This window comes from Equus asinus, chromosome 10, assembly GCF_041296235.1.
Source record: "Equus asinus isolate D_3611 breed Donkey chromosome 10, EquAss-T2T_v2, whole genome shotgun sequence".
NCBI classification, from domain to species: domain Eukaryota; kingdom Metazoa; phylum Chordata; class Mammalia; order Perissodactyla; family Equidae; genus Equus; species Equus asinus.
The window spans coordinates 22,427,116-22,499,204 of NC_091799.1; the positions used below are offsets into that span (position 1 = coordinate 22,427,116).

The following is a 72,089-nucleotide window of genomic DNA, read 5'->3' on the forward strand; positions in this document are numbered from 1 at the left end:
ATGGAACAGTGGGTTCTGCACCTTGGGAACCAAGGTTCTGAGGAGGAGGAGACTGGATGCACTATGTAGCTTGTTATAGAGGAGCCTGGAGATCTTGTCAAGATGGCGGCATGAGCAGACATTGAACTCACCTCCTCTCATGAACACAACAGAGTTACAACAATTTTTGGAAAAATTACCCAGGATTGAAAACTGAAAACTGGATAAAAAGAACCCCCACAACAAGGGACAGTCCTGACGAAGGCAGAAGAGGCAGTAATTCCTGCCAGAGAGGAAAAAAGCCACCTTTGGGAGCAGCGGAGCTTCTCAGCTGGCCAGGCGGGAGCCACCCTAAGGTACACAGCCCTCCCTGGAGAAGTGAGGTCTGGAGCTAGGGTGATACTGCTATAAGCATCCTTCAGAGTCAGCCTCACTGAGACAGGGGTCTTACTGTCTGGCTTTGCTGGCTATTAAGTGCAGCAAGGATACCCCCAGAAAAGCTAACAGCCAAAAGTGGAAAAGACCCAGGTCTTAAAGGGCCCACGCACAAACTCACTCATTGCAGCAACCTAAAATCACCAGAGAGAAAGATGACAGTCATTTGGTGAAACGAGGCTCACCTGGTGGGCTCTGGGGGCATCTTGGTGAGAGGAGGGACCTCTCCAGAGACTGAGACATTGGTGGGGGCCATTGTTCTGAGCTGGTCCAGGCGTGCTGACATGGACCCCAGTGGGTGCCATTGAGGTTCACCCCTTGGCCTGTTAGCCCAGGAGTCTGCTACCCCAACTAGAGCACAGATTTAATCCAGTTCAGCCAGGGCAGGCAACCCGCCCTAGGGACCAGCCTCACCTAACAGCAAACCCTCTAACTACTTTTCAGGCTGCAATTGACTGGGTGCTTTGATCCTCTACAGGCTGGCAAGGGTGTCTGCCTCTGTGGGGCAGGGCCTGTGTGAGGACCAGGTGAACTGTAGGGGGCAGTGGTGGAGAAGTGGGGGCCCCTGAAGTGTGGTGTCGGGATATGCTCCAGGGGGTTGAGAAGTGTGCACAGACCAGGACTGTGTTGATGGTGTATGTGGTCCTGTGAGGGGTGAGGCTTATCAGCAGCAGAAGACCTGTGCTTCACAAATGGCCACAAAAAGGATCAGCCCCACCTTCCAAAGCCTGAAACAATTGAGTGGCCCATGCCTAGGGCCAGCCCCACACAGCTGCACTCCTAAGAGAACTGACAACAGCCTTGTAGGCCTGAGGCCTATCACAACTGTACGCCCCTGGGCCTATCAACAAGCTACACTGGGTACCAACCCAATTAAGAGGAAAACTGCAATAGGAGTGTGCTGATAGACTTTGTAGTCAACAGTGCTGAGGTTCCCCAAACTGGATTTACAAACAGCTGACCAGGGAAGGAAAGATTAGACTCCCTAGGTACCTGCAGTGGGAGCAACCCTGCCACAGCAGAAGGACACAAGTAGCCCACAAAGAGGTCACTCCTGGTTCTTACGGACTGGTGACAAGAGGGAAGCACACTGCTGGGCCTCATAAGGCATCTCATACATAAGGCCACTTCTCCAAGATCAGGAGACATAGCCAAGCCACCTAATACATAGAAATAAGCACAGAGAAAGAGGCATAATGAAGAGGCAAAGGAATACTTTCCAAGCAAGGGAACAATACAAAAACCCAGAAAAAGGACTAAATGAAACAGAAACTAGTGACCTACTTGACAAAGAGTTCAAACAAAATATCATGAGGATGCTCACAGATATGGGGAGAATAGATGAACACAGTGAGCACATCAGCAAAGAACTGGAAGATATAAAGAAAAAACCAGTCAGAAATGAAGAATGAGAAATTCACTAGAGGGATTCAATAGCAGAGTAGAGGAAGCAGAAGAACGGATCAGGGAGCTAGATGAAAGACTAGAGGAAATCACCCAAGCAGAACAGAAAAGAGAAAAAAGAATTAGACAGAATGAGAACAGTCTAAGGGAACTCTGGGACGATATCAAGCATGCTAACATTTGGATTATAGGTGTCCCAGAAGGAGAAGAGAGAGAGAAAGGGGCAGAAAATTTATTTATAGAAATAATTGACGAAAATTTTCCTAACCAGAGGAAGGAAACAGACATCCAAGTTCCGGAAGCACAGAGAACTCCAAACAAGATAAGCCCAAAGAGGCCAACACCAAGACATGTTATAATTAAAATGTCCAAAATTAAAGACAAAGAGAGAATCCTAAAAGCAGCAAGAGAAAGGCCACAAGTGACGTATAAAGGGAAGCCCATTGGTCTATCAGCGGACTTCTCAGCCAAGACCCTACAAGCGAGAAGAGAATGGCATGATGTACTTAAAGTGTAAAAAGGAAAAAACCTACAGCCAAGAATACTCTATTCATCAAGGTTGTCATTCAGAATGGAAGGAGAGATAAAGTGCTTCCCAGACAGATGCTATCACTTTGAATTTTGCCTCTGCTGCATTATTTCCATCATCTCCTTCTGGGGCTTTAAATGAATACATGTGTATGTTACACCTTTTGAGTGTCTTCCTTATGGATTTTAGGCTCTGTTATGTTTTTTTCTTTCAATTTCTTTTCTCTTTATGATTCAGTTATGAGTTCACTAGTCTTATTTTCTGTGAGTTCAGTTTGCTGTTAAACCACCTAACTATTTTTTGGTAACTGGTTACTGAGATATAATTCACAAGTCATACAATTCACCCATTTAAATTGTACAATTAAATGGTTTTAAATGTATTCGCAGAGCTATTGAATCTTGTGTCAATTTTGAATAGCTGTATTTTTCAAGGAATTTGTCAATTTCATTCACTTTGAGGTGTGGATCAGAGCCAATAGCCATGATGATGATAACATTACCCACCACAGTGACCAAGTACACACTCAGGAAGATGCTGAAGAGGAGAGGCTGCTTTCCCTGTTGCTCAGACAGGCCCAGGAGGAGGAATTCAGAGGCACTGAACATGTGGTTTCCTGGTTTCGTGTCGCTAGTGTAACCAAGGAATAAAATTGAGATGACACTTCAAAAATTATTCTTGCTCTAATATTGTCTAGATGGACACAAAGACATAAAATAATATGGAATCAGAATATTAATAGCTGTGCATTATCTCACTGAAACCTGAAAAAGCTTTATGAAATAGATATTATGCCCATTTTATTGATGAAAGAACTGAGTCTCCTAGAAAGAGACAGAGGTAAGGTTTAAATCTAGCAATTCTGACTTCAGAGTCTGTCATCTTAACCTCTTTACTAATCTACTTCCGATGAGGCACCCAGATCTAACTTATTTATTCATTCTACATTCAATGAGTATTTATTATGTCCTAGCTGCTGCTCTAGGTACCAGAGAAACAATGGTAACAAATACAACAGTGTTCCTGCTGTCATGTAGATAATATTCTATTCAGAGGAGTCATGTAATAAATAAACATTTACATAAACAAGAAAATAAGTGCTAAAATTAAAACAAAATATAGCAACGACTAGCATATTACTTTACATTGAGTGGTCAACAAAGAACTCATTATTGAGGATTGGAGAAGAAGAGCCGCCAAGTAAAGAATGACTAGAAGAGCATTTCATATGCAAGGAATAGTAAGTGCAAACATGGGATGAGCATATGTATTTGAAGAAACAGCAAGAAGGCAAGTGTGGCTCAAGTGCAGTGAGCAAAGCAGGGGGGTAGGAACAGGTTGTATACAGCCTGAGAATCTGAAGTGCAGATTCTCAGTACAATTCAGACACCTGTGGGCACAGGTGGGTGATTAAGCAGCGGATGGCCATGATCTGTGGTATGGAAAGATCATTCTAGTACTATGGACAGAAGGATTGTAGCGGCCAGAGTGCAAACAGAGAGGCCAGTAAGGAAACACATATGGGACCAGGGCAGGGAGACAGAGTGAAGTGGGTGGGTTGGGGCTATGTTAGAGAGTTGAGTGAATTGCCCAGGGAACCACAAGTGGTGGATCTGGGCTCTATAGTAAAAGGCCCTTCGCTCCTCCAGCTGCACCCTTAGAGGTACAAATAGAAAAACTCTCTGAAGTAAACAGAAAAGAATTAAGATGATTTCCTTCATCAATAGGGGCCAATTAAAAATGACATAAAGAAAAGAATCAGAGAAATGATCTCTACAATATTTTTCAAATGGCAGAATCCCTGGAACGTGTTGGATGCAGAAGAAGACTAAAAGGAGGGTGTCATAGATATGGATAACTCTGAGTTATTCTCAGAAAAGGAGAGAAAGGAAAAGGCAAAAGCTCCAGGACCATTTACAGGGTTGTAGACACAAAAATCATTTATAATGTGTTTACTCTGTGCCAATGACTTCTATCATTTAATCCATACAACGTATATGTTAAGTATATTTACCTTACATTTTCAAGTAAGAAAACAGGGAGCTCAGAGAGGCAAACTGACCAGCCTAAGATCACACAGCCAATAAGAAGACAAGTCAATATTCAAACCAAGATCTGTCTTCTACTAAACCTGGAAGTTAGTCCATCACACAATTCCACCTCCGAAGGCAAGCAAACCTTTATTTTCTCATGCGTACTATAGATATATTATCAACTACTTTGGAAATGTAACCATGTGGAGTAGACCCATCCTCTAGAAGCCTCCGCAGTGGGTATAGGAGCCATGTTTATAATTTTTCATCTATTCAAATACTGATTGATTGCCTACCTTATGCCGGGAATGCCTATGGGCACTGGATATTTAAGCTTAATCAAAATAGGCATAGTTCCTGTGCTTAATGGGGGAGACTGACAATAAACAGTCAAGCAAGTAAATATATAGTCAAAAACTCTGATTAGTATTGAAAAAGAGAGGTATGGTAGTATGACTGAGAGAATTTCGTTGGACGGCCTACTTTAGATTAGAGTTCCGGGAAAACTTCTTTGGGAAGGTTAAACATAATTTGGGACCTGCAGTAGTAATTAGCTATATCCAGAGTAGAAAGAAAGAAGAGTAAGGATATAAACTTTCCAGCATACGTGAAGGTTCCAAGGTCATAAAGGGCCTGGCTGGTGCGGGAAGACCAGTGTGGCTAGAGAATTGTGAGCAAGAGTTGCATAAAGTATAACCTGAGCTCTCTGGCCACAGGTGATTTAATCAGGGAGGCAGCTGAATCAAACTGAGTCAATTGAGCTGTGTTTTCACTACTTGGAGTTAGTGATATAGAGAATTTAGCCAGTTTGTTTTGGGTTCTGAAGATATAAGTTCATTGTAGAAATTAAAGTTCCTGTAAAGTTAGGAAAAGAGGCAGCATCCTGGGCACCAGAGCCCTGTGTAAACCTTTGTTAAGAGGAACGGAATCTAAGATATATCTGCGGAGAGAACTGGAAGTGGAACAAACTTGGAGAAAAGAGCAGCCAAGAGGTGTGGCGTTCCAGAAAGACAGAGTAGCTGCCGCCTGATTTTCCAGTGTAATTTCATTCTCTTGAGTCTTTTTCCCCCCCATAACAAATGGTGGAATGACTTAGTGCTCAAGAGGGCCGACTCTCAGATAAGACAGACTTTGTGTCCCTGCTTCCTCTGTCATCTATTACCTATGGATAAATTACAAACATCTCAACGATGGTAACAACAATAGTGAGAAGAGTTAACAAGTATTGACCGTTGACATCCTGCCAGGCACTGTGCTAAAAGTGCTTTACTTGTCTTATCTCACTGTATTTTCACTGTCTTATAAGATGAACTCTCTATTTTTCAGATAAGAGACTGAGGTATGAAGAGATGAAGTAATGTATTCCAAATGAGACAGCTGGTAAGTAGTCAAGCCCAGACTTTAACCCGGGCCTACCTGATTCAGCTTTTATGCACCAGATCTTAACCAGTCTCAGATGTTATGGAGCCATGGGGTTCTGCAGCCTTAACACTTTCCCCTTGGACGACAGCAAATTCACATCGCAGCTCTGTGTGGAGACTTGGCATCTTTCCCTTAAGGAACGGAAATGAATTCTAGTGTTGTAGGCAACTGTGGAGTGGATTTCTGGAGTCAAAATAAATGAAACTGAGGCGGCCTCAGGGGCCTCATGCTGGGAATATTTACCAGGTTTGGAGGCCCCAGTGTTCTCACTAGTGGGAACAGAGACTAATTGTCTGAATCCCTAAAGAGAGGAGGAGCAGTGCTGTTTTCAAGTGGGATTCCTGTTCTACTTGCAGACTCTCAGACAATGTTCCCTTGTCCATCAATTTGGGAGGCGCTGCTCTGGGCTCGCTACTGTTCCTCTATTCACTTCCACCTGTGACTCACAAAGAGGAACTTGGGTAACAGGTTCAGATGGAGACAGCAGAGACGAGGCATCTATTTCTTCATCTGAACTTGACATTGTCTAAGCCCAAAGTATCTTGGCCAATATTCTAACTCTTCTCTGTGTTATTATCCTCACCAAGTGCAACTAGGGTGTCTTTTGTGGAACAGAAGTTCTTAAATTTAATTTAGACCAATTTATCAGTTTTATCTGATATATTTGCTTACCATTTTGTTTGTGAGATTCATCAGTGTTCACTGTGTATTTGGTTTATCTATTCTCTTTCTGTTTAGAGTTCCATTCTATAAATACACCAGAATTTTTTTTTTTGAGGATGATTAGCCCTGAGCTAACATCCATGCCCATCTTCTTCTATTTTACATGTGGGACACCTGCCACAGTATGGCTTTATAAGCAGTGCATTGGTCCGCACCTGGGATCTGAACCAGCGAACCCCGGGCTGTCGAAGTGGAGCACGTGAACTTAACTGCTATGCCGACCCCATTCCACAATTTTTAATCCATTATAAAGTAAATGGGCATTTAGGTTTTTTTCCTGTTTTACAGTATTATGAATAGAGTTGCTGTGGATATTCTTGTAAATATCTTTTTTTTTTGAGGAAGATTAGCCCTGAGCTAACATCTGCTGCCAATCCTCCTCTTTTTGCTGAGGAAGACTAGCCCTGAGCTAACATCCAGGCCCATCTTCCTCTACTTTATACGTGGGAGGACTGCCACAGCGTGGCTTGCCAAGCAGTGCCATGTCCACACCTGGGATCCCAACCAGCGAACTCCGGGCCGCCGAAGTGGAACATGCAAACTTAACCATTGCACCACTGGGCTGGCCCCCTTGTAAATATCTTTTGATAAGCGCATGTGTGCACTTCTTTGGAAATGCTGGGTCATGGGGAAGACGACAACAGATCCTACCCAATGGCACTCCAGAGGTTTTATACTAATATAAACCCCCATTTGTAGCATAAGAGGATTTTAGTTGCTCCACATCCTCAGCAAGACTCAGATTGTTAGTCTTTTAAATTTTAGGCACGCTGTTAGATGTGTAATAGTATCTTATGGTGATTTTAATTTGCATTTCTTTGATATTAACTTCTGAATTTGAACACCTTATAATATGTTTATTATTCATTTGGATATCTTCTTTTGTGAAGTAGCTATTCAAATCTTTTGCTTATTTTTCTATTGCATTTTCTCCCTTTTTTCTTTTGATTTGAAGAATCTTTTGTATACTGTGGATTTGATTTCTTTGTGGAAAATAGATGATAGAATCTTCTACTCTATGAGTTGCGTTTTCACTATCTAAATGATGTATTTTCATGAACAACAGACAGTAAATTTAATGTAGTCCAATTTGTCTATTTGTTCCTTTATGATTAGTACTTTTTGTGTTTTGTTTTAACAAATATATAAAGATATTCTCCTATGTTATTTCCAAAAAGCTTTTGTTTTTTACCTTTTATGTTTAGATCTATAATCCTTCTGGAAGTAATTTTTGTTTATGGTGTGAGTTATAATTCATCTTTCTTCCTTATAGATGTTCAATTACCCCAGCACCGTTTGTTGAAAAGGCCATCCTTTCCTCACTGCTTTGCAGTATCACCTTTGCCACATATATATGTATAAATATATAGCTATGTGTGCAAATATTTGTATGATGAAGTTTTTATTTCTCTCGGGTAAATACCTTTGACTGGAAAGGCTAAGACAATTGTACGTTTAATTTTATGAGAAATTGACCAGCTGTTTTCCAAAACGGCTCTACATTATGCATTACTATCCACAATGCGTGGGAGTGACAATTCCTTACATTCTCACTACTAGTAGGTATTGTCAGTCATTTGAATTTTAGCCATTATAGCAGGTTTGTTGTGGTATCTCACTGTGGTTTTTATTTCCATTTATCTAATGACTAATGAGGTTGAGTGTCTTTACACATGCTGATTTGCTATATATCTTCTTTGCTGAAATATCTGTTTAAATGTTTTGCATATACTTTTTAAATATTTGGATTGCTTGTCTTCTGTATATATTCTGGATTCAAGTCTTTATTAGAATTTTTTTTTGCAAATATTTTCTGCCAATCTGAGGCTTGCTTTTTTATTTTACTAAAGGTCTCTTTTGAAGAGCAGACATATTTTATTTTCGTGAAGTTCAAATTATAAATTTTTCTTTGGGCCGGCCCCTTAACTGAGTGGTTAAGTTCACGTGCTCCACTTTGGCGGCCCAGGGTTTCGCTGGTTCGGATCCTGGGTGTGGGCATGTCACTATTTGTCAGGCCATGGTGAGGTGGAGTCCCACATAGCACAACCAGAGGCACTCACAACTAAAATATACAACTATGTACTAGGGGGCTTTGGAGAGAAGAAGGAGGAAAAAAAAAAAGAAAAAGAAGATTGGCAACAGATGTTAGCTCAGGTGCCAATCTTTAAAATAAATAAATGAATAAATTTTATAAATAAACTACAAGTTCATGACTTTAGCGTCTTAAGAGATTTTTGCCTACTCCATGTTTATCAAGATTTTGTCCAAAGTTTTATTCTAATAATTTTATAGTTATAATTCCTTCACATCTGACCCATTTCAAGTTACGTTTTGTATGTGGTGCAGCATAAGAGTCTATGTTCATTTAAGACATGTTGATAGTGAATCATGCTTGCGTCATTTGTTGAAATAATATTTTTGCATATTGAATCGCCTTGGTGCAATTGCAAAATATTTATTGACTATATATGTATTGATCTACTTATGGATTATTCATTCTTTTCATTCATCTATATTCCTATTCTCATGCAATTATTAATTATCTTCATTGCTATGGATTTATATAATGTTTTGAAATTAGGTAAAGTAAGTCTGCCAGTTTTTCATTTTTAAGTTGTTTTGGCTATTCTGATTCCTTTTCGTTTCTATATAAAATCAAGAATTAGCTTTTAAAAGTAGTCTGCTGACATTTTGACTGTGATTGCATTGAATCTGTAGATCACTTTGGGGGAGAACTGGCACTGTAATCATAGTGGATCATCCAAACCATGTACAAGGCATATCTCTTTATTTAATTCCTCTTTAATTTCACTCATGAATGTTTTATAGTTTTTAATGTACATATTTTGTTAAATTTATCTGCTTGTATTTCTTAGCTTTTATACTGTTATAAATTGTATATTAAAATTTTTAATTCTCAGTTGCTCATCACTAGGATATAGCAATACCATTGATTTTTGTTTTTTGTTCATTAATTCTGCGTCCTGCTACCTTGCTAAACTCCCTTAGTTCAAATAGATTTTGGGGGAGATTTTTTGTTTTCTTTGCCCTCTTTTTCTGCCTTCTTTTAGATTAATTTAGTTTGTATTATTCTTTTTATCTCTATTATTGGCTTATTAGGTATATGTCCTTTGTTTGGTTATTGTGTTGCTCTATGGTTTACAATATATGTCTTTAACCTATTCTAGTCTGATTTCAGTCATGATTTTACCTCTTAATATGTATTATAAAACTCTTAGAAGTTTCTGTTGTTTTTCTACACCCTTTGTGTTTTCACGAAGGTTTTACTTCTACATGTGTTACAAATCTCACTACATATTTATTATTGCTTTAAACAATCACTTATCTTTAATATAGATTAAAAATGTGAAAATGTTGTATTTTTTCCGTTTCTAGTATTCTTCATTTCTTTGCATAGAAGAACCAATTTTCTATCTGTTATTCTTTTCCTTCTGCTTTAAGAACTTCCTTCTACATTTCTTTAGTGCTAGTTTAGTGATGGTTGTGAATTTTCTGGTCTTTCATTTGTTGAAATTCAGTTTTGAAAGATATTCCCTGGGTTTATAATTCTAAGTTGATCTTTTTTGGTCTTTCATAACTTTAAATATGACATTCAATTTTCTTTTCTCTTGGATAGTTTTTGATGGAATTTTTATCTTTGCTTCTCCATATATACATATCTTTTTTACTTTGGTTTTTATAACATTTTCATAAACAATTTTGATACACTTTGATATGATTTCCTTTATGTTGCTTTGGCTTGGATTTTTTTGACCTTCTTAAATTTTGAAGCTTATAGTATTCATAAAATTTGTACAGTTTTCTTTAATCAGTATTACTTCAAATAATTTTTCTACACTCTCCTCTCCTTCTGGGCCACAAATTGTTTCACAAGTCAATGATGCTTGGTTTTCTTCTTAACCTATTTTCTGTGTTTCATTTTGGATAGTGTAATGGGGTTGAACTGTGTCCCCCTCCCTAAAATCATATGGTGAAGTTCTAACCCTAGTACCTCAGAAAGTGATCTTACTTGGAAATAGAGTCATTGCAGATGTAATTGGTTAAATCCATTCGTTTTGGAATAGGGCAGGCTCCTAGCCCAATGCAACTGGTGTCCTGAAGAAACGGGGCAATTTGTACACAGACACACACAGACACACACACACACACGCACACACACACACACACACACACAGGGAGAACACCATGTGAAGATTAAGGCAGAGATTGGAGTGATGCTTCTACAAGCCAAGGAATGATGAAGATTGCCAGAAAACCACCAAAACCTAGTGATACCGACCCTGATATCAGTTTCCCCACACTAAACCCAGCATATGTGGGGTTAAAATCAAAACACTCATTCCTTGCTAACTCCCTGGCTTCCCGGCTCCAGAATCCGCTATCATCCACGGAGACAGACACTGCCAAGAACAAGCACCTGGATTCATTATCTCCTCCCTGCAAAGAGATACAGGCTGGTAGAAAAGCTGCTGACCAGCAAGGTCACAGGCTTCCTCCTCTCTGCAAGTAGTCTCAAGGCCAAACGCAGACTGGTGGGAAAGCTCTGACCAGCAAGGCCATATGCTCCCCTTTCCCCTACCTAAAACCCCAAATAAAACCCCTTCCTTTTAGCTTTTCAGGGAGTTTGGGATTTCAGCGTTAGCTGCCTTCTCTCCTTGCTCAGTGCTGTGCAATAATAAAATTCCTACTTTCTTCCACTACACCCGGTGTCAGAGATTGGCTTGCTGTGCAACAGGTGAGTGAATTCACTTCAGGTTCAATATCACTAGGAGAGTGGTATGAAAGAGATTCTCTGTCAGAAACTTCAAAGGGAATCAACTCTGCTGACACCTTTGATCTTGGACTTTCAGCCTTAAGAAATGTGAGAATAAATTTATGTTTTTAAGCCACCCAGTGTGTGGTATTTTGTTATGATAGTCCTAGAAAACTAATAGGTAGTTTCCATGTATGTTCAAATTCATGAATCTTTTCTTTTGTGTTGTTTAACTTTCTGGTAAATCCATCAAGTGTATTTTTCATTTTGTATATATATATATTTTCAACGACAAAAGTTCATTTTGTGTTTTTTATATTGTATATTTTTCTCCTCAGGATATTTATGTTGTCCTCTACCATTTGAATATATAGAATATATTTACAAGACTCTTTCCATGCTCTTGTCTTCTGATTTTCTTTGTCTTTGTAATTTCCATGTCTGTTTCCACTGATTGATTTTTCCCTTGCTAATGACTAATATTTGCCTGCTTCTTTGTATACCTAGTATTTTTTATTGAATATCAGACACTAAACTTTAGATTTTTAGATTTTAAGTTTATTTTTACTCCTTTAAATATTGTTGGCCTTTGTTCTTAGATGCATGTTTTTTGGAATATACTTGATCTTACCAAGGCTTACTCTTAAGCTTTGTTAGGAAACTTCTGGAGCAACCTTCCGCCAGGGCATAGTTTAACTCCACTACTGTGGGAATACCCATTTACACATGCAGTACAAGGTTTCTGTCCACTCTGGTTGCTGGAATCACAAAATATCCTGAGTCTTCTATGAGCTCCAGTGAATGATCCACTCAGCCCTTTCCAGTGATGTTTTTCTTCAGCCTCAGGTAGTTTAGTTACACACATGTTCACATCCCGTCCCACTCAAAGGCCCAAGGAAGCCCATCTGCAGATATTTGCTATTTCTCTCTGTACAATTCCCTTCTTTCTAGTCTTCTCCCAAGAATTATAATTGTCTTGGCTTCCCTGATCTCCACACATCGTCTCCTTAACTAAAAGAGGTTGCTGAGCTCTTTGCGTTTTCCTCTCGACACTGCAGTCTGGAAATACTCTCCAGACAGAAGGGTTGGAAATCAGAGATCATCCATTTGTTTCCACCCTCTTGGGGATCACTGTTTTTCATAGTTTTTAAAACAGTAGCTTTACTGATATAATTTACATATCATAAAATTCAGTATAATTTCAGTGTATATTCAGTGAATTTTAGTAAATTCTAGTAAATTCACAGACTTGTACACTCCTCACCACTATCTGATTTTAAAATGTTTCATAACTCAAAAATTGACTTAGTACCCACTAGCACTCAATCCTTATTCTCCTTTGCTCCCAGCCCTTGGAAACCACCAATCTACCTACTCCTTCTATGGATTTTCCTATTCTGTAAATTTCATATAAATGGAATAATATAATATGAGATCCTTTTTGACTGACTTTAATTTTGCTTAATATTTTCCAGATCTATCCATATCATAGTAAGAATAAGTACTTCATTCCTTTATATTGCTGAATAGTATTTTATTGTATGGATGTACTGCATTTTATTTGTCCGTTCATCGGTTGATGGACATTTGAGTTGTTTCCCCTTTTTGGATATTGTAAATAGTGCTGATATGAAAATGAATGTGCAAGTTTTTGTGTGGATATATGTTTTCAGTTATTTGGGATATGTGCGTAAGAGTAGGATTTCTGTGTCAGATGGCAAATCTATGTTTAATTTTGGAGAAACTGAAAACTGTTGTCCAGAGTACCTACAGAATTTCACATTCCCGTCAGCAATGTATTAGGGTTCCAATTTTTCCACATTCTCACCAGCACTTGTTCTTTTCTGTCTTTTTTATTTTAGTCATCTTAGTGGATGTGGAGTGATATCTTTTTGTGGTTTTGATTTGCATTTCCCTAATGACTAATGGATATCGAGCATCTTTTCATGTACATATTATCAGCACTTAGAGCATGGCCATTAGCTTGATCATTGAAACCTTTACCCTTTTTCTGGTCATTCCTTTCTCATATGTTCCTTGAGTGCTCTTGGCATTTTATGATCTTCAGCATCAATCCATATGTCCTGAAAGATCCAGACTGAACTAAATATCTTCACACTGGTGTTCCTCTGCCTTGACCATATGAAATTAAATGACTGTAGATCAGACATATCAAGTTAAGGAAAGAGAAAAGCGATTTTTCAATGGTTTTATTAGTAAATGTTTGAGAATAATCAGTTGGCACTCTGCATCCATTCTGACCTTGTGCTAGTGTACTTTTCTATATTTCAAAAGCTGGAAAGAAGAAAGGGATACTTTTCCCAGACTCCTTTGCAGTTTCAGGTCCTGGATGTGAATTAGGTTCTATTGAACAGATGGGCTTGAGTGAAATTTGAAATATTGAAATAAGGTGGAGGGCATCCTGTTTTGTTTTGTTTTGGCCTTTTATACTGTCAGGTGTATTCATGAAGCATTTTTTCTGCAGTAGAATTTCAGTATCCAGTCAGTAGGTAGATAGATGCCAAGAGGCAGTTGCACTGGCATTGGCAGCTAGAGCCCACTTTTCTGTGGCCAGTCATCATGTTAGTGGGAATCAAGAGGTAGTTTTGATGTTAATTTCTGATACTTGGGTTGCAGCAGCGCTGACATGCTCTTGAATTCAATATCTCCAATCGCTATCTTCTGATTCTCTTCCTTCCTGACTGCACAAGATAGAAGTACTCCATGTGGGTAAGACTATTATTGTTCTTAAGGTTATTTTGGGGAACTCATCTTAGAGCCTGTGATTCTATAACACTTTCAATGACTTTGTAAGCACCCAATTCCCTGAATTAACTTTACTTCTACTTAAAATACCACCAGTCGTTTCTTTTCCCTTACGAAGAACCTTGATTAACACAATAGATAATGAAATGTAGACTTAATCCTGGAATAATTGTAACACCAGGCCCCTTGTGCTCATGTGGATAGACAGAAAACTCCATCAGCCCCAAATGAAAATATCACAGCTGATTTCTAATACAGAGAAAGAATTACTTTTATTTTTTAAAAACAATTTTCTTTAGAACTCTTCTGCCTTTCACCCTTGTAGCAGGATATATAATAACTTCATCTAGCATCTGTTTGTTGACAGCATGGAATTTTCTATCAATTGTCTCTTGAAGAAGAGAAAGATTGATTTTATCTCTAGAGCAAACTCCAGATAACCAAAGTATAGGTATTGGCTAAAATAAGTTGATAAAAATTTTAAAATATGTTTAAATTTGTGATTATCAAAGCAATGTTTCATTGCAGAGAATGTGAAAAATACAAGTTAAAAATGGATGTTGAAGAAAGAAAACAATGATCATGCATAATTCCATTGTCTCCGAGATGGCCACTCTTAATATTTTGGTGTATTTATTCAAACATTTTTAGCCAAGTGATATGCATAATAAATTCATAGTAAATTAAGTAATAATGAATTTCATATTAAGATTATTCTGTGTTAAAAGTGCATTATCAAATAACTGGAAGACTCATACAATAGTCCAAGATATCAACATAACACAATTTAATTAACAAAGCCCCAATGACTAACATTTGGGTAGTTTCTGTTTCTCTTATGAATAGTACCATTATACATAAATTCTTGACAATATATATATTTTTTGAGGAAGATTAGCCCTGAGCTAACATCCGCCACAAATCTTCCTCTTTTTTCTTTTTTTTTTTTAGCTGAGGAAAATTGGCCCTGAACTAACATCCACGCCCATCTTCCTCTACTTTATATGTGGGATGCCTGTCAAAGCATGGCTTGATAGGTGGTTTGTAGGTCTACACCAGAGATCCAAACCAGTAAACTCTGGGCCACCAAAGTGGAGCACGTGAACTTACCACTGTGCCACCAGGCTGCTATTATTTTAGTATTTACTTGATCAAACTCCTGGAAGTGAATGAGTAAGTCATAGGGTACAAATCTTTTTAGTGCTCATAATATATATTATCAACATAATTCCTGGAAATCTATGTCAATTTATATTCCCACTACCTGTAGCATTTGAGAGTGTGTCCCTTTCCTGCCTCCATACAGCATCAATTATTGTCATTTAAAAACCCAATTACAATATCTAACAGTATTTTAAAACATAAATTTGGGATGTTGTTATTTCCGAAAGTCTTTACATTGTGATTCTGTACTATGTAAAGGACTATTTCCACTTTCAGAATTTTATTAGTTGTAATTAGCTATCTACATCCCACAGCATATAGTGGGATACTTAGGTACCACGTAAAGTCTCTAAATTTCCATTTACAAAAGAAATACTTTTCCTAATGAAAACAAATTTAAGTTTGATTATAGATTCAAAATGTCAAATGAAGCACATATACCTTCCGGAAGAGTGAAACAACAGTCACTTTTTAAATTGTGGAGTCCGCATAGAGTATATATACTCTTCTTTTCCAACTCATTTACTCTGCCTGAACAATATCCCCTTTATTTTCTGAGTCTCATGAGGGGTAGAGGTGGCTGAGGACAGGATAAAAGGAGAAATGGATGAGGTATAACGGTACTATATTCCTGCACCTAAAATTTTCTGGACTTAGAAATATCTCTGGAAATATCCTATCCATTTGAAATTCATTTGATTTATAAAATTCATCATTGAAAGTGCAAATGGTCCTGTGGAAGAATGAACCTTATTCACAAGTTGAGTGCATGTCTTTTAAGGGATATAATCATATTTGCTTGAGTGCTCCAGGAATGGGAATTTTGACTGGGATCACTAGGATAGTCTATTCACAGGGCATGGCGTACCTGGGTGACTAGATACCAATGGTGGGAATTTTAGACGTAAGAAATTAGTTCAGAAAAAAAGAGGGATATTATTGACAAACACAGAACTTGATTCTTCTGATCTTTGCTTTGGTACTAGAAATTGCAGTAGTAGATTGCTGTGGTCAGGATTGAGTAAACTAATTCAAAGCCAGGATGGTCTAGTCTGCTTTCTCCAGGTGTCTCCTTATTCCCACCTCTTTCACCAAGGAGAAGGGACAGTGGGTGGAAGGGAGGATGGCCAAAAGGGAATGCATACAGATATGATCTTCTTCCTTTAGAATATTCTTCCTCTATAAACAAGATCTAATGTACAATACATCCAAAAGTCATACCATCTTTTTAAAAAAAACTTGGTCCAGGATGAACTTGCTCTTGAGACTTCAGAGAGCTCTGTTTAGATGCTTCCTTATCTCTTTGGGGTGACTTTCTAATTATTGGAACATTTTTTGTGTGAACCCCCAATCTCATTTCTTGGCTCTAAAAATATCTATATGTTTTGAAACATGTAGAAATAAAAGCAATAATAATAACCTGTAAACCCGTTGCAAAAAGGTAACCACTGTCAAGCTTTGTGACTTCTTAAAACACCAGTTTTCACTGGACTATTTTTCATCAAATTATGTCCCTCAAACTTCCAGCACACTTGATTTATCATCTGTATTTTTGGGAATATTTTATGAAAGAACCCAGAGAATGAATTGTGTGCTTAGTAGAAAATTGGCACACAGTACGCACACATAAATATTGGCTCTGTTTCACCTATCTATTACAATAACAGAGAGCAGTGCTTTCAAGAAAAAGAAACACAATATTAAGGAAATACTATAAATATATATTCACTTAATTCTTTATCTCCTATTATAATTATTCAATATTTGTTGTGATCTCCACAACGTGGTATAGTAGAAAGAGGGTGAGTATTGTAATTGTATTTAGTTGGTTTGAGGAAGTTATTTCACATTCTGAGTCATTGTTTCACAATTCTGTCGCAAAGAACTTATGTGGAGAACAATGAGGAACATAGTAGATGATGAATAAATGTTTGTATTCTCATCCCTTCACCTCAAACCATGGCCCTCAAGGGCAGACTTACTTGGGCCATCACATACCTTAGCCCACTCTGGGTACTATACTGGCTTTAGAGACGAGGAGGGAGGAATGGTGTCCTGCTCTTAGGAATGGTTGCTTCACTGGGATCAGGAGAGAGACTGAGGCAGAACATCTCATTCCACAGTCAACTAAAGGAGTGGAAATATCTTTTTTGTTACATCCGTAACTCAGAGTTACCTGAGAACCTTCCTGTAAAATCAATCTGAGAGTGGTGGAATCATTGAATTGGTGGCGAGCAGAGGCTGATCGGGAGCCAGGATCAGGCATCACCATCATGGTAAGAAGAAGATTTTCCCACCTCCAAATAGTTTATCCAAAGCCTCCTTCATGTCTCTGTTCCTCAAGCTATAGATAAATGGGTTTAGCATGGGAATAATCACCATATAGAGAACGGCAGCCCTACTTTCCCTCTCTGCAGAGTGAGTTGTTGGAGGAAGTAAATACACACCCATAAGAGACCCATAGAAGAACAGGACCATGGTGAGGTGAGAACTGCAGGTGGAGAAGGCCTTCCACCGCCCTCCGGGAGATGAGATGCCAAACACAGCCCAGGAAATGCGGACATAGGAGAGGATGATCAGCGTGAGGGGAGCCGTGAGGAACATCAGACCCATGGTGATGATCATCAGCTCATTAACACGGGTATCTGAGCAGGCAAGCTTCAGTAGAGCACTGGGATCGCAGTAGAAGTGGGGGATGGCCTTGTGAGCACAGAAGGCCACACGGGTCAGCAACAATGTGTGCACCAGGGCAGGACAGTTGGTTAGCACCCAGCAGATGCCCAACATTAGTGCGCAGATCTGGGGACTCATAGCTGTGCTGTAATGGAGTGGCTGGCAGATGGCCACATAGCGGTCATATGCCATCACTGCCAGAAGGCAGTTGTCAAGGCCACCAAACATTAGGAGGAAATATAGCTGTGCAAGGCACCCAGAATAGGAGATGGTCTGGCTCTGGGTATGAATGTTGGCCAGCATTTTTGGGATTGAGGCAGAAGTGAAACAGGCATCAGTTAACGATAGGTTGGCCAGAAAAAAGTACATGGGGGTATGGAGGTGTGGGTCAGAGATGATGGCCAGGATGATGAGCAGGTTCCCCATCATGGTGACCAGGTACATGCCCAGGAAGATGCCAAATAGGAGTGGCTGTTCCTCTGGCCTCTCAGAGAGTCCTAGAAGGAGGAAGTCTGAAATAGCAGTTTGGTTCACTCTGCTTGGTTTCCCCATCCCTGTGGTTCTTGTTATCCGTGCAGATAAAATCCTTTAAAGAGTCAGTATTAAATTATTTAATCAATTCACAGATGTCTCTGTGTAGCTAGAAATATGCTGGGGAAAAAAGGAGAATAAATGGACCCTGCCAGTGAGAATCTCTGGATCTCATTGAGGATATAAGACAAGACCCATGGGACATTTAGAAGAGTCAAGATAATATACATTCAAATGCAAATTGTACTTTCTATGCTGTAATAGGGTCCAGAGAAAAGAGAAGAGTATGACCAGAGAAGTCAATGTAGGCTGTTGGATGAGGTGAGAATTGAGCATATCCTTGAAGGCAAGATTGGAAAAGACGTTGATGCTTCCCAATGGAAAAGCAGATACATGATCTCCCTCGCTGCCCCTACACAATACACACACATACACACACACACACACACACACACACACACACACACACACACACGATAGCCTTCTGCATGGAGCCTGAAAATGATATTGACGAACAAGATAGCTTCCTCTCTTCTTGCCTCCCCAATCCTAGAACTTGACCTCACCCATTCAGCTCCAGCACCTGTACTCATCCCTAACTGGGGGGCATAAGATGTGTTGACTGAGGGCAGTCAGTGTCTGTGATGTCCTATTCTCCCCATCTGCTGTTAGAATTTCCCCTCTGCAAACAGGACAGGAGGCCACCCCTGTCCCTCCATCACCCTCTTTTTTTGTTCCTGTCCACTCTCCTCTTGCTCCTTCCACCTGTATTCACTCTGGGAACTGGGATTTCAGTCCTCCTGGTCTCTTGGACATCAACATGATCAGTACCTATTTGTAGAACGTTTATAAGTGCCAGGCACCTTCATGATAGTGTTTTATTCTTCACAATAGTGTGAAGTAGGTATTATCCTTCATAATTTTTCAAATGGTGAAATAGAGTCTCAGAGGGGGCTGGCCCAGTGGCGCAGCAGTTAAATGCGCATCTTCCGCTTCGGCAGTCCGGGCTTCGCTGGTTTGGATCTCAGGTGCGGACATGGCACTGCTTGGCAAGCCGTGCTGTGGTAGGCGTCCAACATATAAAGTAGAGGAAGATGGGCATGGATATTAGCTTAGGGCCAGGCTTCCTCAGCAAAAAGAGGAGGATTGGCAGCAGTTAGCTCAGGGCTAATCTTCCTCAAAAAGAAAAAAAAAAAGTAATAGAGTCTCAGAGATATTTGACATGCTCAAGATCAGATAGCTGGTAAATGACATTCAAATGCAGATGTATCTTACTACAAAGCCTGTGCCTTCACCTCTGCACTTGTCCTGTATCTCTCTGATATTTACTCTTCATCAGAGAAAGCAAAGTTGAAACGAATCAGGCTCTTGCTCTCTGGGCTTGAAAATAGCCGCTTTATTCTGCTCTGCTAGGATTCAGAGCAAACTGGTGTAAAATCTCATTTCATGTTGGCCTTGTAGAAACTGTGACCTTAGTAGTTTTCGTGAATATTTATTCCTCCATTTATTCTTTGGTTCATAGAGAGGCTTCTGATCTTAGGCAGACACTCAGATCATCTACCCTAAAAACTTCTGCCTAGTCATTGGGCTAGGAAGGGAGGGGTGTGTGTGTGTGTTTCTGTGTTTGTGTGTGTGTTTGTCCTACCCTTTCCAGATTCTTACCTGTCAGAGTGTGGATTAGTTTCAGGCATCTTCAGATTCTCCAATTCTGTCCTCTGGATGGAAAATTCACAATAAGGAAATGTCTGAGACCTTTTTTCTACTCAATCAGTGCAGTTGGGGTCTATTGAGTCCAAGGTTCATTAGGAACACTTGGAATGTATGACTCATTTTCAGCTTCCCTAGGCCTGGGAAGACCGGAATCTTTCCTGGAGGTTTTAAAGGCTCCTAGAATACCATCCCCCAAAGCTCATTACAGCCAACATCAGTGTCATTGTGTAGCCTGTTCTCCAGCCAGCTCTGGCAGAGTCCTGGGGGAACTGAGGGCATCTCTTTCCCAGGGGTTAAGCTCTCAGATGTGGGTCTCAGGAGTGTGATTCTGAAGCCTCTTGCTAGGATGCAGCCTTCAGCCTGACCAACAGGTCTCCTAGGAACTCTTGCCTATGCACTGGATAATTCAGTGTCTCTCCCATGCCCTAGGTAAAACTAGATTGAGGGAGAAGTCAGAATAAAAATTATAATGTGAGTATTTCTGCTGGTGTTTCTCTAAGCAGATTAATCCTAATATGAAGCAGTCCCCTTCAGTCCTAAACTCTCAATTAAATGAGATAGCCTATATAGAGTGCACCAGCCATAATGTCTGATACACAGCAGCTGCTAAAAATATCTCCTATATTTTTATTAATACTAGCTGGTACTTATTGAACACTTTCATTACAGGATCTCAAGTTATACTCACAACAAACTTAGGATGTGGGAACTGTCATTATTGCCATTTTACTGATGAGAAAACTGAGGATAATGACTTGATGAAGGTCATACAACTACTAAATGGAGTGGGTGGAATTCCAACCTAGATCTGCATGACTCTAGAGTCCATGCTCTTAACCACCATACTTTGTCCAAGTATATTTGATGGTTTTAATCATTAACAATTTCATAGGTGCAAAATAATCTAATTGTTCTAACTTGCATGTCTTTGCTTACTGGTAAGATTGAATATTTTTTTCAGCTGATTTTTAACCATGGAAATTATTTCTCAAATTATCCTGTTGATATATTTGTACTTTTTTTTATTGGAGTGTTCATGCCTTTTTGAATGGATATTAAAGACAATAAACCAAAATTAAAACATTTTATTCTGGGTGTTTCTGTTCTGTCCTTGCCATCCCATTATGTATAATTATTTTAAAAAATTACTTTTGCAGTCAAAATCGACAGCTGTTTGGCCATGTGACTTTTTTACATTACTTTTATACTTTCCTTTTCATAAATCAGGGAAATTCCATTTAATTATTTCTTCTAAATTTTAAATACTATATCTAAATCTTTAATTTACCTGCAGTTTATGTTGTGGTATGATGAGAGAAAAGGATCTTCCTTTTATTTTAATTTTTCACATGTAGGTAGTTTTTTGAGTACCATTTTTGAATAACTCATGTATTCTCCATTTGTTTGTTAGGTCTGAGCCCCTATACCTGGCCTTTCCATATCACCTGGACTGCTCACAGGATGGCAGCAGGGTTTTGAAAGGCAGCATTTTGAAAGCAAACATTCTAAGAGGTCAAAGTGGAAGCTGCATGGTCTTCCCAACACCTAGCTTTAGAAATCCTAGAATCTCACTTTCACTGTCTTCTGTAGGTCAAACAAGTCATAAGAACAGAGAAGTGACTAAGGGAAGGAAGTTAAGCTCCATGGCTCCATAGGAAGAATAGCAAAGAATTTTTGTGCCTCTTTAATTGACCACAGCTTGCACTCTTGCCGCAAGTTATGTACATTCTTCCCACATTCAATATAGACTCACATCTTGCAAGAGACTCAAAATCTCATCCCATTGCAGCATTGGGTCAAGTCCAGGATTTTGTCATCCAAATGAGGTCCAGGTTAAAATGCTTATCTTCAGATGCACTTCCCTCTGTACTGTTCTTCTTAATCTGAAGACCTGGGAACGCGAGAGACAAGTTATTCCCTTACCCCCTCCACACACATGGCTGACATCATGGTGACACAGATGTGGATCACTGAGATAGACACTCCAAATCATTGGGGTGGGGTCGGGCAGGGTAGGACAGGGAGTGGACAGGAAGCATATAGCAATGTTTCATTTATTCTCATTGCTGCTAATATTCCACTCATAGATATACCACAATTCATCTATTTTACTGTTGTTAGTCATTTAGATGATTTCCAGTTGGGTATTTTACAAATACAGATGGTCCCCAGCTTATCATTTTTCAATTTTATGTGGTGCGAAAGCAATATACATTCAGTAGAAACCATGCTTTGAATTTTGAATTTTGATCTTTCCTGGGCTAGCGATATGCAGTATGGTCCTCTCTCAGGATGCTGGACAGCGGCGGTGAACCACAGCTTCCAGTCAGCCACGTGATCATGAGGGTAAACAAAGGATTCACTTGCAGCCAGTCTGTACCCATTCAACCATTCTGCTTTTCACTTTCAGTATAGTATTCGATAAATTACATGAGATATTTAATACTTTATTATAAAATAGGCTTTGCGTTAGATGATTTTGCCCACTGTAGGCTAAAAGTGTTCTGAGCACGTTTAAGGTAAGCTAGGCCAAGCTATAATGTTCAGTATGTTAGGAGTATTAAATGTATTTTCCACTTAAGATATTTTCAACTTACGATGGGTTTATCAGGATGTAACCCCTTCATAAGTTGAGGAAGCTCTGTAGTGGTGATATAAACATTCTTATACATGCCTCTTGGGGAATATATGTACACATTTGGGTTGACTATATGCCTAGTAGTAGAGTTTTGGAGTCCTTGTTTTTGCATGTTTCAGCTTTAGTTTTTCAGTGATTGCCATAGGGAGGCAACAGTGGATATGAGAATTCTTGTTGTCCTTATCCCACTACTACTTGATAAGTCTCTTTTGTTCATTTTGGCTCATCTGGTAGGTTTGTAGTAGTAACATATTGTAGGTTAAATTTAAAATGTCCTGATGACTAATGAGGTTGAAAACATTTCATATAATTATTAAAGTGTATGACATTATGGTCTGTGATATATCTTTTCAAGTCTATTGGGTTTCCTTCCTCTTTCTTGGTTTGAAAAAGGTCTTATATATATTGTGATCAGGTACTTTGTGACATGTGCACATGGCAAATATCCCCTCCTTCTCTGAGGGTTGACTTCTCATTTTCTTATTGATGTCTTTTGATAAATAGAAGTTCTTAATTTTAATATAGTCCAATTTATTTTTATTTGAGGTTATGCTGTTTGTGTCCTATTTAAGAGATATTTGCATCCTTCTTGATTATGAAGATATTCTCCTATGTATTCATCTGAAATTTTTATTATTTTATCTTTTGTTTATATATGAATATATTTGGAATTGATTTTTATATACAGCACAAGGTTAAAGTCAAATTACATTGTTTTTCCATTTGGATATCCAATTAACCGACTTGATTTGTTGGAAAGATCATGTTTTCCCTGCTATGATGAAATATCAACTTTATAATAATTTAGGTGATCATTTTTCTGTGAATCTATTTCTAGGCTGTATTCTGTTCCATTGGTCAATTTGTTGTCCCTGCCCAATACCACACTGTTTTGATTACTACAGTTTTATAACAAGTCTTACTGGAGGTTTTTAAGTCCCCTACATTTTTTTTTGCCTTTCAGGTTGCCTTGTGGTAGTATATGAATTTTAGAAGTATCTTGTCAATTTTCACACACACACAAACACACACACTCCCAAACATGCTGGGACTTTGAATGTGGTTTCATTAATAGATAGACTAATTGGGAAGAATTTACATCCTTACAATGCTGAATTGTTCAATCCGTGAATATGGTATCTCTCTTTATTTATGCCTTCTTTAATTCATTTCAATAATGTTTCAACAACATTTTATAAATTTTAGAAAGAGGTCTTGCACTTTTCCATAAATTTATTCCTAGGCATCTATGCTTTTTTATTCTAATGTAAATAGTGTGTTTAAAATTTTTGTTTTTTATTTGTTCATGGCTGGTATGCAGAAATACAATTGGTTTTTTTATATTGACTTTGTATCCAGTGACCTTGCTATATTCTTTTATTAATTCAATAAGTTGTAGGTTTGGGGCAATCTTTAGGTATACAATCAGGTTGTCTGATAATAATGACAGTTTTAATTAATCAATTACTTTTAAAGATTGGCACCTGAGCTAACATCTGTTGCCAATCTTATTCTTTTTTTTTTCCTTCTTCTTCTCCCCAAAGTCCCCCAGTACATAGTTATATATTCTAATTGTAGGTACTTCTGGTTGTGCTATGGGGGATGCCACCTCAGCATGGCCTGATGAGCGGTGCCATGTCCATGTCCAAGATCTGAACTGGTGAAACCCTGGGCCGCCAAAGTGGCACACACAAACTTAACCACTGGGCCACAGGGCCGACCTCAACAGTTTCAGTTTTTCATTTCCAATACTTATGTATTTTTCTTTCTTTCCCTGGCCTTACTATACTATTTGGGACCACCAGTAAATGCTCGATAGAAGTAGTAGTGTTAAAAGTGTCCCTGACTCTGGTTCCAGGGAAAAAGCATTCAGTATTTCTCCATTGAATATGATGATTTCTGTAGAAATTTTTTTTATCAGATTGAGAATGTTACCTTCAATTCCTAGTTTTCTATAGATTTTCCCGTGAATGGGTGTTGAAGTTTATCAAATGCTTTTGTTGCATCTATTGAAATTTTGAAATGATTATTCTCCTTTTTATATTAATGTAATGAATTTCATTGACTGATTTTCAAATGTTAAACTAAACTTTCATCATGAAATAGACCCTTTGGCTCAGTGTAGGATGCTTTTTGTGTTTCCCTAGATTCAATTTTCTAATATTTTGTTTAGAATTTTGAAACTTGAGAGATTGGTCTTTGATTTTCCTTTCTTCTCTTGTATCTCTCAGATTTTGGTATTATGGCTATGCTTGCCTCATAAAAAGAGTTACAAACTGTTTCCTCTTTTACTATTCTGGTGAAGAGTTTATGTAAGACTGTGGTTATTTCTTCCTTAAATGTTTGGAAGAATTCATCAGTGAAACCATCTGGGACTTGATATTCCTATTTTGGGAAAATTTGATAAAGGATTCTGTTTCTTTAGTAGATATCAAGGTACTCAGATTTTCTTTTCCTTTGTCAGCTTTAATATATTTTTGTAAAAGGATTTGTCCCTTTTGCTTAAAGTGTGAAATTCTTTAGCTTAAAGTTGCTCATAATAGCTTCATAATGTTTTTACATTTTTAAAAAAACTGAGGAGCGTGAGCACCACAAATAAAACCTGTAAAAATTAATGAATGTTTATATATGTATATATCCATGTAGCCACTATACAGAAAAAAATATGGGACATTTTCATCATCCCAGTCTTTCTCAATAATACCTCAGAGGGAAATAATAACCTTATATTTATTAATGAAGTTAAATTAATATCAACACCTACCCACAAATAAAAATCCAGGCTTAGATGGTTTCACCATTTAATTATTTTAATCATTTTAAGAAAAATTGAAATTAATCTTACACCAATGCTACAGGAAGTAGATAAAAAAGGGAGCAGTTCCAAATTCATTTTATGCAGCTAGCAAAAGTTGATAAAAAGGAGAGCTAGCCCCGTGGCCCAGTGGCTAAGCTCACACGCTCCACTTCGGCAGCCTAGGGTTCACCGGATTGGACAGTGGGTGAGGACCTACACAGTGCTCATCAAGCCATGCTGTGGTGGCATCCCACGTAGAACTAGAGTGACTTACAACTAGGATATACACCTATGTACTGGGGCTTTGGAGAGGAAGAAATAAAAAAAGAGGAAGATTGGCAACAGATGTTAGCTCAGGGCCCATCTTCCTCATCAAAACAACCCCAAAAAACAACAACAATAAAAAGCACACCTTTAAAAAAAAAGTTGACAAAAGTAAAATTGCAAAGATAATAACCCAAATCAGTTCCAGTTTTCTATCACTGTTTAACAAACCACCCCAAAATTTAGTGGCTTTAAACAATAATCTCATTTATTTTACTCATCTTCAGTTTTGGCAGGGCTTGGTTTGGATAACTCATCTCTGCTCTATGCAATGTCATCTTGGTGGTGTGGAGGCTGGGGGCTGGACCATCTGTACGCTTGTTCAGTCACGTATCTGGTGGTTAATGCTGAGAGTTGGCTAGGTCCTTAGCTGGGACTGTCATCTGGAACAGCTATTCATTGTCACTCCACATAGTCTAGGCTTTCTCACAACATGATGGTGAGTTTCAAGGTCAAGGTTCCAGATGTTCAATATCATTCATCATCAGGGAAGTGAAAATTAAAACTAAAATGTAATATTATTGCATTCCTCCCCAAATACTAGAATAAAAATGACTGGCAATATAAAGTGCTAGTGAGAATATGAAAAACTAGAACTCTCATATAGTACTGGTGGGAATGCAAAGTGCTACAACCACTTCAGAAAACTGTTTGGAAGTTTCTTATAAAGTTAAACATACAGTTATCATTTAAAACATATGTCCACCCAAAGATGTGTACATGGATGTCCATAGCTGCTTTATGCATAGTGGCCAAATACTAGTTACAGCCAAAGTGTGCATCAACGGTAGGAGGCATAAACAAATTGTGGTGTATTAATACAATAGAATACTATTCAATAATGAAAACATAAATTATTGATATATACTGTAACATCAATGAATGTCAAAAACTTTGTGCTGAGCAAAAGAAGCTAGACACGACAGTAAATACTGTAAGATTCTATTTATTCAAAATTCTGGAAAAGACAAAGGAATCTATGATGACAGAATTCAGGTTGCTGGATGCATGAGAATGAGAGTGGGAGAGAGGATTGGTCAGGATGTAGAACCAAGGGAACTATTTGGGGTGATGAAAATATTTTATATCTTGATTGTGGTATTGGTTACATAGGTATATAAATTTGTTGAAACTCTTTGAAATGTGCACATAAAATGGATGAATTTAATTTCATGTAAGTTCTAATTCAATAAGTTGATTTTAAAATAAAGTTAGAAGTGGATAGAGTTATGGATATATGGATGAGTGCTAAAGCAAGTATAATAAAATGTTAAAGATTAAATGTAGGTGGCTGGTATAGGATATTCACTGTAGAATTATTTCAACTTTGCTATGTGTTTGAAAATGTTTGTAGTAAAATATTGGGAAAAAAGACTGACACTACTAGTTTTGTTGGGAATTTTTAGCAACTGGAATTCTCAATTGCTTTGGGTGGTAGTGTAAATTTGTACAAACATTTTTGAAAATAGACTGTATACATATTCTAAAGCTAAATATCTCTTACCCTACTACCCAGAAATATCACTTCTAGGGGTACACCTGAGAGTAATAAGTACATATGGCCATGAAAAGGCATGTTTGGGGATGTTCCTATCAGCTTTACTCATAATAGCCAAAAATTGGAAGCAACCCATATGTTCATCAACAAAAAAATGAATAAAGTATGGGTTATTTGTATAATGAGATGTTGTACAGAAATAAAAGTAACAAATTTCTGCTATATGAAGCAACGTGATTGAATATGCTCTAAAGAAACCAGAAACAAGAGTTCTACTGTATGATTCCTTTTATGTAAAACTTTAAAAATAGGCAAAACTAACCTTGAGGTGATATGAATCACAAGAATGGTTACCTCTAAGAGGATAGTGCCTCAGAGGAGATAAGAAAGAACCTTCTGGCTTGATGGAAAGGTTATACATCTCGATATATGTGGTGGTTATATTGGTGTATACATACGACAAATTCATTGAGCTGTGCTCTTCAGATTCATGTGTCTTACTGATACATGCCATAACCCAATAACTTTTTTTTTCTGGGAAAGATTCACCCTGAGCTAACACCTATTACAAATCTTCCTTTTATTTTCCCTCCCCAAAGCCCCAGTACATAGTTGTATATTCTAGTTGTAAGTCTTTCTAGTTCTTCTATGTGAGCTGCTGCCACAGCATGGCTACTGACAGAGGAGTGGTGTGGTTCTGTGCCCAGGAACCAAACCCGGGCTGCTGAAAAGGAGCGTGCTGAACTATAACCACTAGACAATCAGGTCTGGCTCCCAGTAAAATTTTTGTAAATGGGCTGGAAGCTCTGTGCTTATAGATGGAGCTGTCAACATTGAATTTCACTGTAGGACGATCTGGCTGTGAAACATTTTTTGAGGAAGGTATCCCCAATGCCAGTATCTTTAGTTTTTTTCCTGTTTGGCTAGTCAGACTCCAAAGAAAATTCTTATAATATTCTGTATTAAAGATAGAAGTCTGGCAGCAAAATCTGGATAAAGGTCTGTGGGTTTCAGCGTTCAGCATTTGATGTGCATATATAGTCATGTAATTACCTTGTTTCTTGTATGACTTACTAAACTGAGTATGTGGAAACTCCCAGTCTCAACATTTTTTAGAAAGGAAACCTCCCAATTTCTGCTGGGATACGAGAAGGACAGTATTCCAGTAGTCTAGAGTGAAAAGAATTTTGGGATCTAACTTCTGCTGAAATAGTTTACTTCCCTTTCACTCCCAGATCAAGAGGTTCCAAAGGTTTCCAGTTTCTGAGTCTTTTGAGGATTCTTTGGTGTTGACAAGATTGATTTCTTTTATTTTATATACTGCCAGTTTAGGATTCAGCTTTTCCATGTCTGTTAATTCAGTTATCATTGTCAAAGGAAAATTGTACCACACATAGTTAAATAGGCAAGGAAGATTTTATTCACAACCATTGCAATAGGGGGAGAGATTGAACTCAACCCCACTGAAACAAAAGGCAGGAGAACTTTTAAGAGCTGAGGTGAGTTAAAGGAAAAGTACTGGAGAAGATTGGTCAATGTGATTAGGCCATCTGTATTTGCTAATTGGCATCCATTGAAGTTAGGCTCCTATCCTGCCACAGAGACTGGGAGATGGGTGTGCTTTCTTGATGATTATATTTCAAAGATATAGCTCTCAGGTCCTTGAGAAAATCATTCCTAGGTTGAAAAACTAGAAAGAGACTGGGAGAAGATTTACATTTCAAAGGAGCGGAAATGAGTTTTTTAAAGTAAATCTCTAAGAAAATGGAGGTCAGAGGTCCATAGTCAGGAAGCAACCATCTGAAGTTTAGTCAAGTCAAGGGTGATGTTAAGACTTGATCTTGATCATCACCCCTTCATCCATGTGGTTTTCCACTTTTGAAATTTTGTTACCATTGCTTTTTTTTGTTACCTTCCTTTCCACTCTTCTCTGTCCTTATGGGTTTATGCCTGTTTAAAAATCACTTTAATTTTAGTAGGGTTTTAGGAGATAGTGAAACTAGATGCATGGCTTTGATATAACACCTTTAACCAGAAGTATGAAATTCTTTATGACATAGAAAAAGAAGCAAAGCTTCCAAATGTGTTTTAATGAAGCCATCACTGTACTAATTTGGTCTGTTATGAGATACAGAGGTGAAAATGGGCAGTTATGAGTGTTAGCTGTAACACTAACAAGGCTCCAGGGAACTCTGTCCCATGACTGCCTATCTGCAGATGCCCAAAGTGGAGCCCTGTTCAGCCTCCTGCTGGTATTAGCCTGAGAGCCATCAGTTTCTTGTTTCTGAGTCTCGGTTCGGGTTTCAAAATACAAATAAAAAATACTTCAAAATTCCTGAAGACCTCGGTATAGTGAGGTCAGAGCACCATGTGTCCTAGATCATCTTAAATACTTAGTATAGACCCTCTTCTTTCTGGTCTTCTGTGTTCCAGCTGATGAACATTACTATGATACTCCAACCTCTCCCTCAGATCTGGCCTTGGCTTGACTTTGCAATCCTTTGTTGATCTCTTGGGTTCCTCATCTGGAATCCTATTATCTCTCTCTCTTTCTGTTTCTCCCTTTTCCCCCCTAAACTTGTTTTAAACCTCAGTTTAGCAATCTGACTTTTTCTTCTGGTGAATTGCTATCTGTATTTATTATTTTTTTAAGTTGAGGTATAATTGACATACAACATTATATTGGTTTCAAGTATACAACATGATTCAATATTTGTATATATTGTGAAATGATCACCACATGTCTAGTTAATGTTCGTCACCATACATAGTTACAGAATTTTTGTATTTATTATTCTCAACTCTGAACCTTGATTCCTATTTATCCCATCACAAAGGATGTCAAGAAGAATCTGAGCTCTTCTTCCCTTCCTCCAAAATTCAGAATATTTACAATGTCTTCTCAGTAACCAGACTAGCAGTAAGAAGAGAAACTGACAAACAGTTTGTGGCTGGCAGGTCCTGCCTTTAGAAAACTCTCCCCAACATGTTCAAGCCAGCTCTTACCTGTTGGCAGACAGAGTAGATGAAGAAGCAGTGGATATAAGTAAAGGGACCTCATCACCCTGATGTGACTGAGGTAGAAGTTGCCCCAAGGTTTTGGAAGCACCTCACTGTTGTGTCTAGGATCTATAGAGTTTTCTGAGACTATAGACAGGATGAAGGATGAGAAAACTTTTAGGGAATAGAAGAACCAAAGGATAGGGCAAGAGATATTATCACAAGACCCTTGAGTAGAGAAAAAGAGGACAAAGGTAAAAATCTGGGCTTACAGGGCCCAGCCCGGTGGCGCAGCAGTTAAGTTTGGATGTTCCGCTTCTCAGTGGCCCTGAGTTTGCTGGTTTGGATCCCGGGTGTGTACGTGGCACCGCTTGGCAAAAGCCATGCTGTGGTAGGCATCCCACGTATAAAGTAGAGGAAGATGGGCATGGATGTTAGCTCAGGGCCAGTCTTCCTCAGCAAAAAGAGGGGAATTGGCAGCAGTTAGCTCAGGGTTAATCTTCCTCAAAAAAAAAAAGAGAAAGAAACATGAAGTCTTTATGTTCAGGAGTTTACATCTTTATATCTTAGCCAGGTTCAAACTTTACTAATTTACTAAGATTGTATGTGAAATGGGCACCAGGAAGGAGGAATCATCCATTTCCTCTTAAAAGGAATATGAAACTCCCTGAGTTAGAACAGAATTACTAGAGCTTTGTCACAAACTTTCAGTGAAATTGCCTGGATCATACCTGTTTTGAGTCATTTCAAATTGCCTGTTACCAAAAGTGTCCAATCCAGGTTTCCAAATCAACATTAATAATAGTGCCAGGCACTATTCCAAATGTTTTATGTGCACTTTCAAATTAAATCCACACCATAGCCCTAATAAATGGGTGTTTTTATTATCATTTTAACTATGAGACAACAAAAGTGTACATTATTGAAATGTGCAAAGGTACACACAAGTGGGACAGGTGCAGTCACAACTTATTTCTGTCTAACCAGGATCCGTCTCTTAACCAGTCAACATAGAAATTATACCCTCATTAGTTAGAATATCCAGACAACCTTTGTCCAAAATGCCCTTAGCTTCCTTCTAAGAAAAATTTACCACTCGCATTTATACATCTTACAATTTACAAAGGACTTTCGCATGCTTGAATTTTTCTTAAATCAATAATTATGTATTCACAGACTAGGCAAATATCATGTCCTCAACTGATATATGTAAAATTCGAAGCTAAAGAGATAAATGACTTTCCTATGATGATTCAGCTCTTTGATGGTGGGTTCCAGATTCAATATTTACTTGTAACTTAGGCTAGAGGTAAGGATTACCAACCACATACCCCCTCAAGAGGGAGTCAAGACTGACATTCTCAATCAAATATAGGAGCAGGACAGCAAGTCCTCAGAGACCACGAAATTGTTCAGGGGCACTGGTTGTCTCCATTCACGGCCTCCAACAAGGAGAGTGACTGACCCTTTTGGGGTGGCCTGGCTGCTCACTGACATACGCTGTGTTAATCCTCAACAAGAAACCAGAAGAAAACAAGAGGGCTGGAACCAACTGGAATCCTTGATTCAGGCAGGACCTTGTGAAAGAGGCAGCAGGGCCATGAACAATGGAAAGGAGGTTATGCATGACCTTGAAGTGTGAGAGGGAGCTTTAGATGGGCCTGTTTCCTCTGTCTTCTACTTGTCCTGCGCCAGACAATGGTGAAATAAGGAACCGCCATGACATAGATATTGGATTTGGGGGAAGATAATAAAAATACCTCCTTTTAACTGAGCACCAATTTTGTGCCAGGAATGGTGCTGAATGATTTGTATGCATTGTCTCATTTAATCCTCAAAATAGCAACATGAAGTAGGAATGTGTACCCTCCTTTACCAGCGATGAATCTGAACCTCAGAGAGCTGAAGTCACTTCCCAAGGTCACAAAAACATATAAGGGCCAGATTGAGAGTTGGGCCCCAGTCAGATGTACTGCAGACACTGAGCTCTCATCCATTAGTGTATGACACCTGCCCAGTGGTGGAAACGCACTTGAACCTGCCTGCTCGATGCAGTAATATGGATACTGTTGAAATACAGTTAAGGAAACATATGAGTTCATAGGGGCCAACCAGAATGACCTAAAACATGTCTAGGAAACACACACACATGTGTGCACACAAATTGCTGATTTGTGATTTCTTGCCACCTGTGACCTATGGGAATCCTAAGAGAAGGACAGTGGTAATATGGCTCAGTTACCCAAAGAGTCATAAAAACAAAACTCACAAGTAATACACAAGATGGGATACACAACACACAAATAACCCATATAACCACATATAAGCACTTGTATAATCTCAACACAAGCATCAAACAACCAGCAACATGTAAAAATCACAAAGCAGATGTATAAACATACTCTGAATATAGACTTATGCATGCAAAAACATATTAAAACAAAAAAAAACACAAGGTCACACATCACACAAAAATCATGCAATAAACTCACCATTGCACACATGTCTCTTCACAGTCAGTCAACAAACAACACACATACACCCTCATTGCAAAATGAAATGTTCCATCCCCTATTGACCTGCACCCAAAATAGGTGAAAGTGTTCAGAGAGTGAATCACTTGGGCCCCATTCACTCACCGGACTCAGTGCATATACACTACCTGCAAATGAAACATCAACAAACACACACATAAACAACACATGCTCTAAATATATAGAATTACACAATGAATGTAATTCAGAAACAAAACTCAAGATCACATGCATACATCACTGAGTAGAGATATCAAGCCCTCTCTACATGTTGGTCATGGGTAAATTCAGGAAACGTCTGCTCCAGATTGAGGAGAACGGTCTCTTTTCAGACTCTACAGTCTCATTTACTTAACTGTGATGTCTGTCCATAGAGGAAAAGTGGGAGTTATAAAAGGAGAGTGGGGCAAATACTTGAAATCAAAGGGACTGATTAGGAGACCCCAAATCACACACACACAAATGCCCTCCACTTGCCTAATGGGGCAACTGTTATGGGTCCTGGGTCTAAGAGAGGAAAAGAATAAGACTGAGAGTCAATTATATATCACACAAAGAAACACACACACACACAGACAAAACTCATGAAGAAGATGTACATATACCCACATTACATGAGCAAACACCACACAGACACACATGGAATACATGTGCAGACTTCTAGACACAGAGCCACACCTCACCCACCTAGAATTCCCAGCTCACTCTGACTTTGCCAGTCTTTGGTGAGCTCAGACACCTTCTAATCCAGTTTCCTAACTTCTCAGCTTCTGTTGAGAACACCAGGAACAAAACCGTCAGAGGAAAGCCTCTGTGAGCCCATGACCTCTGGAGCTTTCTGTGTCTGTACTTGACCTACAGAGCAGCAGGCAGTAGGATACCATTTTACAAACCTCAGAGAGGATTCATAAAAAGTCCCTAAGCTCCTGGTTAAGGAAAGAATCAAAGTAGACTAATTGCCTCCGATTCCTATCAGACCTTGGGGAGGAGCCTGTGCAGAGGCTGGAGGGACTGAGCTGCAGGAGCCACCTGAGTGGGTGCCTCTGATATCAAGGATGCCCTGGGCTCCTCTCTGCCTCCTCCTAGTTCCAGATGGGAAGGAGAGGTGGCTTAGTCACCCCCCAGCACCAATGTTGACAATGTGCTGGGTTAGCCTCTCCCAACAGCACTTTGTGGTCCAGAAATAGAAAGTCTGCTTTTTGCAAGTGCTCACAACATTTATACTTGCTACCTTGAAAACACAATCTAGCTTTAACTTCACATCTTGCAGGGTCCTTCTCTCCATTGGGAAAGACTTCAGGGCATGGAGTGGTGCCTTGTCCAAGAGATTGTAGAGTAAAGACATTGAGTCCTTGGGGTCAGTACTCAGAGTGAGCTGGTTCTGGGATCTGCCACCCATTAATTGTTGTCTCTAAACAAAGTATTCTCTCAGCCCTGTTTCATCAGTTGTAAAGTGGAGATAATAATTTCATTGTCATTACGAAGTTAATATTGAGATTAAATGAGATGATTCATGCTAAAGCACATAATAGATGCATAACAAATATCAGCTCTTGTCATCATTATCTTTGTACCTTCCAAAAAAGATAATTTTATCTAGAATCAATGATATTGATACAGGATCAAGACTGAATGAATGACTCAATTAATTGATTAGTGAATTCTTCTGATCTTAGTATAAACCTATTTCCTCCCTAATAAAAATGTAAATTGTCCCTACAGAATAACAACAAAATAAAGTGATTCAAATTTCAGCAGATCAGTCAATCCACTTTTACTCTCCCTTTGCTTAATACGTGTTAACTGACGTCTCCATAGGCTGAATGACTGCAAAATCCCTCACTGTCAGAGAAAGCCCGTGGGCAGAGAAGAAAAATGCAAGCACTTCCAGTAAGAAGCTTTCAGTTTGCTGAAAACTGTCTAGTGCAACATCCAGTAAACTCAAGTGGGACAAGGTTCTTCAGGCTGGTCATCAGTTACAGTCCCCATCATGCACTACCCTTATATACTCATCTCCCCACACTGAGCCCACAGGATGGTAGCCAGTCATATACTTTATTAACAGAATTTAAAAGGGAGAGTTAGTGGAACCAACTGTAATCTTTGCCACTACAGATGATTTCATGGCTGTAATTGAAATCATCACTGCCTTCTTTTACCATCCATGTTGAATTCCCTTATCCTCCTCCAACATGAACGCTTGTCACAAACAACAATGAGATAACACTACATACCTTTTAGAACAGTTAAAATCTAAAACATTGACAACATCAAATGCTGGTAAGGGTGTGGAGCAACAGAAATTATCATACATTGATGGTGGGAATGCAAAATAGTACAGCCACTTTGGAAGGCAATTTGTCGGTTTGTCATGAAACTAAACATATTCTTGCTTTACAATCCAGCAATTGCGCCTCTCTGGTGTTTGTCCAAAGGAAGTGAAATGTACGTCCACACAAAAACCTGCATATGGATGTTTATAGTAGCTTTATTCATAATTGCAAAAATTTCTAAGCAATTAAGATGTCCTTCGGTAGGTGAATGGGTACACAAACTGTGGCACATCCAGACAATGGAATATTATTCAGTGCTGAAAAGAAATGAGCTGTGAGGCCACGAAAAGACATGGAGGAAGCTTAAATGCATATTACTAATTGAAAGGCACCAATTCAAAGAGACTACGTACTCTATGATTTCAATTTCAGTGACATTCTGGAAAAGACAAAACTATGGAGACAGTAAAAATATCGGTGGCAGCTGGAGGTGCCATGCAGGCAGACAAGGATGAATAGGTCCAGCACAGAGAGATGTTAGGGCAATGAATAATATACTCTGTATGATATTATAATGATGAATGCATGTCATTATACATTTTTCTAAACCCATATAATGTGCAACATCAACAGTGCACTTTGTGGTTTGGTTTCTCAATGTAGGTTCATCAATTTTAGCAAATGTACCACACTTGTGAGTAATGTTGACACTGGGGGCGGCTATGCGTGTTTGGGCCAGGTAGCATGTGGGAAATCTCTGTACCTTCTCCTCAATTTTGCTGTGAACCTAAAACTACTCTAAAAAACGGTCTTAAGACCCATAAGAGTCAGCACAAAGTATTTATATCTTTGAGTCTCATCTCGATGGCCACCAGAGTGATGGTGGGGGCCAATCCTACTTCCATACCTTGGTTAGACTTGTGTATTCTGTACACAGCACCATACGATGGCCAGAACTAGTGTCTTAGTGACCTCCTGTTATATTATCACATAAGGTTATTAATCAAATATGAATGACTAAATGTTTATTTTGAAGACTTGGAGAAAAGGAATGAATATCCCCAAAGATCCATTCATATTTTGAAGTTGTAATTAGAGGAAGGCCATTTGATTACATAGGAATGGTTCTGAGGCTATACATTGAGGAGATACAAATGTATTACTATGGTAACTGGTAGGTGCCAATTGTCTGAACTCAATTATTCTGATTGTGGAGGAAAAAAACACCTTGGATGTACTTAAGTGAATCAAGAAACAGTTTCTGTATAGCTCTATGAGGAAATATTGTTCAGAACATAAGTCTCACGTCCTCTTCTATTCTTGAAATTCTCTTAGTTTCTTTGGGGATCTGGGACCACATAGTGACAGTAGCTAATTTTTTTCAAGTAGTTTTATTGGAATCATAATGGTTTACAATGTGTAATTTTGGGTGTACATTATTATTTATCAATTTCTGAATACACTTCATTACGCTCACCTCTAGTAGACTAATTTTTCTCCATCACCGTACATATGTGCCCCTTTATCCCTTTCACCCAACCCCCAACACTCTTCCCCTCTAGTAATCACTAATCTGTTCTCTTTATCATATATTTGTTATCTTCCACATATTAGTGAAATCATGCAGTATTTGTCTTTGTTTGGCTTATTTTGCTTAACATAATACCCTCAAGGTCCATCCACATTGTTGCAAATGGGACAATTTTGTATTTTTTATGGCTGAGATGTATTCCATTGTGTATATATATATGTATATATATATATATATATACACATACATACCTTCCAAAAAAGATAATTTTATCTAGAATCAATGATATTGATACAGGATCAAGACTGAATGAATGACTCAATTAATCGATTAGTGAATTCTTCTGATCTTAGTATAAACCTATTTCCTCCCTAACAAAAATGTAAATTGTCCCTACAGAATAACAACAAAATAAAGTGATTCGAATTTCAGCAGATCAGTCAATCCACCATATATATATATCACATCTTTATCCATTTATCTGTGGAAGGGCATTTGGGTTGCTTGCACATCTTGGCTATTGTGAATAATGCTGCAATGAACATAGGATAAATCTGTTTGGATCATCGATTTCAAGTTCTTTGGATAAATAGCTTGTAGTGGGGTAGCTAGACCATATGGTATTTCTACTTTTAATTTGATAAATCTCCATATTGTTTTCCATAGTGGCTGCACCAGTGTGCATTCCCACCAGCAGTGTATGAGTGTTCCCTTTTCTCCACATAGTCTCCAAATTTGTTTTTTGTCTTGGTAATTATAGCCATTCTGACTGGTGTAAGGTGATATCTCATCGTAGTTTTGATTTGCATTTCCCTAATAATTAGTGATGTTGATCACCGTTTCATATGTCTGTTAGCCCATCTGTATATCTTCCTTGGAAAAATGTCTGTTCATATCTTCTGCCCATGTTTTGATTGGGATTTTTGTTGTTGTTGTTGTTGTTACATTGTACGTGTTCTTTATATATTTTGGAGATCAACCCTTTCTGTGATAAAATTATTTGCAAATATTTTCTCCCAGTTGATGGGTTGTATTTTCATTTTGTCCATGGTTTCCTTTACTTTGCAGAAGGTTTTTAGTCTGATGTAGTCCACTTTGTTAACTTTTTCTTTTGTTTCCCTTGCTCGAGTAGACATACTATTTGAAAAGATGTTGCTAAGACCAATGTCAAAGAGTGTATTGCCTATATTTTCTTCTAGGATTTTTATGTTTTCAGGTCTTACATTCAAATCTTTAATGGATTTTGAGTTAATTTTTCTGTATAGTGCAAGATAATGGTATACTTTCGTTCTTTTGCATGTGGCTGTCCAATTTTCCCAACACCATTTATTGAAGAGACTTTCCTTTCTCCTTTGTATGTTCTTGACTCTTTTGTCAAAGATTAACTGTCCTTAGTTGTATGGTTTTATTTCTGGGCTTTCAACTCTGATCCACTGATCTGTTTGCTTTTGTGCCAGTACCATGATGTTTTGATTACTATAGCTTTATAGTTTGATTTGAAGTCAGAGATTGTGATGCCTCCAGCTTTCTTCTTTTTTCTCAGGATTGCTTTGGCTATTTGTGGTCTTTTGTTGTGCCATATAAATTTTTGGATTCTTTGCTCTATTTCTTTGGAGAATGTCATTGGGATTCTGATTTGGATTGCATTGAATCTGTAGATTGCTTTAGGTAGTATGGACATTTTAACTATGTTTATTCTTCTGACCCATGAACATGGTATATCTTTCCAATTCTTATGTCTTCCTCACTTTCTTTCGGTAATGTCTTATAGCTTTTTGTGTATAGGTCTTTCACCTATTTGGTTAAGCTTATTCCTAGGTATTTTATTCTTTCTGTTGTGATTGTAAATGGGATTGTATTCTTCTTTCCTCTTTCTGCTAGTTCATAGAGTATAGTAATGCAACTGATTTTTTAAAATTGATTTTGTACCCTGCACTTTTCTGTAGTTGTTGATTATTTCTAACAGTTTTCTGGTGGATCCTTTTGGGTTTTCTATATACAGAATCATGTCATCTGCAAATAGCAAAAGTTTTCCTTCTCTCTTTCCAATTTGGATTCCTTTCATTTCTTTCTCTTGCCTAATTGCTTTGGCCAAAACCTCCAGTGCTATGTTGAATAGGTGTGGTGAGAGTGGGCACCCTTGTCTTGTTCCTGTTCTCAGAGGGATGGTTTTCAGTTTTTCACCATTGAGTATGATGCTGGCTGTGGGTTTGTCATATATGGACTTTATTATGTTGAGGTAGTTTCCTTCAGTACCCATTTTATTGAGAGTATTTATCATAAATGGATTTTAGGTCTTGTCAAATGCTTTCTCTGCATCTATTGAGATGATCATGTAATTCTTATTCCTCAGTTTTTAAATGTGGTGTATCACATTGATAGATTTACAGATGTTGAACCATCCCTGCATCTCTGGAATAAATTCCACTTGATCGTGGTATATGACCCTTTTAATGTATTGTTGTATTTGGTTTGCCAATATTTTGTTGTGGATTTTTGCATCTAAGTTCATAAATGATATTGGCTTGTAGTTTTCCTTCTTTGTGTTGTCCTTGTCTGGTTTTGATATCAGGGTAATGTTGGACTCATAGAATGAGTTAGGAAGCATTCCATCCTCTTCAATTTTTTGGAATATTTTGAGAAGGATAGGTATTATATCTTCTATGAATGTTTGGTAGAATTCTCCAGAGAAGCCATCTGGTCCTGGACTGTCGTTTTTTGGGAGGTTTTCGATTACTGTTTCAGACATTTACTAAAATATACAGGAAATAACAAACAGTAAACTATTATTGAAGAAGCGAAAACAGGATGCATACCAATAGAGAGAGAAGGGAAACTGGAGAAAGTTTGGCTAAGCTGATTGGCCAGAAAGTACCAAGTTGTCAAGATTGGACAGTATACCTAGAGCAGGCCAGCTGGGTCATTAGGGAAAATTACGTAATATCTGAGAACTCTCAAACATTCATCTGTGGAGAGTGTCTCTCTGTGACATGTGCCAGTGTTTTTTCATTGACACTCCTGATTTAGATAAGCCATGACTTCAGCATTTCTCTCATTGGAATTGCTCAGGATGAGTGATAGTTAAATCCTTCTCTTAAAGTCGTTGATTTAATGAAGTAAAACACCTAATGTGCTCAGAACATTGTCTGGCATTTTGCAAGTCCTCAGTAAACATGGGTTATTTTACTGTTGTTTACAGACTCGTGACCTTCAGCTGCTTACACATACATACACTATTTCTTTACCATGGTGGTTAAAGACAACTCCACGTTGTTCAAACCAAAATATAGGAATCCTTGACTCCTATCTTTCTCTCACACTCCTCTCAATTTGTCAGCAACTTTTGTAGGTTCTCACTTACAAATGAATACAGTATTCACCGAATTTTTACTACTTCCTCTGCTACCATCCTAGCCTGACTCTATTTCTTAACCGCACTGTTGCGATAGCTCCTAGGTAGGCTCCATGCTTCCACTCAACCCCCTTCTTCAGTCAATTTTCAATATAGAAGCCAGGGTGATCATTTTTAAAGCTGAATCATGTTAGCCTTCTGCTGAAAAACTTCTACAGATTGCACAAATAATTCACAGTGAAAATCAAATTACAAAGTTTAAAGGACATACACCCCAAGTTAGCTCTAAAGTTATCTCTTACTGCTTTTCTACATGATTACCCCCTTCAGTCACTCTAGTCTCCTTTTTGTTCCTGGGACATAGCTGGCACTGTCACATTTCAGAGCTTTGCAGCTGCTGTTGCCTCTCCCTGAAATGTTTTTCCTGCAAATATCCCATGGCTTCCCAATGCCCTTGGTTGTCTGTTCTTAATGTGGGATGAAAAATATTTAAGGTAAACAATGCTTGGGGCATGTGTGTGTGTGTGTGTGTGTGTGTGTGTGTGTCTTAACATAGAAAATGATCAAATAGGAGGAAAAAATAGATCATATGCATGATTGCTTTAGATATACTTTTATAGGTTTACAAAAATATGAGAAGATGCATAGTGGTAAAATCTAGAGATTCAGAATTAGTTTTGAATTTGAATCTTGTTTCTGCTATTTACTTGATGTATGACTTTAGCAAATTACTTTAAGTCTCTATATCTGTTTCCTCATCAGAAAAAACAATAGGAATAAAAATAGCTTATACTTTGTACGGTTGTTGTGAGGATTAAACAAAGTAGTGCCCATGTAAGATGAGTGCTTAATTACTGACTCACACTCACATTATTCAAAACATAGACAAATATTCCATCTAAAAAATCTTTGTAAACTCATAATAAGGTTAATTTGACCATTAGAGCATTGGAGTGTGAGGGCTGAGGTCGTTTTAATATTCAGATTAGTTTCCTTTGAGAACATGTTCAAATACCTGTTCAGGGAAAAAGTTATTGGCAATGATGGTGACAGGAAGGAGAAGATAGTCGTATCAAATATTTACTCTTTTGCTGGAGCCATTCTAAATGCTTTAAGTATCATTAAAACCTCATAAATATCTTATGGGGTAATTGTTAGTATAACCTATTTACTGATGAGAAAACTGAAGTTTAAAGATATTTAATAACCTTCCTGATGTTAACCAGCTGGAAAATAGGCCTGTAATTGTTGCGAGAAGGAATGAATAAATAAATGGTCATTCATTGAACTGCTATAAAAAATCCCTTTCCAATGTGTCCATTATCAATGTCTGGATGAAGAATTTAAAACACTTTGTGGGCATGAGGATATTTGAATCAATGTTGTTCATGATAGCAAAGGTTTAGAGGGCATCTAGGGAAACATTTTAAGTCAAGCGTGCTAACTAAAAAAATTGCATGTATAGGAAAAAAAAAGTGATATGTATGCCACAGTATTATTGAAGTAAACAGAAGAAAAACACACACAAACAAAGCAATAATGTATTTTTTTTCATGGCTATGTGTATAGGTAAACAAACAAATGGATAATGGCATGGAAGGACATATACTTGCTTAATGATTGGGCATCAAAGATGTGGGAACATAACAGGTTTATGGAATTAGAGGAAAAATAAGTACAAAGTAAATTTAAAAATAAGGATTTGTATGGACTAATACTGATAGTTTGGTGTTCACGAAGGAGCATGAGCTTCTAAACAAGTCTCTCTGAAATCAAAACAAGCATATCAACAAAATTTTGTTGGCCTGGGTTCATTGTTCCTCTGACTTCCCTGTTGATCTTTTTACCAAGCTCATTTTTTGGCAAGAAAGTTCAGAGATAAAGCTTCACATGACATAACTGAAAATTTGTTTTCATATAGACAGAGAAAAGTAAAACCACCTTTTATGAAATAAATAAATTCTCCACCTAAACCCTGTGAATCTATATCTCTTTATGTAGCTTTATTTTTCTTTATAAAATGTAGAGCTATCTGATGATAGATCATAGATAGATAGATGACATAGATAAATGATAGATAGATAGACAGATAGATAAATAGATGATAGATAGGTAAGCTACATAGATTGATGGATAGATAGCTACCTGATGATAGACAGATAGAAAATGGATAGAAGATAGATAACAAATTGATAGATAGATAGATGATAGATGACAGATAAGTAAGATATATACGCAGATGGCTAAGTACCTGGTGATAGATAGACAGATAATTGATAGATGAGAGATAGATAGATAATTGATAGATGAGAGATGGATAAATAATTGATAGATGATAGGTAGTTGATTAATAGATAGATCCTGCATTAGAATGTAAGATCTACAAAGCCAGACCTTTCTTGCTTTATTCACAGTTGTGTCCTCACTCCCAGAAGAGTATTTTTCACAGAGCAGTGCTAATAAACAATTGTTTTTAAGATTTAGTAGTAAACTGAACCAGGGAGTTTCAACTCTGTTCCTGAAAGAAAATTCTTCCTCCCAAGTCCATGCTATCAACACAAGAAGCTTGTGAAGTCTTAGAGTTGGGAGGGAGGGCAGCATCGAGGACCACAAAGCTGACATTTACCCACTTGTTAGCTAATCATGATCCTATGGGTGGAAAGTCAAGGTAGGAAGAAGCATAAACTTGTTGGCTTGTTTGTGATTACAGTTATAAAAGAGATGTGTTTTAAATGATAGGATCTTCTCTATTTTTGCTGGCTCTGTGATCATGGAAAAAGTCAACCAAACCAGCAGTATTTGAATTCATCCTCCCGGGAACCTCATCATCCTGGCTGTCCTACTCTGACCCCCAGCTCCAGACCCCCATGTATTTCTTCCTGAATGTTCTGTCTTTCACTGACATTTGCTTAACAACAACCATTCTCCCCAAGATGCTGGTGAACTTCCTGTCAGAGAAGACCATCTCCTATGCTGGATGTCTGACACACATGTATTTTATGTATGCTTTGGGCAAAAAGGACAGCTGACTTCTGGCATTCATGGCCTTTGATTGCTCTATGGCCATCTGTGACCCCTTCTACAACGTCACCACCATGAGCCACCACTATTGTGTCCTGCTATTGGTCTTCTCCTGCTCATTTCCTTATCTACATTCACTCCTACACACACTTCTGCTGAAACTTCTCACCTTCTGTGACTCTAACGTTATCCACTACTTCCTCTGTGACATCAACCCTCTGCTGAAATTGCCCTCCTCCTCCACATTTGCCAGTGATATCACAATAAAGACAGAAAGGGGATTTTGGTGACCCCCCCTTTCTATGCATTGCTTTCTCTTATGTCCTAATCCTCATTGCGTTTCTCAGGATCTCCTCAGCTTCTGGGAAATGCAAAGCCTTCTCCAACAGAGGTTCCAACTTTGCTGTGGTGATCCTGTTTCATGGAAGCATCTTCTACGTCATTTAAGCCTTTGTCCAGCTTCACTGTGAGGGACCGCATAACAACAATTGTATACACAGTTCTGTCCTCCCTGCTAAGCCTTTTATCTATAGTCTGAGAAACAAAGACATGAATAGAAGCATGCGGAAGCTGATGAGCTGGAGAAAATCCTAGTCAGGACCACTGTGACCATGTTCATGAGCATCTCTGCTCCTCTGGACCCCATTTCTGCTGGTTCCTGATACAATAAACCCTGTAAGTCAGCAGATACAACTCATGTGTCATGGATGTTGGGTTGTATCCATTCATTTATTTTCATGTAACTGTCCCATTGAGACTTTATTGTGATTTACTAATTGGCTCAAGGTTTACTAAAATCTTGACTTCCAGTTTTCATGTATCTGCCTCTCTCTTCCCATCTTCCTCTTCTCCAGGAAACCACATCTTTTTCATTCCCTCTAAGAGCTGTTGAAACCTTTGTTTTCCACAATATTTCATGGAACTAATTTATATCTGTTCAATGACTTTTGATTCTCTTAATATCCTTCTTATTTTAATGAACTTCTGTAGTCAGCTTTCCTAGTTTTTGAAAGCCATTGCAGAAACTTAGGAAGACAGACACAGAGACAGAGAGGTTGAGTGAGGTCCGAATTTGCATTCCAATAAGTCCCTATGTGATGCTGACATACTGATTTAGAAACAATACTCTGAGAATCACTAGTCTATCATATATTAAGACCTACTATAGACCTATGGTAATTAGGACTATATGGATATTGGTGAAGAACTAGACAAACAAGACAAATGCAACAAGACAGAGAACGTGGAAGCATATCCACACGCTGGCATACGCTTGAGTACAAATGAGGCACTAGAGAACATCTTTTCAAAAATGGAGCTAAGACAGTTGGGAATCCACATGGAAAAATGAAATTGGGCCCCTACCATAAACCATATGCAAATATTTACTCCTGATGAATTATAAACTTACATATGAAAACCAAAAACTATTAATTTTTTAGAAAATAATATAGGAGAATATCTTTGTCTCCTTGAAGTAAGAAAATATTTCTCAAACAAGACACAGAGAGAAGGCACTAACCATAAAAGAAAAGAATAGCAATTGGACTATGTCAAAATTAAATACTTCCTTTCTGTTTATCAAAAGATATTGTAGAGGAAAAAGACAAATAACAGAATGTTAAAACGTGTTTGAAATTTATAAAACAAAGGAAAGAAATACACTCACTAAGAATACATAAAGATCCCTAGAAATCAGTAAGTAAAAGACAGACAAAGCTGGAGTGGGAGGGAAACTATGAAAAAGAATTAAACAAACATTTCACCAAAAAGAAGGAAATCCAAATGACCAATAATCATATGAAAAGATGCTAGGTTTCATTAATAACCAGAGAAATTCAAATTAAATCACAACGGAAACCCACTGCATACCCACCAGATACACAAGTGTGGGCAAGGATGTGGAGAAAGGGAACCCTTGTGCACTGTTGGTGGGTATGAATATTGATGCAGCTACTATGGAGAACAGCATGGAGGGTCCTCAAAAAATTAAAATAAAATGCGTATAGAAGGAAAATACTTCAACATAATAAAGGCCATATATGACGAACCCACAGCAAATATCATTCTCAATGGAGAAAAACTGAAAGCTATCCCTCTAAGAACAGGAACCAGACAAGGATGCCCACTGTCACCACTCTTATTTAACATAGTATTGGAAGTCCTAGCCAGAGCAATCAGGCAAGAAAAAGAAATAAAAGGGATCCACATTGGAAAAGAAGAAGTGAAACTGTCACTCTTTGCAGATGACATGATTTTATATCTAGAAAACCCTAAAGAGTCCACTAAAAAACTTTTAGAAACAATAAAGGGATACAGTCAAGTTACGGGATACAAAATCAACATACAAAAATCAGTTGTGTTTCTATACACTAACAACGAAGTAGCAGAAAGAGAAATTATAGGATACAGCAATCCTAATTCTGGGTATATATTCAAAGGAAATAAAATCGTTAGCTCAGAGATAATTACACCCTCACATTCATTTCAGCTTTATTCATAGTAGCCAAGACATAGAAATGACCTAAGTGTCTATAACGGATGAATGATAAAGAAAATAGGAAATATATATATAATGGAATACTATTCAGCCATAAAAAGGAAGGAAATCCTGCTATTTGCAACAATGTGGACGAAACTTGAGGACATTTTGCTAAGTGTAATAAGACAGAAAAAGACAAATACTGTATATTCTCACTTATATGTTGAATCTGAAAAACTAGAACTCATGGAAACAGAGTAGATTGGTGGTTGCCAGGAGCGAGGAGTAGGGGTTGGGAGAAATGGGTGAAGGTGGTCACAGGGTACAAACTTCCTTATAAGAGGAACAAGTTCTGGAGATTTAATTTATAGCATGGTGACTATAGTTAACAAGACTTTGTGTATTTGTCTTGTATTGTATTTTTGAAAGTTGCGAAGTGAGTACATTTTAAAAGTTCTCACAACAACAAAAATGTTGCAACTTTATGAAGTAATGGATGTGTTAACTAACATTATTGTGGTAATCATTTTGCAATATATACATATACCAAATAATTGTGTTGTACACATTAAACTTACACCATGTTATGTGTCAATTATATCTCAATAAAGCTAGAAATAAATAAATACTTGTTGAATGAATGAGTAGAAAGAAGGAAAGTCGCAGGAATAGTAAGCGGAGGCGGTGGGACTCAAACCCAGGACTTTCTGTTTCTGTAGTACTTATTCTTAACATAGGGATTAAAATTAAAAACACTAAACACAATGTTAAAGAAAAATACACACGTGTATTTTGTGAGACAGTGGTTTACACTGAGGGCAATAGCAGAATGTGTTTGTATTTCCATGTAATATAGTTGTGGATGATGTTCACCATAACACAATATTCTCTCTACAAAATTTGAAAAGACATTTTTTCTCTGGTTTCAGTGCCACGAAGAGTCATTATCTTTATTTTTCAGATGAAGAAACAGAGGCTTGTAGAGGCTAACTTGGTAAAAGCAACTTAGTGCCAAGGCCATCACTCTAATAAACATCTTCCTTAACACTAACCCTCAGCACACTGCTCTGAGCCTAAACTCTAATATATTCTTATACCAAAGCACCTTGATAAACATGACAATAACCCTTGCCTGACCATGTTCTTTAAACACACATAAGCTAACATTAACCAAACACACATAGAAAAAATCTAATCCACATGCCTCCCCAGACACTGGAAGGCAGATACACACCATTGATCTAACCCCACTGAATCCCCTGAAAACTACAACCTCCCATACTGACTTATGACCAGCCCAGTTCTAGAAAATAGCTCGATCTGCATCTGAATCCCCAATCATAAAAATATTCAACCACATAAATGTTTGTCCACCCCTGATAACCCATAATTGGGGAAACTGAAGCATGCCATTGAGATGTTGCAGTGAGGTTAAGAAGCTCTGAGCTTAGCTCCAAATTCTAAACAGGAAGCCTCAGGGGTCCCCTTACCCTCTTGGAGTCAGCTCTGCTAACTGTGATTCTCATTCCGCTTTCTCTGCTTAGAGAGATCACAGGACAAACTCCTCTGAGAGGTCATGACACCACAATTCTCTCTGCCTAATAAGGACCCCAGAGGTCAGTACAGCAGAGCTCGGACCCATGAGAAGCTGCCTGGGCTTCCACAATCAAGAGAGTCCTCGCCACTTGAGTCAGGGCATCTCTGCCTTCTGAGATACAGAGCTAGGACAGCATCATGCTCGGGACCAGATGTTAGGGAAGAAATCGTGGTTGAGGCCAGTAAAGGGAAATGTATTATCCCTTTAGGGCAGTGTATCAGTTCCTCCCTTCTCCCCTGTTCCTCTCCTTGTTAATCAGCCAAGAATTTCATGGAAGAAACATGAGAGAGCTGAGGTTTGGCTGAGAAGCAGACTTGGAGCTGATTAGGAGATGTGCACATCAGCTTCTAGAGAAATTGGAAAGCAAAAAAAAGCATCTTGATATGAAGGTGAGCTTCCATAAGCTGGCCACCTGCCTGGCTACTCCAACCCAGTTTAGTACTTGCTCCTTCCTCCCTTATAGTTTCAAATATTTCATGGATTAAGAAGCCATAGGGTGCAACTAAAATTTTCATCTGGCTTTTGGTTTTAAGTCCATCAAGTTTGACCTCTAGGCCACCTATGATGTATGTTTTAGTGGAAACAAAGCCCCATCAGTAGAAAGGAAGAAAAAAATCTATTTTATTCCCAGCCTCATTCACTCACCTGGTGCTTTTAGAACTCTTTTTCCTGATTCTCAGATCTAAAACCTTTCTTTTTTCTAGTCATCAGCATGGGTGATCTTCATGTCTACAAACTAAAGCACCTCATTAATTAACTCAAATCACTAATTTTTTGTATTCTGCATCCCTAGGCAACTCTTTCACAAATGACTCAATTTTGAATATTGATCTGTGATTGGCACGGTATCTCACTTGCTGTTCATAAAACATCAAGAATTGGCTTGTGAGCAGGTGATGGAGGACACATGAAACCCCCATCTTTTGTCTTAAGTCCAGGGCACTCTCTGTTGCACAGTGACAACTCCACACACCAGATACACCCCAGCCATGCATGGTCAATTTTTTTCCACCTGATTTTGGTCAGTTAACATGGGTATTCAAAATTTCTAATTCTACCATCTGTACAATTCAGAAAGCTATGCAACTTCTCTTGTAATTACAAGGATAGATTCTGAACATAGGGGAAGAAAGCTTGTCATTAAAGGGGATAGAAGGGTAGTTCATTTAGGAAATCATCACAGTGAGGAAGACATTGCCTGTACATGATTGTGATAGACAATGCATATACTGAAACATGAAGTGAAGCATAAGAGTTGAGAGCATGAGCTTCAGAGTCAGTCAACTTGGGGTTTAACTCCTGATTGCTATTCACTTCCTCAGTGACCTTGAGCAAACCACTTACCCCTCTTAACCTCAGTCTCCTAATAACAACACATGTCTCGTAATCCCTTATCATAAGATTTAAAGAAGTGGTTAGCACAGGCTTGACATGTAATAAATTTTCAATAAATACTGGTGATTATTATTAACTTCAATTATTGATATCCTCAAATCATTCAACGCAGAAACAAATATTCTTTCCATAAAATCTTGCAAAATCCTGACATTTGTCTGAGAATTTGGCAGTGAGAGCTATGATACGTGAAGCACGTGAATTAATTGATTTTGAGAACATCCGTGAACAGCACATAAGGGAAGACGACACTGGGATTGTTGAGGATCAACAGCTTCCGCTGAGTGTTTACATTGTGCTTGTCTCTCTTCTAAGCATTTTAAGTGCATTATCTCACTAGATCCTCATGAGAATGCAGCTATTTTTGTCTAATATTACACATGAGGAAACTGAGGTTTAAAGATGTTTAGTAACCTACAACTAAAATGTAAGCATTTAATTGTTAAATGAATTAATATATACATTAATATAAATGTAAGGTTTTAAAAAATGTTTGAAAATTCCAATGTAAAAGGCCCATTCAAATTGTGTGAGCGAATACGCTGCCTCTAAAGAAATTATTGTAAACACTTCGATGATATGAGTATGATCATTGTAGAGATTTTTATGGTAACCAAGAATACAGACACAATCAACATCTCAAAATGTTTGAAAATCTTTGTGTAATATGTCCATTCATAAGGTATGGATGAATATGCTGTCTAAAAAATTGGTTTAAAACACTTTGCTGATCCAAGATCTCTATTGCAGTGTTTTTTGTAGTAGCAAGAAATGGAAGCCACTTTGATTTCATCACTAAGTAACTAAATATGACTGAAAAAAACAGATTTCTATATATTTTAAAATTTAACGTGTTTCTCATCGATATTTTTGGATACAACTATGAGAGCTGAGTTTTAAAAGAGGGAATTGAAAAATCAACAATGCATACCCATCTTCTACAAACAGGATGTAGGATAGGGGATTAAAGAAAGGAAAATCAATTTACAAAAAAGAGGTGACTTGCACAGACTGACTATAGCATGCCATGAGTTAAGGAGGATGAATCTCTTATCATGTTCCCAGAGGAGAAAAAAATTATTTTATTAAACTGGGTTCAGCACTCCTCTTAGATTTGCTCTGTTGGTTATTTTGGCCAACTCTTATCATTTTCCAAGATAATGCAAAGATCAAAATTAGAGTGGCACAACTGAATTTTCTTTGATGGGGGTGTGTGTCCTGTGACCACCCTGTATGAAATACCTCCACCCCTGTTCCCTATCCATCTCCACCCCTTATATATTACTTTATTTTGTTCACAAAATTTATCCCTACCTGATATTATATTATGCATTTTGTTTCTTGACAATCTGTCTCCCCAACTAGAACATGAGCTTCATAAATGCACATTTTTATTGCTGTGTCCCCCACAGGTGAACAGAGTTTTTACAGAATAGGAACTAATGAACTTGAATCAGAGAGGTCCACCACTGATGATTTCTAAAGGAAAACTCTTATTCTATGCCTCCAGCTTTCAATATCAGGTCCTGGTGATGCCCATGGATTTGGGAAGGGAGGACCACATCAAGGACCGTGAGGTCGACAAGCTGTCTTGGCACAACAGCTAATTAGGAGCAAATAGACAAAGCAAAGACTTGCTGGGTTCTCATGATTTGGGTTAAGGAACAGAAGCATGTTAAATAATGAAACTTCTTGTATATAACTAGACCCAAGTCAATGGAAAGAGGTAATCAAACCAAACTCAGTATCTCTGAGTTCATCCTCCTGGGACTCTCCTCCCGGCCTGAGGACCAGAAGCCACTCTTTATCCTCTTCCTTGTCATATACATGGTCACCATAACAGGGAACCTACTCATTATCCTGGCCATCTGCTCTGACCCCCAGCTCCACACCCCCATGTATTTCTTCTTGAGTTGCCTGTCTTTCACTGACATTTGCTTCACGACAACCGTTGTCCCCAGGATGCTAGTGAACTTCCTGTCAAAGAAGACCATCTCCTATGCTGGGTGTCTGACACAGATGTATTTTATTTATGCTTTGGGAAACTCTGACAGCTTCCTTCTGGCAGTCATGGCCTTTGACCGCTATGTGGCTATCTGCAATCCCTTCCACTATGTCACCACCATGAGCTACCACCGCTGTGTCTTGCTGGTGGCCTTCTCTTGCTCATTTCCTCACTTCCACTCACTCCTACACACACTTTTGCTGAATCATCTCACCTTCTGTGACTCCAATGTTATCCATCACTTTCTCTGTGACCTCAGTCCTCTGATGAAATTATCCTGCTCCTCCACATTTGTCAATGAAATTGTGATCATGATAGAAGGATCTGTTGTTTTGGTGACTCCCTTTCTATTCATTGCTTTCTCTTATGTACTAATCCTCATTGCGGTTCTCAAAATTCCCTCAGCTGCTGGGAAACGTAAAGCCTTCTCCACCTGTGGTTCTCACCTCACTGTGGTAACCCTCTTTTATGGAAGCATCTTCTATGTCTATTTACAGCCCCTGTCCACCTATTCTTTCAAGGACCACATAGCAACAATTGTCTACACAGTTTTGTCCTCCATGCTAAACCCTTTTATCTATAGCCTGAGAAATAAGGACCTGAAACAGGGCCTGAGGAAGCTTATGGGGAAGAGGAAATCCCAGGCCACACCCTCTTGAAAAATCCACAAGTGGAATCTGCTCCACTTGATTCTTTTTTTTTTTTTGAGGACCATTAGCTCTGAGCTAACATCTGCCGTCAATCCTCCTCTTTTTGCTGAGGAAGACTCTCCCTGAACTAACATTCGTGCCCATCTTCCTCTACTTTATATGTGGGATGCCTACCACAGCATGGATCTCCAAGCAGTGCCGTGTCTGCACCCGGGATCTGAATCAGCAAACCCTGGGCCAACGAAGTAGAACGTGCGAACTTAACTGCTGCGCCACCAGCCAGCACCTCCACTTGATTCTTGTTTCTTCTGGTTCATGGTAAACAATCAAGCTGTTGGGGGGTTAGCTTTTTTTTTTCTTTGGTGAAGAAGATTGGCCCCGGGCTAACATCTGTTGCCAGTCTTCCTATTTTTGTTTGAGCAAGATTGTCACCAGGCTAACATCTGTGGCAATCCTCCTCTATTTTGCATGTGGGATGCCATTACAGCATGGGCTTGATGAGCGATGTGTAGGCTTGCACCTGGGATCTGAACCTGCAAGCTCTGAGCTGCTGAAGCAGAGTTTACAAACATAATCACTACATCACTGGCCCAGCCCCAATGTTAGCATTTTTAAACCATGTGAGACAAAGCTATTGTGGGTACTTACGTCCATTATGATGGTGCACCTGTTGGCACTCTCTCTGCTTAAATCATAACACTCTTCTTAAGTATTCCTCATCTTTCTTATGAAGATTCATCAGTTTCTCAACTCCCAAATACTTATTTAAATGAGTCCTTTTTCCCGCAAATATTTTCTGAACAAATTTCTCTTTTTTATTAAGACATCTTCCCAAATCCTTCACATTTCAGTGTATTGCTGAAAACAATCACTTCATTTATAACTGTTGAATGTCTCTGCAATCATTTGAAGGAGGAAACAGTGGAGGGAGAGAGGGAAGAGGAGGCTTATATTTTAGCTAATTTTCTCATTTTGAGGATTTTTATAATTCCTTATTTTTCTCTTTCAAAAACACATTTTCTTGTTTAGAAATAAAGTTTTTACTTTTATAATCTTCTCTTTCTTTCCTTCGTTTATTATATTTTATTTCTTTTGAATTTCCTCTAATTTTTTTTACCATGTGATTAAAAAATGTTAATGGCCAGAAAGAATAAGAACCAAGAGTGATAACATGAAAGTTATGCATTCTACAGCAGAGATGTTGGAACTTTTCTTCCCTCCATCTATCCTTAAAGTTATATGTTTAAAAATATGTAATTTAATACTTTATTATAAAAACTTTCACTGTTAGGAGTCTCATCTATAGAAATGTTGTCATAAATGTATATTGAATATTGAGATGTTTTTTCAGTGAATCCTAGTTTATAGCAGATAAAAGTTGGCAATAACCTAAAACCCTATCATTAGAGAATGGAGAAATTAATTATGATTAATTAGACAGAATGAAACACTATGCATACAGCGTGTCCAAAGAATAAAATGGATGTCTATTACTTCCTTGAAGAGCCATTAAGTAGCAAAATCTGTATGTGGAATGAAGTGTAAAAGTATGAATTCATTATGTTAAAAGTTATATTAATATACACGAGTGTATAGTCACTGGAGTAAGTTCATGGGAGGGACAAAGAGGGAGAAAATTTCTACTTTGTATGCATTTGTAATGTCTGAATTTGTTCAAATAAATATTTATAGCTCATGGAATTTTATTGATAAATCAGATCACCCATGCAATGGTGAAAGACTTTGTTTCTAAGTTACCAGCTGAAGAGAAACTTTCTAGATGTTTGCATATCTGAAAAAGAAGAGTAGACCTGATTCCAACTAGTTTGCTCCAAGCCTGGGCAAAGGAGCCTAGTCATTGTCCTTGGAAACTGACAAGCCAATTCTAAAATTTAAATGGAAATGAAAATGGCCTAGAACAGCCAAGACAATCTTGAAGAAAAATCACAAAGTTGTAGGACAAACAATACCAAATTTCAAGACTTAATATAAAGATAAAATAATTAGTAAGGTATAGTATTTGTATAAAAATACATAAATAGATCAATGTAACAGAAGAGAGAACCCAGAAATATGTCTTTATTTATATAATTACTTGATTTTTGGCAAAGTGTCAATGCAATTTAATGGGGACACATTCAACATGTTCAGCTGGAGCAACTGGATATGCACTCAGAAAACAATTAAACCTTGACCCCTTACTCGACACCACACACAAAAAATAATTCAAAGTGACTCATAGACCTAAATGTGAGGGTTAAAAGTATAGAATTTCTTGAAGTAAACAGAAGGAAATATATAAAAATGTATCTGCAACCTTGAGATGAGTGAAGAGTTCTTGGTCGGGAAACGAAAAGGGCTAACCCCAAAAGAAAAATTACTAAATTGAATTTCATCAAAATAAAATTGCTGTTCACCAAAAGATACCTTAAGAAATGAGAAATATTCACAATACATATATCTGACAAAAGACATATCCAGAATATATAAAGAACTCATACAAATCAATAAGCAAAAGCACACAACTCAATTTTTAAAAGTGCACAAAAAAACTTGAACATTTTACAAAAGAAGACATTAAAATGACAAATACCACATGTGAAAAGACACTCAACATCATTACTTGTCAGGGGAATGTGAATTACAGTGACAATGTGATACCCCTGAATCTCAATAGAATGGCTACAATTAAAAAGACAATACAAAATTTTTGTAGGATTTGGAGCAACTGAAACTCTCATATAATGACGGTAAGAGTGTGAAGTTGTGCAATCACTTTGGAAAACAGTTTGGCAATTCCTAATAAAATTAAACATATAACTACCCTCTGTTTATAAAAAAAACTTGCACAAAAAATTCATAGTAGGTTTATTTATAGTAGGACAAACTAAAAACAACCCGAATGTTCATCAATAGCAAATAGATAAACAAATCATCAGTAAAAAGGTAGACACTTAAAGATTTGTGTCATTTTACCAGATGTAAATAATGCTTCAGTTTTAAAAGAAGTTGGACGACCCGGAGATAATGAGTGAAGGCTTTTGGGACTATTCAGCACTGGTGCACCCTATAGATTAACACCAGGCAAATGTGGGCTTCATCTGAATATACCGGCTAGTGTAAGGGGAATACCTTTGGGAATTTGGGGAGGTGCAGAGGTGAGAATAAGAGGATCAGGGATGTTGCTACCTACCACCTCACAAAAGTAATCCTCATCTCACACAATTTCTTTTTCTCTTGTGAATCCAATTGACTTGAGTCCAGGATAATATTTGCATGTTCAGGCAGAAGGAGACGTTGCTTCTCAGAATTCTATTTAAATTCCTCTAAATTTGACTATGCATATTCCTAAAGGAAAGATGGAGTGGATAGTGCCTTCACCTCATTGGGCTAAATTAAGACAGACCCATAGGTGATGCTTCACTCTCTCCTGGTAGAGATGGTTCCATCATCCTTTGCCTTTCTACTCCTTTCTAGAAATGGACAAAGTGGCAGTGCTGGAGAGTCTAATCCTGCTAAATGCCTAGAGAGGGCAGTATAGCTAAACCAGTGATGTCTATCCAGGGAAGTCCTCTCTTAATGAGAGGAAGTAACTGGAAAAAGCAGGAGAACTGTGGTAATTGAAAACAGATCACATAATGGGAGATAATGGTAGAAAAGAGAGTCATCTTTCTTTTCTTAAGAAACAACCTCAGAGCAAGACAGTAATATTCTTAGCTATTTCTCTCATATGGGATGCTGAGTCAGGGTCAATACAAGAAGATGCCCCAGGATTCATCTTCCCCTAAGAAGAAGAAGTGGAGCAAAGCCACACTATAAAAATTTCCCGAGACCTTTGTATACAATTCGAACAGAAGACATCAATCAGTTCTTTGATGACTTGCCTACACAGTAATAGATTTGCATTATCATTTTAGTCACATTTTATTGTTATGTTCATCATGCTAATTCTCCATAGCCCTAAGAGGATTCCTGCCTTTGACCATCACTGGATACACTGAGACTGTCAGCTAGCAACTGATACATTATGTTTCTGTAAACTAGGATGACACCTGGTAAAGCAAGTACCTGGGAATGAGGGAGACACATTGTTGTCATCTGCCCGCTATGTTGGAATCTAATTTGCTCTTTTCACTACACCAGCTATGAATGTAGATAGAAAACTATACCGACAGACATTCAAGGAATCCCAATGATACTCAAGAGGGAAATGTTGGCATGGCAGAGTTGTCACGTATCAATTATGATTTCACTCTGGAACTTCCAAAAAAATGATTGTGGGAAGGCTTTGGATACTTAAACTGAAGTGCACCTGTTAAATGAATATGCTCACCTGGCAATCTCTTGAGGAACGCAACACTTTTTTGGTGCACATAGTGTGCTTGAATTAGTCTCATGACACAGATACTCATGGCAACAAAACTTTGATCACATGACAATGACCCAGAGGACTCAGAGGGAGTTAGGGAATTGGGAACTTCACTAAGTGTGTTGAGTCAAGTAGAGTTCACTTTCCCGGGACTCGTTATTATAAATAGTCACTAGAGCAAGTCCTTTTCCAGGAAACTGGCTGAACTTGGCATTTGGCCCAGAAATATGATGAAGCAATATTTGAATGGAATATGCATTTACTAAACTGACTTAGCATCTTCCTTGTCAATAACTATTGGAGAGAACATATATCCTCACCCAGGAAGGAACAATTGCCATGTTGATAGCAACAGCATTTGATATATTTAAATAGCAATGACCAGCTGTGCTAGAGGCTCAGTCAAGAGGAGGTTCAATTGTGGGAACACTATGGCCAGCCTAAACTAAGGAAAGATTTTACCTGTAAGCATGGTGTTTATCGATACTTCCTCAGAGCCACAGTGTCAAAACGTAGAGAGGAATTTGGACTCTCTGTAATACCATTGGTAGAGTTTAAACAGTTCACCTTTAATGGATTGGCCTTGAATCATCCCCTTGGGAGACAGATGGGCAGTGCTCCACAATGATACCTAAATCTTGAATTGATATAAAACTTGTTATTTGGTAGATAAAGTATAAGTCTGCCCCCAGACCGATAAAACCTAGAGGTTATTGAGCACCAACCTTCAGTAATTACACCAGTTATGTGAAAATGTATAGTATGCGAGAGAATGGTTTTTTTGTTGGGAAGGCTAGAAAACTGGCATTGTTATAAAAACTAATGTAGACATGTTAAACATTATTTAATCTCTCTGCCACAGCTGTATGGAAAAGTAAAGAATTTTTAGACTGAGTTATAAAAATTAATGAAAATGGAACACGGGTATAAAATGGTTGCCAGAATTAAAAGATCTCTTGGCAAGTCAAACTAAAATTCCCAATTGATGCAACACCTGTAGAGACTTATTGGCCAGAAAAAGAAGTAAATTTAGCTTTAGAAAAGTGATATATGCAACCCATGCCTTTTCTGAAGCCTATAAAAATGCACGTGATGATGGGAAAAAAAGGGATAGAAATAGTCCAGCTGAAAAAGGTATATTGGTAATCTTGTGAGAGAATATAGTGATAGTTGGATATGATTACTGGGAAGGAATTACACTTCTTAATTGGATGATAGAGATCCTAGTGTTGCAGAGTTTTGAAATGTCTATTGTTGTACATCAAATATTGTAGAAGTTACTATAGTAAGAATTATTTTTTAAATGCCAAAGGAATATATGGCAAGGAAGTATTGACAACTGTCAGAGGTAAACTGGAAGGAAGAATTAACAGGTGGACTATAATCATTTCTTTATTCTCCAGAAAATCTGAGGTTTTGACTTTTGGTTCCACACCTTGCAACGGTAATTCAAAGAATGTATAGGAGTATAATGGATCTAAGATGAATTAGGATCCTGCTATGCAGTGAGTCAGCAGCTGTGCCTATTTGTTAAGAGTGACTATTGGTAACCAGTAATTGACAAGAGGCAGCTGCACACAAAAATAGGAGTTATAAATATGTCCCAGAGAGGGCTACATGATAATCAAGACACAAAAGCCAAAGGGACCCCAGATCTGATGGAATTCTTGATATTAAGTAGTCTGGCCAGTCCTCTCATGACCATTCATATTCTAGTGTGAAAATATTGTGGACACAGGAAGAAGCACAGAGGATAAACAAGACTTCTATAATTCTCTTGAAGCACATAATGTCACCCATCATTTATCATATTGTAAAGCCATGTCAATTTGGTGCTGGGGAAGCCTCTTGTGGCTCACAAATTTGATTGTCAATCCCTATCTAAGATCCCACCTTGGTGGTCAGGCAGAATAGGAACTGAAAGATGAAAGTCTGAAAAGTTTGTTATGAAAAAGGAAAATTAGAGTCCAGACCCACACGTGAACATCTTAAACAAAACATCAGCAAACGAAATACAACAATATATAAAAACTAAAGTATATCATGGAATGTAGGATTTCTCTCAATAAGGCACAGTTGTTTAAACAGTCTCACTCGATCAATATAATTTATTGCATTAATAGAATAAAGAAGAAAATCAAAAGATTATCTAACAAATGTAGAAATAACATTTGATGAAATTTAACATCAATTTATAATTAATAAAACACAAAAATAACCTAACAATTGAGAGAAAATATTTGCGAACCATACATCAGATAAGGGGTTAATATCAAAAATATACAAAGAACTCATATATCTCAACAACAAAAAAACCAACAAATCAATTAAAAAATGGGCAAAAGATCTGAACAAAGATTTCTCCAAAGAAGATATATGGACGGCCAACAGGCATATGAAAAGATGCTCAACAGCCTTAGTTATCAGGGAAATGCAAATCAAAACTACAATGAGATATCACTTCACTCCTGTCAGAATGACTATAATTAACAATACAGGAAACAACAAGTGTTGGAGAAGATTTGGAGAGAAGGGAACCCTCGTACACTGCTGGTGGTAGTGTAAACTGGTGCAGCCACTATGGAAAGCAGTATGGAGTATCCTCAGAAAATTAAGAATAGATCTACCATATGATCCAGCTATCCCACTGCTGGGTATTTATCCAAAGAACTTGAAAACACAAATGCATAAAGATACATGCACCCCTATGTTCATTGCAGCATTATTCACAATAGCCAAGATTTGGAAGCAACCTAGGTGCCCCTCAAAGGACGAATGGATAAAGAAGATGTGGTATATATACACAATGGAATATTACTCATCCATAAGAAATGATGAAATCCGGCCATTTGTGACAACACGGACAGACCTTAAGGGTATTGTGCTAAGTGAAATAAATCAGAGGGAGAAAGTCAAATACCATATGATCTCACTCATAAGTAGAAGATAAAAACAATCACAAACAATCACATAGCAATGGAGATTGGATTGGTGGTTATTATAGCGGAAGGGGGAGGGGAGAGAGCAAAAGGGGTGTTCACGCTCACATGTGAGGGGATGGACTATATTTAGTTTTTGGGTGGTGAACATGATGATGGGTGGTGAATTCTACACAGAATTAAAAATATATTACGATGTACATCTGAAAGCTATATAATGTTATAACCCAATGCTACTGCAATAAAAAAGTAAATAAATAAAACACAAAAATAAAAACTGTTAGAAAACTAGGAAAAAAGGAATTTCCTTCATTTCATAAAGAGTACCAAAACCATAGCAAACATCACACTTAAAGATGAAATATTTAATGCTTGCTCTCTGGGATTTGCAACGAGTCAAGAATGCCCACTATTATAACTTCTATATTGAAGTTCCTAGTCAATGAAGTAAGGAAAGGGGGAAAAAAAGGCATAAAAATTTCAAAGGATGAAATAACTGCTTTTGTTCACAGAGAACATTATTATAAATTTTCTAAATCCAAAAATTTTTCACATAAATCATTTTAATTAATGTGATTTTAGCAGAGTTGCCCTGAGAGGGCATCACATCGCAACTCCCTTCACCTAACAAAGACCCCAGAGGCCAGCAGAGCAGAGCTCAGACTCATGAGAAGCTGCCTGGGGTTCCACAGGCAAGAGTCCTTGCCACTTGAGTCAGGTCATCTCTGCCTTCTGAGATGCAGAGCTAGGGCAGCATCACACTGGGGACCAGATGTTAGAAAATGGGGTTGAGTCCAGTGAAGGGAAATGTGTTATCCCTTTAGAGCAGTGTATCAGTTCCTCCCTTCTTTCCTGTTCCCTTCGTTGTTAATTAGCCCCAAATTTCATCCCATACATTCTTCTATAATTTTTATAGTTTTAGATTTTATATTAAGGAATATTGTCCATTTTATCTTATTTTTTGTATACAGTGGAAGGATTGGCTAAAAATTCATTTTGTTGACTATGGCGATTCACTTCTTTCAGGATCATTTGCTGAAAGACTGTATTTTTTCCACTGAATTGCCTTCGATCCCTTGTGGAAAATCAGTTGTGCACACATGTATAGATCTGTTTACAGACTCTGTTCTTTTCCATTTCTCTATTTTTAATCTTTATTCTAATATTATACTGTCTTACTATAGCTTTCTTATCAGGTTTTAAACTGGGCAATGTTTCTACTTAATTCTTCTTTTCAAAGTTGTTTTGCCTATTCCATGTTGTTTGCATTTCCATAAAAATTTTAGAATTAGCCTGTCGATTTCCACCAAAAAAAGGAAAGAAAGCCTGGTAAGATTTTGAAAGAGTCTGCATTGAGTCTATAGACCAATTTAGGGAGAATTATCGTCTTAACAATATTGAGTCTTCCTACCCATGATCACAGTGTATCTCTACATTTATTTAGATCTTCTTACTTTGTTTCTGCAATGATTTGTGATTTTTAGTATAAAGGTCTTATACATCTTGTTAGATTTCTTTCTACGTATTTCATGAATTTGACCCTATATAAATGGTACTGTTATTGAATTTCCATTTCCAACTGCTCATTGTTAATGTAAGGAAAAATCTCTCCAAAGTCACTTATTACTTATAGTAACATTTTTCTATATGCCTCTGGATTTTCTACATAGATAATCATGTCCTCTGCAATAAAAATAATTTTAATTGCTCCATTCCAATGTGGATGCCTTTTATTTCTTTTTTCTTGCCCTATTGCAGTGGGTACAACTGCTAGTACAATGTTGAATAGAAGTGACACACATACTTGTCTTGTTTCTGATCTTGGAGAACAAGTAGCCTTTCACTATAAAGTATGACTTTAGTTGTAAGGTTTTCATAGATGCTCTTAAACATGTGGAGGAAATTATTTTTGTTCTTAGTTTGCTGCAAGTTTTTATTAGGAATGGATTTTGGATTTTGTCAAATTCTATACCTGCACCTGTTGAGATAAACATTTTTTCTTTTTTAACTTGATATGAGTTTCATTGATTGATTTATGAAATTTAAACAATCTTTACATTCCTGGGCAAAACCCACTTGGTCATGATATCTTATCCTTTTTATATATTGTTGGATTTAATTTGCCAAAATTTTTCTTAAAATTTTTGCATCTATATTCATGAGGGGCATTAGTTTGTAGTCTTTTTTTTTTTTATTGAGTTCATAATAGTTTACATCAATGTGAGATTTCAGTTGTACATTGCTTCTTGACTGTCACCACATAAGCGCTTCTCTTCACCCCCAAACCCACTCGCCACCCCCCTTCCCCTGGTAACCACTGAGCTGTTTTCGTTGTCCATGTATTTGATTATATTCCACAAATGAGTGAAATCATCTGGTGCTTGTCTTTATCAGGCTGACTTATTTCGCTTACCATAATTCCCTCCAGGTCCTTCCATGTTTTGCAAATGGGGTGAATTTGTCTTTTTTTATGGCTGGGTAGTTTGTAGTGTTTATTTGTTTGTTTGTTTGTTTTCTGATAGTGTCTTTGTATGGTTTTGGTATCAGAGTATTGGTAGTTTCATAGAATGAGTTGGAAAGGATTCTCTCCTCTTTAATGTTTGGGAGAGTTTGTGCAAAATAGGTGTTCTTTCTATCTTAATGTTTGATGACATTCACAAGTAAAATACTGGGCCTGGATTTTTCTTTGTGAAAGTTTTTTAAACTATGAATTCAGTTTCTTTATCAGATACAAGACTGTTAAGGTTATCTATTTCTTCCTTTTGGAGCTTTGGTAGGTTGTCTCTTTATTTGTTGTTGTTCCATCTCATCTAAGATGCCAAATTCATCAGCAGAAAGTTATCCATTACATTTCCTCTTTATTCCTTTAATATCCTTAGAATCTGTAGTGATAGGACCCCTTGCATTCCTGATATTGGTAATTAGTATCTTCTCTTTATCTTCACTGATCCAGTCTTGCTAGAATTTTATCAATTTTGTTGCCTTCTAATCGCATCAACTTCTGGTTGCACCATTTTTCTGTTGCTTTCCATTATTTCTTTTACTGATCTTTGCTTTGATCTATACTTTTTTTGGTGTGTTCTGTTTAATTTGGGTGCAGTTTGTTTGCTTTTCTCTTTTCTAGCTTTTTAAAATAGAAGCTGAGGTCAATGATTTGAGACTTTTTGTCTTTGCTAGCATAGGGGTTTATTGCTACGTTTTTCCTTAATGTCTTTGTCAGATCTGTTATTAGTAGTATGTTAGTAGTACAAATGCTTAAGATTGTTATATCGTCTTGATTTATTTATTCATTTATCATTAAGAAATGACTTTCTTTGTCCCTGAGAATATTCCTTGCTATGAAAACTGCTTTTTATGATATTAATATACCCACTTCAGATTTTTTTATTTGTTTTGATATGGTTTATAATTTTCAATTTTTTTACTTGTAAACTATTTATGGCTATATATTTACAATGATTTGTTTTAGGCAACATAGTTGAGTCTTGCATTTTTGTTTTTGTTTTTTAATAAATCTGACAATCTCTACCCGTCATTTTGAAATGGTTAAATCTAAGTCTATCATTTTTAAATTTGTTTTCTATCTGTCTCATATATTTTCTGTTCCATTTTTCCTCTTTTTCTTCCTTCTTTTCAATATCCTTTATCATTCCATTTTATCTCTTTTGTTGGCTTAATACCTATAGTTATTTGTGTTATATGCAAAGTCATATGTGCACACTATATGTTTACCTTCAAATGATATTAAACAAATTGATGCATGGTCTAGCAAGCTTAAAATAGAATACTTATTTCTCTGGTCTTAACTTTTAGCTGTTGATTTCATGCATTTTCCTCAGAAATAAATTATAAAACCCACAGTACCATGTTATTATTTTTGTTTAAACAATTATCTTTTAAAATATTTAAATAATGAGTAATCTTATATTTTTACCCACATAACCACTATTTCTGGTGTTTTATTTAGCTTTCTTTGGTTCCATATTTCCATCTGATATTCATTGTGGTCCTCTAGAAGGGCTTCTTTCACATTTCTTGTAATACAGGTATGGTGGTGGTGAATTCTCTCTGCTTTTGTATGTCTTAAGTCTTTCTGATACTTTAATTTTTGAAAATATTTTTGCAGATTATGAATTGAAGACAGGTCAATTTTTTCTTCCAGTGCTTTAAATATGTTGTTCAACTGTCTTCACATCTACATTTTTCTGGTGAGAAATCTCTTGTTATCCTTATCTTTATTCTACTGTGTGTATATGTGTTTTTCCTCTGGTTACTTTTAAGATCTTTTTCTTTATTTTTGCTTTTGAACATTTCATTATGATGTACCTTACTATAGTTTTCTTCAGATTTTTTTATGGCTTAGGATTCATTGACCTTATTGGATCTGGGAGTTTGCAATTTTCATCAAACTTGTAAATTTTCAGGCATTATTTCTTCAAATATTTTGCGCCTTCCCATCTCCTTCAAGTATACCAATATACAAATATTGTTTAAGTTGTCGCACATTGTCACTGTCCGTCTTATTTCCACTTTTCCCTCTGTGCTTCATGTTGGGTATCTAGGTGGGCTCTCTTTTTGACCATCTATTCTTTGTGCTCACTATGATGCCAGGCATTGAGTTAGAACTCAGTTATATTTGTGGAAGGAAAGAAGAAAAGGCAAAAAAGGAATTAAGGGAAAGGAAAGAAAAACAATTAAAATATTGAATAATATTTATGACAGGCACTTAGCTAGATGCAGGAAAAAAAAATTGGTCTGAAGAAACCTTTTCCCAGAGACTGGTACACTGACAAAGCTAATAAGAGGTGAAAGAGAAGGAGGTGAGGATTGTGAAGTCCTCTCTTTGAACAGGCAAAATAAGTTCACTTTAAAAGCACGAGTTTTAATCAAACAGATTTCTGTTTGAGTTCTGGTGCATTCATATTTTCTTTGATTTCCTCACCTGTAAAATGGGAAACATAATATCATCTGCTTTGAAGGGTTGTGGTGAGACTTAAATGAGCTTTAAGGGCTTAGAGAATAATACATATACCAGCTACTGTTAGTTCTATTGAAAACGATACATTTCTACAACTTGTTCTGACATATAATTCCTCATTCTTAAGATAAATAATTCTTGTACTTTAAGAAAACAGATATGAAAGAGTATCACGACAGTCAAGTTAATGTAAGAATGACAAAGAAAAGCAAATAGCCAAAAACCCTAATGAGTGAGATGCAAAGATCACCGAATGACAGTAAGTAGCACAGGGACATCTGTGTATCTGGAGATTTGGTGCAGGATCATTAAATATAGGTGGCAATGTAAGGAGATAGGAAACGGTCTCTAATCAGGTCAAAAAGGGAGAACAAATTTGATATGAATATTGGGAAGTTGTCAATGGCAAGGATGGTTAGCACACAATATCTTAAGGAAGGAAATTTAACAGACCCTTTGGGGAATTATCCTGGCTGAGTGATCGCCACTTATAATAAGAGTTCAACCTTTTGATGAGTTTTGCAAAGGTCCCTTTCATGTTCTTGTTCTTGAGGCTATAAATACAGGGATTTAGCATGAGGGTGATGACTATGTACATTATGAAGGCAATAATGTTGTTTGAATGTCTGGATGATGGTTAAAAACATAGTTCAATGATTGTCCCATAGAACATAAACACCACAGAGAGGTAGGAGCCACATGTGGATAAGGCTTTGCAGAACCCTTTGGTAGAGGGGATCCTCAGAACAGAGACCCCAATAAGGACAAAAAAGAACAAGATGCTACTTAATGACGAGAAGACAGACATTACCCCTAGAAGGAAGATGAGCAGATCATTGAGGGAGGTATCTGAGCAGGAGAGCTTAAGCAGGACAGCAAATTCACGTAAAAAATGAGGAATGATTCTATTAGCATAGAAGGATAGTGGGACTAGTAAGAGTGTATGAGAAAGAGCAATTGCAGAAGAGAGGACCCAGGAACCAATCACCAACAAAACCACAGCTCTATCTTCATGATGGTGGTGTAGTGGAGAGAGTGACACATGGCCACATACCTGTCATATATCATAACTACAAGGAGAAAGCTATCAAAGCAACCAAATATTACAAAGAAATACATCTACAAGCACCCTGCATGACTGATAGATTGGCATTGAGTCTGCATGTTCATCAGTATCTTAGGGGCAGCAACAGATGAAAAGGAGACATCAGTGAAAGCCAAGTGGCTTGACTGAGAAAGAATTACATGGGGGTGTGGAGGCGAGAGTTCAGCTTGATGAGCAGGATGATGAGCAGATTCCCCAGCACCATTGTCAGGTCCATGCCCAGGAACAGGGTGAAGAATAAGTCCTGCTGCTCCAGGGGGATGGGGAGCCCCAGGAAGAGGAACTCGGACATGCTACTCTGGTTCTTAGGCCTCACAATGCGCTTATTTATGCTCGGGATGAAGAAGGTTTGGGAATCTCAGGAACCTAGAAAAGATGACCAGACCATGTATTTCATATTGTAATTGTCTGAGAAAACAATGAATTTTTAACTATATTCCTATTAATTTCTTACACCTGTGGATGCATGCATCGTCTCTCTATCCCTGTCTGGCTCCAGGAAACCATCACACCCAACAGCAGCAAACAAGACCTTGTTGCACAGAAGTAAGAGGGTGTTCACTGTTTCATTCACCATTATTTATTTAACACTGAGTCTGAACATAGACCTTTACTAAGTGCTGAGAATTTAGCAGTGAACAAGAAAGGCAAGGTCCCTCTTTCCTATGAGTATATTTTTCATGAGCAACTGGGATAATTAACTACACCAAGACAGAGCCAAGTCATAATAATTCACTGTGGCGGAAAAGTAGATGAGCCTCCACAAACTAATAACAGTTGTTTCCTCCTTAAAGTATAGTAATCCCCCCTTATCTGTGGTTTCACATTCTGTGGTTTCAGTTCCCCTCAGTCAACCCCAGACATCGTCTACCCCTGGCATCCAACCATCACCACTGTCATGGCTCAATGATCCTCCTTCTGATGGATCATAAGGTCAATGGCAGCCTAACACCACCTCACTTCATCTCATCATGTAGGCATTGTGTCATCTCACATCATCAATACAAGGGTGAGGGCAGTATAGTAAGATATTTTGTAAGAGAGACTGAACTTTTATTATAACGTATTATTGTAATTGTTCTGTTCTATTGTTATTGTTGTTAATCTCTGATTCTGCCTAATTTTTAAATTAAAATTTGTCATAGATATGTATGTATAGGAAAAAACATAGTATATGTGGAGTTTGGTGCTATCTGCAGTTTCAGGCATCCACTGGGGGGGTCTTGAAACACATTTCAAATGGATAAGTGGGGCCTAGTGTAACAAAGTTACATAGTTATATATATTATCTACTATGTATATTATGTATTATCTGCCATGTATATTAGAGATTTTATAAACACACATATGTCGATGTGTGTGTGGGTGCCATTTCTGTCCTCTACTGTACTATTGTGTGCCTGTGGAAGTTATATCATTTGTGTTTCTATTTCTTAAAAGCTAAAATGGGTGAAAGAACACAAACTCTTACTGTAGGTGTGAAGAATTTTTTAAATCTGGGTATGTAAGCCTGATGTGTGGATTAAATCAGGAAATGTAGGCAAAGTCCTTTAGCCTAGTACCCAAAATGTTCACCAAAATATTCACCATTCTTATGAAAGATTGTGCACTACTCTGGTTTGAAAGTTATTCTGGCAACCAGCGGTTTTAAATGACCATCCACTTCTAGAGCGACCGTGAGTTTACAGCTGTTGGTCACTGGCACCCAGTGAAATTCACAGGAAGAGTGTGACAATGGTCCAACAAAGCCTCAGCACTGGTGTCTCAAATTACTGTATATGTATTGCCATTTGCTATAAATTAGAAATTATTAAATATTAGCTATGTGGTTCAATCTAATATGACAGTGTGATCTGAGTACATGGTCTTAACAATTACACATGGAAACTTCCCCTTTTATTGGCCAGGGGAGCCAAGCACCATATATTATTTTAGAGCTGCAAGGAAAATATAGTTGCCCAAAATATTCTTAGTCCCCTGCCTAGATAATTTCATTCATTCATATTTATGTCCTTTCCAACTCACAAAAAATTCTCACGTATATGAATTTCTATTTAAACAATAAATATTTACTGAGGGCCTATAAGGTTCACGAGACAACTGTAATCCTTTCCATTTCATAGGTGTGGAAACTGAGGCCAAGGACTTAGGTAACTTTCCCGAGGTCTCCCCACTATTTAATGGTGATTCTGCACTCTAACTTCACACAGCACGATGCCTGGAAATTCAGTGAAAGCAAAGGGTTACAAAATCAGACTTTCATAGCCTTAAGCAGCTCCAGAGAAATGAGTCAAAAGATAATGTTTTAATTATCTGCGAGAGGACTGAAATGAAGTCCCCAATCTTCTGGCTAATTTCTCATTGCCGTTTGGGGAGCTGCATGTCCTGGAACCAGAGGGACTGAGTGTTAGGGGATGGTGTCCCTGATGCCGTCAATGCCCTGGACTCCTTTCTTCTTGGACATGGCTCCAGCTGGGACCAAGGATTTTTTAACTTTTTATTTTGAAATTACTTCAGACTTATAGAAAAGTTGTAAAAATGATAGAAAAAATTCCTACACATGCTTCACCCAGATTTCCCAATGGTTAACACTTTACTATGTTTACTTATGTCTGTATGCACATTTCAGGCGTATATTTTTGGCATATCTACCACAGTGCATATTATCAGAAGGCACATGTTATCAGTTTTTCCAGTTTCTAGTGATTTTTATCCTTGATCAATTTGTTAAGGTCGCGTCTTCAGGTTCTCTACTCTAAAGTTACCATTTTAACCTTTGTAATTAATAAGTATAATTTTGGTAGATATTTTGAGACTATATAACCATAACCTTTTTCTTATAAATTTTCTCCCACTATATTTAACATCCATTGGTGATTTTTAAATGAAGAAATGTGGTGGCCAAATGGTGATTTTCTAACACTATCATTTCTTCTACATTTATCAGTTGTATTGTCCTATAAGAAAGAATTTTCCATCAGCCCCACTCCGTTTGTTTTATTCATCAATTTATTTATATCATTATAGACTTGTGAATTATTATTTATTTGGGTCACAATCATTCTTGGTGTTTTGAAGCTCAAATTATTCAAGATTTCCCTGTAGGAGCCCCTTCAAGCTAGCTACTGTGTTCCCGTGATTTATTGAGCACTTTTTACTTTCAGGCTCAGCAAAATTTTCTTGGACAGTCCTCACATCCTGGCTCCGGCCTGGAATCAGCCACTTTTCTAAGTAACGTTGGTTCCTTTTAGAGAAAAATAATAAAGAGTAAATTGGCCTTAGGTGTGTTAATTGCTTACAAGGTTTATAAATGACGTAAGAGGATGCAGCTAGGAAATATATAAAAAATAAACACACTAAGTAGAAACTAGAAACTAATAAAGTAGAGGAATGGTTACCCAAAGGAGGTGGGTCAGGAATGGAGTAGAAAGAATGGGGGATGGGAATAGTATAGATATTGATGTACAGTACATACTCTTGAATCTATACATTTTAAAAATCATAATTCAAGTTGATATCGTCAATTCTACTCGACACAATAGAGTTCTTTCCAGCCTCTCCTTTTCCATGTTAATGGCACCTTTCACCAAAATTGAGTATTCCCTTTCCACAATACATTTACTCATTTGATGAATCTTTAAATACATGCTAAGCAATTTCAGAATCTTGATGCCATATGACTGTTAATGACAAGCTAACTGCAGCTCAAAATGCTTGTTTACAGTTTTTCTTTATTGTGAAAGTATATGCACAAAATTCTGTGTTCAAGAATTACAGAGGTTAGTTAGTTTATTTTCCCATTTAGTCTAATTATGGTAGTAATTTGCAGTACAGTTAAGTTCACTTGTTTTCTTTTATTCTGTTTTGCTTTATTCCCCACCCACTTCTATTTATGTTTTAATAGATAAAATATAACATAGTCAAAACTATATAAATAAATACACTTATCTCCCCATATTTTCTGCCCTGTTACCACCCACCTCTTGCATGTAAGCAACTTTGTTAGTTTCTGATTTATTCTTGTGTTTCTTTTTGCTCAAATGAGCAGATACATGTATCTTTTACTTCCCCTTAATTTTTACAAAAAAACAGTGGCATGCTGTACAGGCTCTTTTACACATTGATTTATTCCACTTAACAATATATCCTGGAAATCCCTCCATATTGCTTCATAGATATCTTTCTCATTACTTTATCACAGCTACAAAGTACTCAACTGAATTGATGTTTTATAGGGTTTCCTTTTGTAGTCCTTGAATGAAATAGTGGTGATAAATGTACTAAATGCCTCTGAATCATATACATCAAATGGTTAAAATGGTAAATTTAATCTTATGTATATTATACTACAATAAAAAATTAAAGAGAAAGTAAGAAATAATTATAAAGAAATTATAAATTATAAAGAAATTATAAAATAATAATAATGTATGATTAATAAGTTAATGGGGGGAATGGAATAACAAAATACATATTTAATCAAAAAAAGGAGACGGAGAAAGAATAAATATGAAACAGATGTCTCAAATAGAAAATGTATAGTAAGATGGAGAATGTAAATTCAAGTACATCCTGATGACATTAGAGGTTAATAGATCAAATTCTCCAGAAATATAATGATTGTCTATCTACATAAAATGAGCAAAACCCAACTTTACACTGTTAACAACAGACACTTAACAGACATAAGGACATAGAAAAGCTTAAAGTAAAGTGATGGAAAATAAACACCATGTAAACACTAACCAAAAGAAGTCTTATATATCTATACTAATATCAGAAGAAGTAGATGAGATGTTAAAGTAGGAGCCATTGCCAGAAATTAAGAGAAATATCTCCTAGTTATAATATCTTAATTATAAATGCAACGATGTACTATTAAATGCATAAACAATGACTCTCTCTCTCTCTCTTTTGTGAAGCCTTACTTAGTAGCATTTGACAATTTCCATAGCATCATTATTCCTATTATATCTGATTTAAATCTACCAACATGATTTCATTGAATGTGGAGTTGGGAAGAAATACGCACAATCAACTTGAAGCCAATGCAAGCCAGCTTCAGCAAACCACTACATCAAAGAATCAGTCCACCAGGAGAAGACCACGATGCTAAATCTGCATGTACTCAATGACATAGTTTAAAAAATACATAAGCAAAAACTGACATATCTAAATGGAGAAAAAGACAACTCCACAGTTATAATTGTGTGACATATTTTGCATAAGATTTTGTGCATATCTTATGAATGATGGTGTACAAGCAGAAAAAATAACTAGCATTAAAGAATATTTAACACTTCAGTTTGCAAACTTGACCTAATTGACATATTAACAACACTGTACACAACAATAGAATGCATATTCTTTTAAAGTTATATGGAGTTGTCAACTATACAATAATTTTAGGAGGCGCATCTCACCCTGCTCACGACTGCAATAAAAGGATTTAGTGATTGTTGCTTAAGGAAGTTAGCCCTATTGACAAATATTCCTAGGGCCTGGTTTATATCTCTGTTCCTCAGGCTATAGATGAAGGGGTTCAGCATGGGAGTGAATACTGCATACATGACTGAAGCAATTATTTCTTTGTCATTGGAGCCCCATGATGAGGAGAAAAAATTAACACCTACAAGTGTCCCGTAGTATAAACAAACCACAAAGAGATGGGAGCCACAGGTAGAAAAGACTTTAAAGAGTCTCTTGGTGGAGGGGACCCTCAGGACGGTAGTGCCTATACTGACATAAGAAGCCAAGATACTAGTCAAAGGCAAGATGATGAGCATTCCTCCCTCAGTGAAAATGAGCAGCTCATTGAGGAAGATGTCTGAGCAGCTCATCTTCAGGAGTGCAGTGAAGTCACAGAAGAAGTGGGGGATGGTATTGTCAGCACAGAAGGACAGTTGGACCAAGAGGAGGATGTGTAATAGGGCATGTGCACAACTTAAGAACCAAGACCCAGCTACTAATGAGACACACAGTTCCTGCCTCATAACAGTTGTGTAGTGGAGCGGCTGACAGATGGCCACATACCTGTCATATGCCATCACTCCAAGAAGTAAATTGTCAAGACAACCAAAAACTATGAAAAAATACAACTGAGAAATGCACCCCACATAGGAGATGGATTGTTGCTGAGTTTGCATGTTTATGAGCATCTTTGGAACTGTGACAGATGAAAGGGAAATGTCAGAGAAGGCCAAGTGGCAGAGGAAGAAGTACATGGGAGTGTGGAGGCGAGCATCCAGCATGATTAGCAGGATGATGAGCAGGTTCCCCAGCACCGTGGTCAGGAACATGCCCAGGAACAGGGCAAAGAACATGTCTTGCTGCTCTGGTGGGTTGGGGAGCCCCAGGAGGAGGAATTCAGTCGTGGTGCTCTGGTTTTCAAGCCTCATAGTATTCTTCTACATGCTGGGGATGATGAAGGTTTGGGAATCACAGGACCCGAGAATGAATGATCACAACTGTCATATCTCATACTGTAATTCTCTGGGAAAACAATGGATTTTTAAATACATTCCTATTAATTTCTCACGCCTGTGGATGCATGCTTCTTTGCTTTATCCCATTCTGGCTCAATGAAAACATTATGTCCAAAAGCGGCCAACAAGAACTTGTTGCACAGAAGCAAGAGAATGTTCACTGTTTCCTTCAACCATTATTTATCAAACATTGAGTCTGAACATTGACCTGTACTAAGCACTGAGATCGCAGCAGTGAACAGAAAGGCAAGGTCCCTGTCCTCTGTGAATGTAGATCTTGATGAGCATAGAGGGATAATTCACTATAGCAAGACAGAGCCAAATTGTAACAATTCACTGTGGCAGAAATAGTAGATGAGTCTCAGAAAACTGGTATCATTTGTTTCTGCTTTAAAGTAACCTGAGACTCCAGTGCTGAGGTGGCCTTGCTGGAGCATTGTCATGCTCCTCCTGTGAACCTGGCTGGGTACAAGTGACCTACAGGTGTAAACTCATGGTCCTTATAAAAGTGTGTGGACATATAAAGCCACTTGATGCCAGAATAGCTCCCAAACCAGAGTAGCCCACAAACTATCTTTCATAAGAATGGTGAACATTTTGGTGAACATTTGAGTACTAGGCTAAGGACTTTACCTACATTTCCTAACTAAATCCATACATCGGCCATACAATACCAGATTAAAAAAAATCTTTCCATTTGCACTATGAACGAATGTTCTCTCACCTATTTTAACTCTTAGGAAACAGTAAGATAAATGATATAATTTCTACATCTTGCCATTTCCTGTAGGTTAAAATTATAACATATTGATTTCTTCATGCAGTTCTATCTAATATATCTGTGTTATGAGAGCCTGTGCTCTCACCAATGCACAGGGAAACTTCCCCCATCATTGATTAGGAGTACAAGACACCCGGTGTTGCTTTAGGGCTATAAAGAAGCCAAAGTAGTTCAAAATGTTGTTAGTTCCTT

General features: G+C 37.6%; 3 protein-coding genes and 1 pseudogene across 3 annotated transcripts; 2 read left to right on the forward strand and 2 right to left on the reverse strand.

Annotated features, from left to right (window-relative positions):
- Window positions 1-17,500: 17,500 nt before the first annotated feature.
- On the reverse strand, window positions 17,501-18,454 carry LOC106830785 (olfactory receptor 1N2). The gene has a single exon (XM_014840591.3). The coding sequence runs from the start codon at window positions 18,452-18,454 to the stop codon at window positions 17,501-17,503; it is 954 nt and encodes a 317-aa protein (XP_014696077.1).
- Window positions 18,455-19,411: 957 nt separating this feature from the next.
- LOC106830784 (olfactory receptor 1L8-like) lies at window positions 19,412-43,705 on the forward strand (annotated as a pseudogene).
- Window positions 43,706-50,301: 6,596 nt separating this feature from the next.
- LOC106830783 (olfactory receptor 1L8-like) lies at window positions 50,302-51,249 on the forward strand. The gene has a single exon (XM_014840590.1). The coding sequence runs from the start codon at window positions 50,302-50,304 to the stop codon at window positions 51,247-51,249; it is 948 nt and encodes a 315-aa protein (XP_014696076.1).
- Window positions 51,250-70,036: 18,787 nt separating this feature from the next.
- On the reverse strand, window positions 70,037-71,029 carry LOC106830782 (olfactory receptor 1J4-like). Its single transcript, XM_014840588.3, has one exon. The coding sequence runs from the start codon at window positions 71,027-71,029 to the stop codon at window positions 70,037-70,039; it is 993 nt and encodes a 330-aa protein (XP_014696074.3).
- Window positions 71,030-72,089: the final 1,060 nt, after the last annotated feature.

Excerpts from the sequence above, each read along its gene's own strand:
- LOC106830782 (XM_014840588.3), bottom strand. The coding sequence starts at position 71,029 with ATGAGGCTTGAAAACCAGAGCACCACGACTGAATTCCTCCTCCTGGGG.
- LOC106830785 (XM_014840591.3), bottom strand. The coding sequence starts at position 18,454 with ATGGGGAAACCAAGCAGAGTGAACCAAACTGCTATTTCAGACTTCCTC.
- LOC106830783 (XM_014840590.1), top strand. The coding sequence starts at position 50,302 with ATGGAAAGAGGTAATCAAACCAAACTCAGTATCTCTGAGTTCATCCTC.